This window comes from Acinonyx jubatus, chromosome B1 (genome assembly GCF_027475565.1).
Source record: "Acinonyx jubatus isolate Ajub_Pintada_27869175 chromosome B1, VMU_Ajub_asm_v1.0, whole genome shotgun sequence".
Lineage (NCBI taxonomy): Eukaryota > Metazoa > Chordata > Mammalia > Carnivora > Felidae > Acinonyx > Acinonyx jubatus.
Window position 1 is genome coordinate 195,675,158 of NC_069382.1, and position 71,524 is coordinate 195,746,681.

Genomic DNA, 71,524 nt, shown 5'->3' on the forward strand with positions numbered 1-71,524 from the left:
TGGCACGGTCCATGTTGATTTCTCCATCTCCCCGTGTGGTTAGAATCTAACAATCCATCTCCCGTTTTGTCATCAGAAGGTCCAGAGTGACTTAAAAACACTCAAAATCCAACTTGGTTAAAAAAAAAAAAAAGCGGAGAAAGAAAATTTCAGCTCAAAGAGGAAAGAAGATTGAAAAAAAATCCAAGGCATCCCGGATGAATGTGGTCCCCAGGACGTGGACAGTAGGGTTCAGGAGACCTGGCAGAGCGGGTTGAGGATTCAGTTCTGATCCCTCAGCCAGTGCAGACTCCACCATGCTTGGGGTCCACGGGCAGCACTACACTGACTTCTCGGAAGCCGGTCTTGGGCTGAGTAACACAACGATTTCTGCTTCTGCGATGGCGAGAAACGCCCCTCATGGGGCCTCAGAAGGATGACACGGTGTGAAGCAGGGGGCAGTGTCCTCAACCGTATCCTCGTGGCTCCCCAGGGCAGGCAAATGTCGTGACCCCGGCATGAAAAAGCCAGTAGTGCCTATTGTGATGGTGGGGGGGGGGGGGGTAGGTGTTCAGCAGGGTAAAATTTAGAGAGAACAGAGAGATGTTGTCTCCAGGAACTCCCCCATCAAGACTTGGTTTTTCTCTCAACTGAGCTTCTGATACTCTTGGGTGCTAGTCCCTGGAGCTCTGTGTTATGCTGCCAGTGAGTGAGGTATGGCTTACCTGTCCATTTGTACACTCAGCCAAGCTGATCTCTCTCTTTTTTTTTTAATTTTTTTTAACTTTTATTTATTTTGGGGAGAGAGAGACTGAGTATGAGCAGAAAGAGAGGAAGACGCAGAACTCGAAGCAGGCTCTAGGCTCTGAGCTGTCAGCACAGAGCCCAACCCGGGGCTCGAACCCACAAACTGTGAGATCATGACCTGAGCCGAAGTCGGATGCTCAACTGACTGAGCCCCCCAGGCGCCCCCAAGTGGCTCTTTCGAATCCTCACACCGATTCTGTGAGGCAGGTGCTATTGTCTCCATTTTCAGTGGGGGTCAGGAGGACTAAGTGACCCAACTAGTAAGGAACAATCTTGGGTTCCAAACCCAGGCGGTCTGATCCCAAAGTGGTGGTCTTTCCCTTACACCGTTCACCTCAGATTCTGCTCCTTCAGGTGAACAGGCCTGGAAAAGTAGAGCCGATGGGTTTTACTAATCTTACAAAATGGCGGTCAAGCAGCCTCCATCCAGATATCAGGGCCTGCTCCCTCACTCCTGTACCGTCCCTGGAACCCACGGAACAGCCTGTTCTTTGGCCTGGAAGGAAACCAGGGTGAATTTCAATATTTTCTAACCAGGCCTCACCCTTCTCACTCTTTGCTTTTGTTTGCCGATCTCCAGTTTTCCAAACCCAAATCCCCTGATTGACTGTGGGTAGTTGCCAAACACATCTGGCGCAGAAGAAGTCCAGAATAACAGTCAGTCATCCAGGTGTTGGGGAGACCCAGCCAATGGGTCATCCGCGGTCAGCTGGGCAGCCTCCTGGTTGGTCAAGGTCTGGCCCTCCCCCCTTATCTTTGGAGCCTTCCTCCTGAGGACAGGCAGTGAGGGGGAGGCTCAGGCAGAGGGACTGGGCCAAACATTTGGAAACGCTTGCCTTGCAAAGACTCAGCCAAAAAAGGAGATTTAAACATTTCTTCTACCCACACAATTCAGGAAAGCTTAGCTTGGAATTTCCTAATTTTTATGCTTAATTAAGATAAAGTGGTGTAGAGAGTGTGCAGAACTGGCATTTGGCCAGAGAAGGTAGGGGTCATCGTGGACCCCTGGCCTGGAGAAGCTGGTAGGAAAATGGAGGCCCTTGGGCGAACCTTCTCATGTAGGGGTGGGAACAGCCCAGGGACAGAGAGGGAATTACCCAAGATGGCAGAGTGGCTGGATTGACCCCCGGCCCCAGGAAAACCCACCGCGTTCTTCTCGCCTCTCATGTCTACCCTCCAAGTGGAAGAGCCGGCCCAGGGGGGGAGGGTGCAGGGGGTGGGGCACAGCAGGCCAAGGCCTTGTTCAGAAACCAACAAGTCACTGTCTAAAGACTGTCGGCCGTTCCCTTCCAGAAAATGCCATCGTTGTGTGGATACTAGTGTTGCTTAAATTCAGGCTCACAGTTACCCCATTGGCAGAGAAGGCTTGGCTGGATGCTTTCGACATTATCATGAGGCATCCTGTCCGTTAGCTCTCTGCAGCTACAGATCGGGAAACTGAGGCATAGAAAGACGTGACATAGACAGTAAGGAAAAGAGCTGGGAGTTGTACCCAGAGTATTCCTTCCCTCATCTGGGCACCTGAGAGAGTTTTAGCTCGTAACATTATGTCACGCAGGAAGCAAACTCCACTGAAAAGGGCCCACTGAGGCGTGCTTTAATGGAGGGCCCAGTACAGAGCCATGGGCAGGGTGAGAGAAACCGCCAGGCATGTGGGGGCTCCCAGCCCTAATAAAACAAATTGATTCACTGCTGGAATTTGCCTGGCCGCTGGAGGTGTTTGAGATCGCATCCTGGTCGCCAGAAAGACAAATCCCCTTCTCCTGTCCTTCCTCCCTCCTCCAACACCTGCCAGAACCTCCTCTCCTCCCAGAAGGACCCTACCTGGCAGGCAGGACTCCCAGGACCCTGCATGATGGCAGGCTGTGGGTCAACCCCGCAAAGACAGGCCTGCTTCGAAGCATATAGGGTTTCCACAAAACAAAACAAAACAAGACAAAAAATACCAAACCCACAGACTTAAGCTGCTAATATTTAAAAGTTGGAGCCATCACATAAACATGTGAATTTTAAGCCTCTTTTGAAAACGCAGGAAGGGGTGTCTGGGTGGCTGAGTCGGTTGGGACTCTGACTTCGGCTCAGGTCATGATCTCGTGGCTCGTGGGTTTGAGCCCCGCGTGGGGCTCTGTGCTGACAGCTCGGAGCCTGGAGCCCGCTTTGGATTCTGTGTCGCCCTCTCTCTCTGCCCCTCCCCTGATCACACTCTGTTTCTCCCTCTCTCAAAAACGGAATGAACATTAAACAAAAATTGAAGAAGCAGGAAGATTTGGTGCCATTGGACCCGCACTTCTGCTTGGCAGAGAGAGGCTGAATTAGGAACGTTGGCCCCTTTACGTGAGGCCAGCGTGTCGACCACCCCAACATCCACTGTCTTACATCCTGGGCCCTCTTTGCCTCTTGATGTTACCTGCCTGGGCCTCAGCGTCTGTCATGTGCCCATAGGAAAGTTGGAGAAACCAGAGCCAGCGAGGAGAGGTGACTTCCCCCGGGCCACCTGCACGCAGGGGGCCCTCCCCATTTGGGGGTTCTTTTGAGGCACGTGCTACAATTTTGCCAGGAGCTTTGCTGTCTGCGGTGATATTCCCAGATCCCAACAGGGCCTGGGACTCTGTGGGCGGTGACGCGGGGTGGAGACCTTTGCAGAAACCATCGTTCTCTGAGTCCACCTCAGAGAATCACGTTTCCTTTCGGGGTCAGCACCTACGCGACATCCGGCGGGAGGAGCGAGCCATTGCTCCCGCGTGTGTCTGTGGGAATCTGGGCTCCGTCCCTCACGTGCTGGACCCCGACAATCCCCCCCACCACCGTGCTTGGGGTGTGACGCGTATCAGACTACTCTGGGCCGGTGTCCCTGTGAGCTCGGGACAGCCCTCCGGGGCCCATCCGGTCACCCCGATTTCCACAGGAAGGAGGAGCGCTCCGAAATGATTCGCCAACGGCTGCACGGTGGGTGCCTGGGGCTGGGCTGGGATTTGGTCCCCCGTCTGTCTTACGAGGGCTTCACTGCCAGTATCTCCCCAGCAACCGGGTCAGTTGGATGTGGACGCGGGGACGGGATGCCAGTTTCAGCGTTCAGATTTCCCCAAACTGGCTGCGCATCTCATCCCGTGTCAGTTCACCGATGGAGGGAGCCGCGCCTGGACTCCACGAAGCTGACCGCCCTGCCGTGTCTCCCGGAGACCCCAGCAGGCGGGGGACGGCCGCCTTGCATCCACGGCCCGCGTTCCCAGCCATCAGGAGGCTTGTCGGTGACCTCAGCCCCGATCTGGAATCTTCTGCCTGCGGAGGCCCCATCTGCCGCCATCTCCTTCCCGCTCTACTTGTCCGGGGCCGAGAGGCTGCCTCTCCACTCTGGACACTCATCCCAGCCCCAGTTCCCGTTTCAAGGAAGGAACGTGGCTCACATCTCCCGTGCACGTGCAAGCGGGGCGGGACTGGGCGGGGTGGGGGGGGGGGAAGGTGCCGTCCTGCCACATCACAGGTGCTGGGACGCTGGGGTGTCAGGACTCCCACCGCGTCTGACATCAGACCCCCACTGGACACGCCACCCTCAGCAGCGGGAGGAGGGCTGGCTGTGAGCTGGGGGCTGCCCGATGGGGCGGGGGCGTCCTCTGCCCCCGCAGGACCTGCCCCCTTCGGGCCCCTGCAGGCCATCAGCAGGAGGCTCCCAGCTAGTGGACCCCCCACCCCACCTCTTCTCTGGGAGCCTGGCTCACCGCCTGAGCTCTGGCAGATTTGCTTTGAAAGAGCGTGCATTTTGAAGTCAGGCGTGCTTGGGTGTAAATCTGCCCCCCTGCACACAAGCTGCGGGACCCTGAGCTCTTTCCAGAAAGCCCCGGGCCATGGGCTCCTTCATCTGCTTGGGGCAGGGGCAAGGGGGGAGGGGGGGAGGACAGCTTCCTGTCTGGCAAGGCCAGAGCACGGATGGTGGCTGGGTACCGCTCCCTCTCTCTCTTCAGCCAGGTCTTTGCTCAGATGTCCGCCGCCCTCCCCCCACCCAAGGGTCTGCCCCCCCCCGCCACAGGACAGCTTTATCCGCTGCTTTTTTCACCGGGCCCTTCCCCCGACAGCGTAAGCTTTGAGAGAAGCCCCGCCCACCTCATCCAACACGTGCCTTTTGCGCCCCCAGCAGTCCCTGGCGCGTCGTAGAGGCCCCCCAAATACTCGGGAAATTGATGAACAAGCATCGCGCACCGCTTGCCCCTTGCAGGGTGGAGGCCTGGCCCCACCTGCCTCCTCCTGCTGGTGCTCCCGGCCGTCAGTCCTGCCCTACCTTCTGGCCACTCGCCCACTTAGAACCAGACGCTGCCACCCCCCCGATTTGGGTCACTGCCGCCTCTTAGAATCCGGGCTGGGTCGGGCCAACATGGGCCACCAAACCCGGATGACTTAAGAAGTGTGATGCACTCTGCACTTCTGATGGGGAGGGGGGCAGAGAAAGACAGGAAGCCGAACGGGTGGGGTCCGCGCCACGCTGGGGGGACCCGATCCCAGCTGGTTGTTGCGTGTGACGCTGTGTGCTGGGTCGCCAAACTGGTAGCAGAGTCTCGTCCGAAGAGGAGCGCCGGTGGCTTAAGGCCTCACATAGGGCCTCGAGCAGAGCGAGACAGCCGGACCGAGAGCCACGGCCTCCAGGTCTCTCGGTGACTTCGTGTAGCTCCTTCTCTTCCCACACCGCACGCCTGCTTTCTTCCACTGTGGTCACTGGGGAGACACAGCCCGGGAGCCCTGAGATCAAGAGAACAGGGTCTCCTGTCCCCCACTGCCATCCGACAAATCCCGGGGAGGACGGTGGCCGGCCCAGCCGGGTCTTGAGTATCCTCCTTGGGCGTGTCACTGGTGGTCTAGGAGGTCAGGCACTGGACGGGCGGGGAGAGCCCACAGCCACCCCTGCGTCAGGGGCACAGGGGCTGTTTGTGGAGGGAGAAGAAGGGGGGGCCGGCTGACACAGACAGGTCTCTGCTTGGGTCTGCGTCTGTAAGCACCGCCTCCTCCCTGGCCCGTCCTGGGGTCTCCGTGTCCTCTGCTCCCAGCTCCGCGGCGGCTGCCTCCCCACCCTGCTGCGGTGCACGCCCTCCAGTCCCCTCCCAAGTGCCCGCCTCTCCATTCCCAGGTGATCTGGGCTCTCACTGTCTCTGCCCTGCACACTGCCCTGGGCTCCTGAGCGCACTGGGCTGGGGACCTTCTGAGGGGCCCAAGGCAGGGCCTTGTGGGACCCGTGACCCGGAGTGTGTGTCTGTGGAGCGGCTCTCTAGACACGGCAGGACCATCTCAGGTCTCATGTCTGGGCTGGGATATGTCCCCCTCCCCCCTCCCCCTGCCCCTCCCATGCATCTCTGCCCGCACCCAGTGCTTTGGGGACCCCAGGCAAAGGGACCAACTTGGGCCACAATTTACATGACACACAGAACATCTGGTGGCCAGACAACTACGGAAAAGAAGGGAAGGGTCTCGGCGGGGGGTCAGATACTCTCCCTTTATCAGATACCCCCGGAGATTCTCTGGAGCCTGTCTTGCCAGAGAGGGTGGCCTCGTTAGCCAGGCTCCGGTGGCCCAGAGCTCTTGATGGGACGAATGTCCTTGAGGCTCCAGCTTCCTGAGAAGCTCCTCCTGGATGTTCTCCTTTGGAAGCAACGGTGGGGTTCTCGGTCAAAGCTGTGCCTGCCCCGACCGCCACTCCAGGCCGCCCGGAGATACGTGGAGGACACCCAGGATGGGAAGCTTTCTGGGGACAGAAAGGACCGGTGCTGGAGCGAGGGGGTTGACCAAAGTCACCGAGGCACAGCAGGAGTGGCCCTTACCTGGCCCGTCCGGCCCGTCCCGGCACCCGCTCCCTCCCGTGAGGAGCTCCCGGGCAGATGGCAGCTCGCTGTCCCGGGGCCCTGACTCACCCGCTCCCACCCAGCCCCTCTGAGTCACGGGCCTCTGGTTCCCCGGGCCCGGGTCCCCGGCCAGGCCCTCCGCACAGCTGGGCACCATTAAAACTTGGCATCCCTCGAAGCATGCATCAGATCCTCTGGGCCTTTCTGTGGCCGTTGTTGTTGTCAGATGCTGATGGGAATTTGGGAAGCAAATGAGGAATGTGTTCTTTCGGGGCCAGGTGGAAACTGGGCTGCAGGGCAGGGTCGGCCTGAGATGAGGTCCTGCAGGGCATCAGGTCCGCCTCCGGGGCGTCGCCTCTGGCTTGCCAGCTCCTGGCACCCGCACGTCCACGGACCTCTCCGGGCTCCGGTTCCTCCATCTGTAGAAGGGGCGCAGCGGTGGCCGAGGGGAGGGCTGAGCGAGAGCTCACATGGAAGGGTCTAGAGCAGCACAGAGAGGAGGTGCCCGTGAGACTGATGCTCTGGGGCCTCGGGGTCTCCAACTCTGGCTCTTTCACCTCCGCCTGCCTTCTGCCACCGCCCCATCCACCCTGGCACGGTTGGAGGACATCCCCGGCCCTCCTCAGGCCCCACCCGGTTCCCGCCACTTTCTCCAGCCCCCCTCTCCCCAAGCTTTCCTCAATTTTCTGGGCTCTAGAACCTTCTAGGCGCTGGTACTCGAGCACGCTCTAGGCTGCAGAACAGAGTACGGGGGCGTCACCAAGCACTCCTCTGTGCTTTTGCTTACTCTGTTCCCTTCCAACCCGTACCCACCTTCTTCCCCTGGCGGACTCCTCTCCTTCTTCTCATGGCAAGATGAGACTCCCACCTTGTTCCTGGGCTCCCATCACCTCTTCTGAGAAGCCTTCCCTGACCTCGCCTGCCCCCAGGTGGACTTCGGAGACGCAGGCACACATCCCGGCCAGGACCGCCTCCTCACGGCTGTGGGCCCGCGTGCTGGGTCCCACCCATTTCCTCCCTGGCTGGGAACTCCTTTACCACAATCAGACTCATCCCTGCACCACCGGGGCCGGTCTGCAGGGGGCGACCTCGGACACTCTCTGAGAGACTGAATGAAGGGCTCGCAGAGATGGGGCAGGGCCGGCATCCGGGGTGGGAGGGCAAACTTCCACCCCACCCCCCACCCCCCACCCCCCAGTTTCTCACCCAGGCGCAATCAGGCCTCCATTTCCATTCGAGGACCTCGTGGCTCCGAGGAGACCCAAATCAAGCCCTGCTCAGCCACCAGGTGAAAACCTTGGGTCATCAAGGAACGTTGAACAGGGCCTCCTTGCCAGGCAGGTTGCCATGGTGAGAGCTGAGCCAGAGACAGAGTGGGAGAGACACCGGACAAGGTCTCAGCCACGTCTCAGCCGGGAAGATCTTTGGACAGCTTTTCTCCTCGGTCCCATATTGTGCATACGTTTGCAGGGAGGGGCGTGAGGGGAGCAGAGACGTGAGGTGCTGGGATGTGCTGATGAACAGCTTCTGGGATTCTTCAATCCCAGCTTTTTTAAGTTACTCAGAGGTACCCAGAAGACTGGGTTTCTGGAAATGGGACAGGGTTAGTTCCTGGGGACTTGAACCCTAAGTGGTGGATTTGTCCAAGTCAGACGAGACTCTTCTCCCTAAAAAGTTGCCCAGCCCCTGGGACCTTGAAGGTTAGACTTCTGGGAGCCCCAGTCCGGGTCGGCAAAGATTAGGGATCCACGCCCTGGCCAGCCTGATTCTTTCTCCCGTCTTCTCCCATCATGCATGGTGTCCATCGTTGACGTGAGGGTCTGATGGTCTGTCTCTGAGTGATCTCAGCAAAGCGACTCTGGCTTTCAATGTCTTCTCTTAGGAAACAGAGAAATAGTCCCTTCTCCGCCATCTTCACAGGGATGCTGTGAAGACAAACTGAGGAACAACTATTTTCCTCTTAAATGCAAGATGGTGAGAAGGGAAAAGATGGTGGGCTGGGAGCCAGGACACGCGGGGTTGACTCCTGGCTTCCTCTAACTCACAGGGTGATGGGTCCTTGAGTAACTCACTTGGCCTCTCCGGGCCCCATTTTCCAGATCTGTGACTAAGAGCGTTGGCCCCGTTGATTGCAAACGCCCTGCCAGCTCCAGCCCTCCACGGACCTGCACATCCCATTTCTTCGTGACTTAATAGCTCCTCTGGGTGGGGGCTCCCGTCAGACTTGGTTCAAGGTTCTCCCCGAAGGATGCAGGCACAGAACACTGGCTCAGGATCCACTAAGGGGCGGAGACTCCTTCCGCCTAATGAGCCAGGCCGCCGAGACTGTGTGCTCCCCACCTCCCAAGCCGGAGGATCTGACCTGGCGTGGCTTCACTGGCAGCTGGGCTGGTCCTTCTGACTTGGCCAGTTGAAGGAGGACCACAGGAGAGAGGGCTCCTTCTCTGACACTGACTCATGTTTATGAAAGTCACTCATTACTCATGAGTCTTCGTGGGTGGGGCGCCCTGTTCCTGGGAAAATTTCCTCCAGGATTAGTCTCCCATAACAATGGGCACTCACATCTCTGTCACCTGGAGCCTCTGGCCAAAGATGATGACGATGGGCATTTGCATTCGAGTCCCAGCCCTGCCACTTCCTACCAGCGCGACCTTGGAGAAGTCACCTGACACCCCAAGGTCCCTATGTCCCCGTGGGTCAAATGGTAGGGAAGCAATACCTGTGCCGTGTCATGGGATGGTGTGGGACTTGGAGGAGATGATGGGTGGGCAGGGGCTTTGTGATCTGTGAGGGACGGCGGATCCAGGGCAGGGGATGACAGTTCTTTGTCACGGTCATTTACCAACGTTGGCACTGTGCTACGACAGGTGGTGGACCAACTTCCCTGCTGCTTCCCTTCACGGACACAGCAGTGAGGGTCAGCTCCATTGCTACTTACCGCTACTGTGATCGTGGTGGGTCTCCGGATCTGGTGGCCCCCAGGTCTGGCAGGGACAGCAATAAGGCTGTCTTATAACAAGGTTGGGCTCCCCCAAAGCAGACCCCCACGCATACATTTTGATTCAAACTATATGGCCTTTGAGAGAGTGCGCACGGCACGCCATAGGGTTGTGCCTCGAGGGGCAGGAAGTGGGGGGGATTCATCCTCTAACTCGGGGTATCAGTGCCCCAGAACTACCTTCCTGCCTGGCATGTGGACCAAGCATGGCTCAGCAACCAGAGAGCACCCTCGGGAGAGAAATGCAGCAAACCACGGATGCACATGGGGACTCCACGGCCGGCTGGGTGGTGGGGGGCCGGGCAGGTGCTGAGAGTTGCTACTATGTCATCTGTAGGCTGTTCGAGAACACAAGTGCCTGGCACAGGGCAAGCCCTGGAGGACTGTGTGCTCTTATTAATGTCTATCCCCCAACTCCTTCTGTCCCAACAGAACCCCAGCAGAAACTTCTCCTTACAGCCACGGGCTTCAAGGGAGGCCGCCTCCAGCCCAGCCTCCGGGCCGGGATCCTGGTTGATCTAAATCAATCCTGGAACCTTGGACCTCTTGTCCATGACTGGTTTAGACGTGGACCTAGGATGCCTTTCTGGTCCATGAGACACAAGTGGGAGCCAGCCCACCCCTAAGAGAGACCCGGGAAGAGGGTCTCCTGAAAGCCTTTGGGTGTTCCTGTGCCGGAACTTTCTTCTGGGGCTGTGGCTGACATCTTGTTATGGTTCAGGAGGCCTCAGCTGGGGCAGGGGCAACGTTCTGGTACCTTCTAGAAGATGGCTCCAGTCTGACACCTAAAACTTTCTTCAGGTGGGGAATCAGAGCACAGATGTTGCTCCAAAATAGGCTTCCTATAGAATCAATATGCATGTATTTCCTTCTTTAAGAAGAAGAAGAAAAAAACCAGAACACGCTGGCATTTTTCCTTCAGAACCACCCTCAGTGTCCCCACAAATGGATCACATTTGCAATCGATGCGCGTGTTTCCCATTCTAAAGGTCTGGAAGGCTGGGTCTGGAAAGGAGGAAGGCAATCTGTGACAAACCGAGAAGGTTGGAGAGGCTTCCACATTCCTGCAAATTCACACCTCTCTGAGACAGGATCAGGTCGCTGCACTTAGTGGTGTCCTAAGGATTTCCAGTGTCTTCTGGGAGCCTGGGAGGCCAGATGAAGTCATTGCGTTATGAAGCAATTTCACTTGGAATGAATGGTGAATTATTTTTCCTTTGACAAAGGAACACTAGCTTGTATCTGGCCTCCTTTTTTCTTGGTAATTAATTTTAGGAAGGACTTTTGAATGCAATTAAGATGAGGTTAGACAAGGTCGTCCTCGGGGTTGTCTTGGCCCCACAGAGCCCAGCAATGTCTGTAACAAACAAGGAGCTGGAGGAAAGGTTTATAACTGACCTGAAGCCTCCACTGGGCTAGGGGGACACGAGGACTCAGGCCTGGGGATTTGGGGGGCCCCTTGGGGTTGCAAGCCTCCCCTGCCTACTCGCTGGAGAAACAAGGCACCAGAGAGAAGGCCCCTCACTCTTTAAAATGGGCTGGCAGAGTTATATGAACCCTTCTGGTAAACTTAAGGACATTAGCCGTTATAGCAGGAGCACAGGAAGAGGAAGAATTAATACTATTAATTCCTCACGATGGTCATGGTCCCCCTACACAAGGCTTTTTTCTATTTCCTACGGCTCTCCTGCAAGGGAGACATTATGATTCCCACTTTTATACTTGTGGAGATTGAGGCTCCGAGGGGTTGTGCAACGTACCCGAGATCACCCGGTAGGGGCTTGCCCAACTCTCCTGGTTTGCTCGGGGCAGTCCTGGTTTTAGCCCTAAGACTTCCACAACCCTAGAAACCTTCAGTTCTGGGCAAACCAGGACAGTTGGCCACCCTAGTGGCGTCAGAGGCAAGATGGGAACCCAAGTCCGTCTGGTCTGCAAGCCTCTGGCTCTCATGTCTACAGCATGCCATCTGCTGGCTTCCAGATCTCGTGCGATCCTCACGTGCCAAGTAGAGCCCCTTACCCAAGGCCACACAAATAGGAAGCTGGGGAGGAGGAATCAGAATCCAAGACTGCCTGTCTCCAGGCTCTGTGTTTTTCATATAAGGCCACTCGCTGCTGCAAAGGAATAGGAAGATTTAGGGGCTGCACCTCTCTGGGGGCGGCGCACACATCCTGGGGGAGAAGCCCAAGTCTTTGCAGCGCCCACATCCCCGCCTGGCCTGCCTGGAGCTGTACCCAGGAGAGAGCGGGCCCTCACTAAAGCTTCGTGGAGCAACCCACGGGGTTGCTCTCATTTCAACAGCGACACAAATGTTCACCTCCTCGGTGACTGGCAGACGTAAATACAGACATAAAATAAGGATCCTTCTTAAAAGGACTCCACACACATCAGGACAATGTGGTAACTTTTCTCATTAGAATCAACCGTTGTCCCTTGTTATGGGACACAATCCAATTCTAACGTTCTTCCTGGGCTAGGCTCTGCGGAAGCGTCTCGTTCTCAATCCCTCTCTCTCTCTCTCTCTCTCTCTCTCTGTGTACACATCTTCTGTGAATATAAATATGTTCCCAGATTTTCAAGCTGTTTCTCCTTCATCGAAGCTGTTTTGAATTTACGAGCAAGTGCAGGGGAAAACTTGTTCTTTTGCCGTGGCTGGCGTTGAATGCCACATTTTGCCGCTTCTCCTAATTATCTCAAGATCTGTTTCTATGTTTTGCTACGCCCCAGCATCTCTGTCTTTCCAGCCACCCTGGGCCCAGGGCCCCTGTGCCCTCGTTCCTCGTAGCAAGAACAGAGCCCAAGCGGAAGGATGTGCCAGCTGAGTCTGTTTTGAGCGGCTTCCGAGTCTTGGCTGTTGGCAGACCGCTCATGTGTTCCGATATCCGCTCCTCCTCTCTGTCTGGGGCCCTAGAAGCCTGACGTTTCGGGCACATGGCCGCCTCCAAAGTGAAGACTGCATTTCTCAGGATTCCTTGTAACTAGCTGTGTCTGCCTGGTGAAGGTTAGTTCCAAGGGACGCATGGGACTTGTGCAAGCTCTGAGTTGCGCCCGTAGGGGGAGGGTTGTACCCTCTCTGGAGCCCTTTCTTCCCTTCCCACTGGTTGGAGTTGGTGAACTCTAGGAACTTTGTTCGTTCATTGAACTGATACAACCAAGCAAAGGAGGCAACGAGACTCCCCGGGGGATAGTTCACAGAAATAACAGGCCATAGAAATAGACCCACAGAGGGGCGCCTGGGTGGCTCCGTCGGTTGAGCGTCCGACTTCGGCTCAGGTCATGATCTCACGGTTCGTGGGTTCCAGCCCCGCGTCAGGCTCTGTGCTGACAGCTTGGAGCCTGGAACCTGCTTCGGATTCTGTGTCTCCCTCTTTCTCTGCCTCTCCCCAACTCATGCTCTGTCTCTCTCTCTCTCTCAAAAAAAATAAATAAATAAATAAACATAAAAAAAAAGAAATAGACCCACAGAGATGTCAGATGTTGGAATGGTCAGGGGCACACTTGTAAAGCCACATCAGGCTACAGCACGATAAGTTTGCACCGTGGCGGCTGCCTGGCTCGTCTTCATGTGTGACAGAGAAACCAGCGTTCGTCCTGAGCCTCTGCTATAGTAGCGGGATACACGGCCTAGGAGTGTGGAGGACACGGGCTTTCTAGAGCATCTATTGTCACTCGTGAGTCATTTTCTTTCAATGTTTCACATGTTGTCAGACCTACCATCACGCCGACACTAAACAAAACATTCACTTCTAGGGTTTTCTCTCTCTTTTTTAGTGTTTATTTTTGAGAGAGGGAAAGAGACGGAGTACGAGTAGGGGAGGGAGACACAGAACGCGAAGCAGGCTCCGGGCTCCGCGCTGTCAGCCCAGAGCCCGACGCGGGGCTCGCACTCACGCACCGCGAGATCCTGACCTGAGCCCACGTCGGACGCTCAACCGACGGACCCACCCAGGTGCCCCATGTCCACACCTGCTTTTGCTTACCACTCTGTCTCTCCTCCCACTCTCATGCTCTGCCTGGCGTGCAGTCGATACATAAATATAGTTGTGAAGGAAAACAAAGTGTGGCCGAGTAACTTGTCTGAAACCATCCACCTGGCAGGTAGAAGAATTAGCGTTCAAATCTAAGGAACAAAGAACGCATAGGCTCCTTAACACGGCGTGCACGGTCCCCCGGGATGCTGCCGCAGCCTCTGTGGAAGGCAGAGCTCTGGAGAAGGGTTGCCTGAGACGGGATCCAGGCTCTGTTACTGACGATCTGGGTGGTCTAGGACCAGCCACCTAGCTCTCTGGATCTCAGCTTCTCTACCTGTAAGATGGTGGTAAAAAGAAAAAGAAAAAAAAAATCCTGTATCATAGATTGTTGTGACGATGGGCTCCATACCTCTGGGACCTTTAGGACAGTGTCGGGCACATCCTAAGTGCTTGGTAAATGTGAGCTGCCATTACCCCATTTCTCTCCTGCTCACCGTATTCCTGCTGTTCCCAAGGAACTCTTTTCTACCTCAGGGCCTCTGCATGTGCTGTTTCCTCTACCGTCAAAGCCCTTCTGGTGCTTTTACTGCCTGGCCAGCTCCTTCTCATACGACAACATCTCAACTCCTTTCTCAGAAGAGTCTTCCCTCCCGTCCCCCACGGACGATACATCTCTCTCCCCGTCCTGTCCCGCTGGAACCCCGACCCCAGTTACGTGGCGAAATGTGCATAGTGCTGTGTATTTGCTCAGGGTCTGTTTTCTCCCACCGGACTGTAAGTTCTGCGAGGGCAGGGCCCTCTCCTGGCTTGCTCCCTGCGAGACTCACGGAGGCCAGCACCGTGCCAGCCGCACCGTGGCGCTCAGTCGGTGTTTGGCAGCCAAACATACCAAGACGAAAGCCATGGGACGCACAGCTGATGGTGCGGAATGGGGAGAGGGGCGGGTGGGGAAGGGAGCTGGAGAGCGGGGAACGACTTTGCTTTGGATGGAAACGGGGCGCGGGGGCGGGACCTGGCCTCTGAGCGGCTCAGTAAATGTTTACTGAGTGTTCGCAGGTCGCACTCCTTTCCCATCAGTTAACCACATGGGCCAGTACGCGAAAAACATCTCATGGGCCAAGTAGCACAGATGAAAGCTCTTATGCCCTTGAAAGTGATTTCCTCCCAAAGCGGCTGCCTTCAGCTTTCCGTGTGCGTCTAGGGATGGAAATGAGAACGGCAGTTGCTGCCGGGAATCGCCGGGTTTAAAATACATGTTACAGAGAGTAATGTTTCGACATCCCACAAGGTCTCTTCCCTCCCATTCTATGGGCATGTTGACTGAGTCTTAGAAGGGACGCGTGATTTCCCCAAAGTCAGAGAAGCTAGCAGGACTGCTGGGATTTGAACCCTGTCTGGCTGGCTTGAAAACCCCTCTGTCCAGCAGCCTCTGAAAAGCTGGACCTTGACACGACTGGTCAGGCTACCTGTCCCAGGTCAGTGTGATGCCACACGGTCTGTGCCTCGATCCCGACAGACCGCCGCGCCCACGGGCGGTATAGTGCTCCAGGGGAGCAAACTCAGCGATCCTCACTCTGCCTTGATCCTCACTCTTTGATTCTTTCACCCTTTGATGCGTTGATCGATCTATTCATTCAATAAAACGAGTTGCACAAGACAGGCACACATTCGGGAAATGGCAGGGAAATGTAACTTACGTGGGAGTCACAGGTGTCAGGGAGGGTTGACCCTCGTGTTGCCAAGGTTGCCAGGATTTGGGCATCAGACAAGCCCTTGAGTTTCTGGGACGGTGTCCGGTGATGGAAGGTCCGCAGAATACACTGAGTGAGGCGGTTCCTGTCAGACTCCGAGCACATCTCACCTCTAGCCTTAACAAAAAGCGATTATAGTGTGTGTGTGTGTGTGTGTGTGTGTGTGCATGAGCATAAGTGTGTGCATGCTTTAAAAAGAATGGCCAAGGGGCGCCTGGGTGGCTCAGTCGGTTGAGCGTCCGACTTTGGCTCAGGTCATGATCTCGCAGTTCGTGAGTTCGAGCCCCACGTCGGGCTCTGTGCTGATGGCTCAGAGCCTGGAGCCTGCTTCGTATTCTGTGTCTCCCTCTCTCTCTCTGCCCCTCCCCTGCTTGTGCTCTGTCTCTCTCTCTCAAAAATAAGTTAACCTTAAAAACATTAAAAGAAAAAATATGAGAGCATTTAACTCATGCAAATATACAGGAATTGTACAGTTGTATCTGGTAGGTCACACATATGTATTTCTTTCTTTCTTAATGTTTATTTATTTTTGAGAGAGGGAGAGAGAGTGCGCTAGCAGGGGAGGGGCAGGGAGAGAGGCAGACAGAGGATCTGCGCTGACAGCAGAGAGCCGATGCGGGGCTCGAACCCGCGAACCATGAGATCATGACCTGAGTCGAAATCAAGAGTCGGACGCTTAACTGACTGAGCCACCCAGGCGCCCACACACAGATTTGTTTGTGATCAGAACTGTGGAAACGCTGCACCCAACTAGCTCGACTGTTTGGATTTTACTTCTTGATATACACACATTCTACCCACGCTCTCCGGCTCCAGTTCACTGATGAGGAAGGAAGCACACAAAGGAAAGCTGGGGTCTCCCCATCGTGTTCAGCGTAAGTGATTGGCTGACAGAGAGGTACCAAGAGGAAGAAGGGACGTGATAGGGATCCTTGGTTATTAGCGTCTTTTAGAAGGCGGTACCTTTTTTCCGCATCGGACGTAGGTTCCGGTTGTAGCAAAAAGTCTGACCTCTAGGAGATGTGGGAACCCCTGCGACTCTAAGTCACAGATGTCACACACTTACTTGAGCTTGCTTGGTGTCTTGAACTTGAACTTGAACTTACCTTGCACTTGGTGTCTTCCTGGACTCTGCATTGTGAGTCCATCAGTTTTCTGTGCTCACGGGGTCTCATGAAGGCTGTTTGCGAAGGAGAAAGGGCAAGAAACAGCAGCCGTGTGTATTATTGGGCATGCTCTGTTGCCCCATCGGACGTCACTTGCCAAACACAAGTTCAAGGACAAGCTTATTAAGAATTTCACGACCTTGTTAGCAGAGCATTAAGCCAAGCATGGGGCTCTTCTAAGTGTGGGGCCCTGTGTGCCTGAACAGGTCCCATGCCCATGAGGCTGGCCCTGTCCCCACGGCCTTGATGAACTGCTGATGAATGAAAATCGTCCCCAAGGTGGTCATACTTGACTTAGAATGGATCGGCCAAATGGAAGTCTCCCAGGCAGAGAGAGGAAGGCCTAGCAGGCAGGGGGAGGCATTGCAGATGGGGAATTGTGGTCAAATTGGCATGGCGTGGGGGTCCTGTTCCAGGGAGGGAAGGGTGTTGATGGGGCTGAGTAGGAGAGCCGGAGCCAGGTTGGAAGGGCCTCTGCATTCTAAACTGAGGAAGTTGGACCTCCACCTACTGGCATGAGGAAACCACTGAAGGTGCCATCAGCTCTTGGATTGAGAAAGAGGGCTGTGTTGCAGGGGAGGCTGGGTGGATGGGAGGCACAGAGTCAAGGCCAGAGGCAGGGGGCCTGGCCTGGGGGGGGGAGGAGGGCCTCCCCTGGGGGAGAGGTCAGAGGTACAACCAATAGGGCTTGGTGAGCCGCCCGCGGAGGTGGGGCCGACAGAGGGCGCCAGAGGGCGATCTTTGGGTTTCTTCTCTGCCTCCTCAACCCAGCGGGCCTTGGAGACACCACAGCCACTTCTGAAAATCCCCTGCGTGACCGGCCCGCCTGCGAATTCTTCCAGTCCTCGTTCCCTCCTGCTCCGAACGAGCGCGTAAAAGCAAGCCAAGGAAAACACAGCACAGGGAAGGCCATTTTTAAGAACGCCCACGGCGCGCGTAAAAACACAGCGTTTCAAGGCTTCGTTTATTTGCAGGGAGGAGACCGTGTCAGCCCGGGGGGGTTCCGGACAGTGCCCCTCGCCCCCCCACTGGCCTCTGTAAACACCCCTGGATGATAAATAGTGGTAATGCCACTGCGAGTGCCATTCGTCAGGCTCTTGGCGTGAGCACGCTGTGATTTCAGAGGTCCCTCCGGAATACCGCGTGTTTCTGTTGAATTCCAAGAGACGGGACTTAACTGCCTGGCGTTGCTCAGCAGAGCTGTGGCAAGAGGGAGACGAAAGGCGTGTTTGTGCCAACAGAAGCCCTTTGTTGTTATTTACGTCTTGGGCCCTAAGAGTCATCTGTGTCCTATGCTTGCCGCATAAATTCCCTGACGTTACTTTATTTTCCTCACGCTCCCCGGTGGGAGCCTGGGCCTGGCTGATAAATGAGAGAAAGAGAGGCTCCTGCAGGCTAGTGGCTTTCTAAGGCCATAGGCTGGAAAACACTAGAACTTTCTCCAGGGCTCCTTGACTCCAGTTCCCCTTAGATCGGTGCTTCATTTCCCCCCAGAGGCGCTTCCTTCAGGGAGAGGCTGTCTTAGAGGTTCCAGAGGGAGGCTTATAGTGTGTTTCTCCCATGAAGGAAATGGAAGTTGCGGGGCGCGTGGGTGGGTCAGTTGCTTAAGCTCTGACTCTTGGTTTCCGCTCAGGTCACCATCTCACGGTTCTTGAGTTCGAGCCTTGCATCGGTTTCCTGCTGGCATCGTGGAGCCTGCTTGGGATTCTCTCTGTCTCTTGCTCTGCTCCTCCCCTGCTCTCTCTCTCTCTCTTTCAAAATAAATAAATAACCTTAAAGAGAAGAAAGTGTTAAGTCTCATATTTTATCTTAGTCCAGGCCAACCTTGCACCTTGCAGGGTGTTATAACCGACCGTGTTTTTTCACCGAGACATGATGCTTTGGATGTCTTCTGCAGTGACACAGAGGCTCCAAGGGGACACGCGGCATTTATCCTGTAGCTTAGCCAGCTAGTGAGCTCTTGGGGTACTTGATGGTACGCTGGGGTGGATCGTACCACGCTGTGGCCGCCGCTGGAAAGACAAGACAGACGAGATGATGCGTGAGCACCCATAGTAACGCTGCACAACATGCAAACCCGGAATCTCGGCGACAGTCAATAACACGTATTCACTTAGCTCCTGGGTCACCCGGAGCTTGGCTGATCCGGGCTGGGCTTGCTCACGTGTCTGCTGGCCCATGAGCTTAGTTGGCCAGGCTGACCTGGGCGAGGCTCACCTGAGTGGTGGACAGTCTGCCCCACGCGCCTCTCCGCCTCCCCCCGGGATCCAGTGCGCTAAGCCAGGCGTCTCCTCCTCGTGGCAACGGCACAGAAGCCCAATCATGAAACCGTGTTCAAGCCACCGGTCGTGTCCCACCTGCTAACTTTCCATTGACCAAAGTCACAGGGTTGAACCCAAAGTCAAAGGGCGGGAAGCATTCTTCTTTCTTGCAGAGAGATGAGCTGAGAAATCACATGATGAAGGGTGCGGACCCAGGGAGAGGTGAGGAACCAGGGCATCTTGTGAAATCGCCTGTACTGGCGGGACGCTGGGCCGGTTATTTGACATCCCTCTCGCATTGTGGCATCCGGGAATCTGGATTTTTTTAATGGCAGCTCGGCTGTTTCCTAGCTATGTCGCCTCGGGGGACCCTTGTTCCCTCTGGGCCTCACTTTTCTCATCTGTATAAGAGGGGCAATCATTCCTTTTTCACGAGAGTGTTCCTGGGATAAAATGAGCGATTTTGCAGGAAAGTACTTTTTATAACACAGCGGAAGAAGATATTCTGCTATTATTCCATTTAATCCGTTTCCCGAGTTGCCATACTTTATTCCAAGTGACTTCTGACTTGAAAAATAATCAAACCAGGGGCCCCTGGGTGGCTCAGTGGGTTAAGCGTCTGACTCTTGATCTCTGCTCAAGTCATCATCTCACGGTGCGTGACTTGGAGGCCTGTGCTGGGCTCTGTGCTGACAGTGCGGAGCCTGCTTGGGCTTCTCTCCCTCTCCCTGTATCTCTGCTCCCTCCCCTGCTCTCTCTCTCTCTCCAAACTAAATATTTTTCTGGTTGTACAATTAGTTTCCAAACAGGCTCTCCAGAAAAATCTTCAGGGGCCGGAGCCACCCCATCCCCCTCCGGGAGGCACTTGCACCTGCTTCAGAGAATCACTGCTCGTCTCTATAGCTACATTGTACCCGTTTTCTTTGACAATCCTCACAGCACGGGAGCCACGCGAACTATTCTATTCGTCTTTTCTCTGCGGCCAAAGAAAACAGTTCTTGGAACCCCAAATCCTTATCTTTATTCCCTTCACCACAGTCAAGCCCCCGCGTCCTGATGAGCTTAGGAAAGAGAAACTGGCCTTGGACTGAGGACAGCCGAGGGATAGCATTTTTACAGATGTCCACGCCTCGGGCAGCCACTCTCTCGGAAGGAGGCGTTGGTACCCGTGATCTGCAGCAGGGGCTCTGGGCTCAGAGAGGCTGTGGGATTTGAACTCGGAGACCAGCTTTAATGCCGCGCTGGCATTAAATACTTGTTATTTGATTGTTCCACGAATTATTAAATTGGAAGAAGCTACCATTAAGGTGATAGTCATTTGGCAGGAAGCAAAACGTGGGACAGATGGATCTAAGACCCGTCCACGCCCCGGCCCTGAGGGTGACGTCGTGCACCCAGAAGGGCCCCGTGAAGGTTCACGGCAATGATGCTGTTCTCTGGAATAGGATTCTGGAAGAGAATTCACTTTTTATCAAGCCTGGGATTTTAAACTAGGCCAGGCACATCCAGAAATTTCTAGGATTCTTCTGGGTTTGAAAACACTGTGGACGTGGTCCAAAGCTCTCATTTTCCAGATGAGAGCGCTGAGTTCCCAAACTGTGAGTGACTTTTTAGGGTCGCTCAGCTAGTCAGCGGCAGAGCTGGTCTGTCTCTGTCTGTCTGTCTGTCCGTCTCACACGCATGCACACTCAGCCCAGCTGGGAGGGGGGTGGGCATAGGCAGGGGGTCCTGGCAGCTTCTTACAGTGAGTGGCCAGGCCACGGAAAATGCCCATTGTCACCCTCCACCTTTCAGGATGGGGCTGAGAAGTGGGTGAAGGCTGCGGGCCCCCTGCAGCCCGAGGCCAAGGTAGCGTGTGAAGGCTGAACCCAGTTAAACACCCGTCCCCAAACCGCTCGTGCGCCCATCTTTCCGTGGCTGGATTTTCTGCCACAGGATCCTCATGGAGACACGACAGAGCCCCAGGAAGCAGAGCCGGTGGAGGGGACCTGTCCCAGAGCAGTGATGTGGGGGACGGCTGAGCTGTCACAACAGGAAACAGATTCGCGACGGTCGTTTCCGGCTAGTTAAGTGCGTGTGCAAGGGGGCCGGCCGGGATGTGACAGCCTGTGTGGGCCGCTCAGGCTGGGGTTGGCACTTCTGTTCGGGCCTTCACGTGGTCCCCCCTTCTGCCTCTTGGAGCGAACGGCTGAAATGAGCTGCTTCTGCCCAAGGACCAGCTCAGCTTTCTAAAAAAGGAGGGCTCTGGGCCAGGGTACAGCAGGGGCCCCAGCTTCGCCACTCACCGCTGTGTGATTTGGGGCAAGGCATGTAGCCTCTCTGTGCCTCAGTTTCCTCCTCTTCAAAATTGGACAATGCCAGTGGAGATTAAATTTCCTTCACAGTTAGATAATTCATCTATTCATAGTCGTGGAAAGAGTTTAGAACAAAGCAAACAGAAGGCACCCAACAGGGGCGCCCGGGTGGTTCTGTCGGCTGAGCGTCCGACTTCGGCTCAGGTCATGATCTCTCGGTTTGTGTGTTCGAGCCCCTTGTCAGGCCCTGTGCTGACAGCTCAGAGCCTGGAGCCTGCTTAGGATTCTGTCTCTCCCTCTCTCTCTGCCCCTCCCCTGCTCACACTCTGTCTCCCTCTCTCTCAAAAATAAACAGTTTAAAAAAATAAAAGAAATATACACAGAACATTACAAATGCTGGGTCAGAAAACAAATGTCCAAAATTTCAAAGAATTTAAAATTAAAAAAAAAAAAAGGCACGCATCAAATGTTCTCACTGTTTCTGACCTTGTACTTGGTTACCTTGAGGCCAGTGAAAGGGACTTTTGGCTACTTTAGCTCTGTCCAGGGACATCAACACAGAGTTTTCTGACCCAAGCATCCCTACTTTCTAAAATTAACACCTATCACTAATTGGACACTTGGCTGCATACCCATGATTGTGTTGGGCAGTAATGCAACAACCTATCACCGAAATAATGATACTGCAACTAAAAACAGCGGATGAATATTATTTGAACTTTCAGATGCCCTGTGAACACTTTGCGTGTAGTAACTCCATTCGGACTCACATCTTGCTTCTCTCATTGTGCAGATGGGGAAAGCTTGATTTCGGCTGGGTTAAAAGCAATCTCACGCGCACACACACACAAGTGCCTGTGCTACTATTCACGGAAACGCCATTGCCACATGGCAGGGATGGGGTTGCATGAGCTCGTTTCAGCAGCCCCCGCCTATCTGGAGGCCTTGGCCTGAACACTCACCCTCCCAGAGCTCAGCCGGGACTTTGGAGCTGAGCAAAGACGCCCACGAGCAACTGAGGCCCGGGCTGGGCCATCGGAGGGTGGGGTGGGGGTTGGAAGTGAAGTTTAAAGAGTTGGAGCAAGGAGCTGGGCGCTAGTCAGTGCTTACACACCAGGAGGATACCGAGGAAAAATCTCAGGTTCCTGGAGAACCCAGAAGGTTCCTTTTCAGTGCCACACCCCTGCTCACAGGTTTTCTCTACTCTGAATGTGCTCAACAGGCCCCTGTCCCCTCTGCCCCTAGGGATCTCCACATCATTATCCCAGAGCCAGCTGGGGGCTCCTCCTCTGGGAAGCCCTGTTTGTCCTCTCAAGAGGATGGATCCCGGACTTGCACAGCATCCAGAACCTTCTTCCATCGGAGTGTCTGCTTGTGATCTGAGGCCCACTCTCGCCCAAAGGAACCCTCCGGGGGGGGGGGGGTCTCAGCTCTGCCCAGCCTAGCAGCATGCTTGGCACCTGATGGGACAGGAATACGTACGAGTGGGTTGGCTGATGGAAAGGATAAAGCCTGAGGGAGGATCCAAAAGGAGTTTTTAATCAAATAAATGAAGGATTAAATGAAGGGCCGCACAGGTGCTCAATGTGTGAAGGAGGGATTGATACCATAATCTCATTGTACATGCCAGGAGGCTGGGGCTTGGTGAGTGTTAGGGTCTGGACTGTGTCCCTCCCGACCTCCAAGGTCATGTACAGGACTCCTAGCCCCCCAGGATCTCAGAATGTGACTGTATTTGGAGAGAGGGACTTTACAGAGGAATCACGTTAGGACGAGGTCATCAGGGTGGGTGACCTTCCTTATAAGAAGAGGACATTTGGACACAGACACAGGCACAGAGGGACAACAGTGTGGAGGGACACAGAGAGAACGTGGCATCTACAGATGGAACAGACCCTCCCTCACCACCTCAGGGGGAACCAAGCCTGCGGGCACCTTGACCTTGGGCTCGCAGCCTCCAGACCCTGAGACCATGAGTCTGTGCTGTGTAAGCCTCCTGCCTGAGGTCCGGTCTGGCGGCCCCAGCAAACTAACGCAGGCCTAGTGATGGCAGAGCCGGGATTTGAGCCCGGGGCAGCTTACCCCAAGGTCCATTTTGGGTGAAGGCTTGCTCACTTCCCCACTCTGTACGTCTTTCTTACCTGTTCTCCCATTTTCCTCTTCGAATAAGAAAAGTTCTCTGTCTACTCAACTCCTGTCTCCTCTTACTCAATACAGAGTCCGTGAGATGTGGGGACAACAGTGACCCCGAAGACGGGCGGTGACCAAAAGCCTTAAATTCAGTGAGAAGAGCGTCTGCTTATTATTTTAAGGTGATTAACATTTTCTGGTAAAAACCGTAAGACTACATCCTCCCTTTCGGCCGGTAATGAAACTCCTCTCAGTAAGGACAGCCTTCCGGCTGCACTGGACCAAATGTGTGTGCATTCTGTATGGCACCTGCAGACACACGCGAGGGGGCAGGAGCCTGGACCCTGGTCCGTGGTGGTTGAGAACTTGGACCACAGAAGCAGACTGGCTGCAAATCCCACCTCCACCGCTTGAACCCCAGGCCAGGCGTTTAATCCCCTTAGGCTCTAATTTCCTCATCTCAGACACAGGGGCGAGAACATTACTCACCTGCTCCTTTTCCTTTTTTTTCTTTTTTCCCCCTCGTGAGGATCAGTGAGGCGGATGTTACAGGCAACGCTCAGAAGAGGGTCTGGCATGGACCAAGCGCTTGGTTAGCACGGGCTCTTGTTCTTTTGCTGTTAGTCTTGGGGGCTCGCGTCTGGGATTTGGACACGGTGTGTTTCCACCTCTTTGTCGCCGGGGTGTGGACCTCGGAGCACCGGGGGAAGCGACCTTGCCTGGCACCTGCGGACCGCTTGATCTGCTTGATCCTAGGAGGGCCCCGGATGCCCCGTGGAACCCGCAAGGCCCAGGAGCTGGCTCCGGGAGGGCCGCCCGTCAGACCGGTAAGAACCCAGGTTCGTCTTGGCAGACCTGTCCCCAAGAGGCAGAAGGGGAGCCTGATCACCTCCCAGAGTTGCCGGAGCGATTCCATAAGGAACACGGAGCGAAACCACACCTCCAAGGCGCCAGGCCCTGGGCAGCGGGTCGCGGTCGCTCTGTGATTGAGTGTGAATGAGACGGACAGCGGAAAGGTTCTGACCTGACCAAGGAACCGAAGCGAGTGCTGAGTCCTCATCCGAGGTTCCATGGTGACCTCATACACCTTAGGGTGGCATCAGACTTCCTCGGGAGTCTGATCCGGGTCAGGGCTTGATACTGAAACCGCTGGTGCTCCGAGGCGCCCCAATATCTCCTGGAGGATGGAGAGAGTCCTGGCCTCCGGAGGGCCGTGTTCAGGCAGCACAATCTTACAGTTAGGCCTGTATCGTCCAGGTTCCTTGTGGAAGAGTTGTAAGTTAGGTACCAACCTCCCGGCCACTTTAAGGGGCCGAGAAAGGCGAGTACTTGTAGGCTTGTCCCCTGAGGGCTCTTCTCAGGAAAGGCCACCTGTGAGGCCCCCATGCCTTCCTTATCCAGGATTGTCAGGGATGAAAAAGCTTCCCCCTGAAGGGAAGGCACATTTAATGTACCTATTGACTAAAATGCCTCGTGGTGACTTTGGCCCCATGAAGGTTCCATTTTCCTGACAAGGTTCTAAGCAACTACAAAGGACCCGGGCAAATTTGCAGGCGACCCTGACCAGTGAGTAGAAGTGGCCCAAACCTAACCCAGGTTGCTGAAGAAAACACAGGCTATTGAAGGGAACTCTAATTCTCTCTCTCTCTCTCTCTCTCTCTCTCTGTTTCTCCTCATACACTCCGGTTGCTCTAACTGTGTGTGGGGACTTCCCCCTCACTCGTTCTCTGGGTCATTGGCTCTGATGACTACAGCCAACGGTCTCTGGCTAGTCGACCTTGGGTTGGAGACTTTCGGGGATATTCCCAAGCAGCTGCTGAAACTCCTGTGGTCTCGGAGAAGTTGCCTGTCTCCTCTAGCCCGACATGGACTGTCGGACTCGTTGGTGGAAAAGGTCTGTGCCTGCTCGTCTGCACGAGCTGGCAGGTTCTAGGACCAGGAGACTTCTTTCTCTGCGCCTTTCTCTGCCTCCAGGCTTCTAGGCTGCACCTCACCTCTTCTGCCTTCCCTTCCCTCCTCCTGTTTCTGCCCCACCTTGGTACAACCTGCGTCTGCGGGGGTTCCTCCTCCTCCCCTTGCTGTCAGAGAGCAAGGAACACCCCCGGGTTCAGACTTCCCACTGGCGCCCTCGGTGAAAATTGACGGTGATGGGCTTTTAAGCAAACACGGGTGGGACGGAATTAAGATCTCTCTGGTGCACCCCGTCAACAAAGAAGATGGCCTAAAACGATGGTTAATTTTGTCGGTCTCAAAGTTTTCATGGGTCGTCGTTAAGACAACTTTCAGAGTCTTTGGTCACCCAAAACCTTAAAGGTTTGCTTCCATGATATACTAATTCAAATTCATTGGACGTTTAGGCCTCTTCCAAATGGAACGAAATGCTGAAGCATTGCTTTCTAAACATAGGTTTATGCTTTGGACTTCTTATGGCAAAAACAAAACAAAACAAAGCAAAAAACCAAAACTAAGGGTATTTAAATCTGTTAAAAAAAAAACATGCTCTGTGCTTAATGGATTCATAACTTTCTCATCCAAAAAAAAATCTCATATAACAGTCCACAACTGGTTACCACTTGGCTTTCATTGGAGGCTAAGGTTTCTAAGAGTTACAATTCTGCCGAATGTAATTAAGACTGATAAAAATAAGGAAGTGGGGCACCTGGGTGGCTCAGTCGGTGAAGTGTCCGACTTCGGCTCAAGTCGTGATCTCACGGTTTGTGAGTTCGAGCTCCTCAGGTCACGATCTCCCAGTTCAGAGGTTCGAGCCCCGCGTCAGGCTCTGTGCTGACACTTGGAGCCTGGAGCCTGCTTCCGATTCTGTGTCTCCCTCTCTCTCTGCCCCTCCCCTGCTCGTGCTCTGTCTCTCTTCTCTCTCTCTCAAAAATAAACATTTTTTTTTTTTTAATAAAGAAGGTAACTCTGTATGTAGAAAAGTAGGAGATATGTAAGAAAGATATGAGGGATGGAAATACATTTTTGTTGAAGGTAAAAGAAAGTAATTTTGTCCTAAATGGGACTGGTTGGAGAAAAAGGGCTTTTACTGGAAAACATAGGAGCCTTTTTGCTACACTTAGCCCAGCGTATGCCAATTTGTAACAACCTAGATACTCTAAAATGGACACCCACATGGCTGGAACATATTTATATGGGCCCTGCTGAAAAAGGCAAGGGTCCAATAGCCAGCCAAAACCCAGGGCCAGGAGATGAGGTTTCTTCTGGCCAGCTATGGAAAATTAGGATAAGGGACCCCTCTTCCTCCTTTTTCCTATAGATGGGCAGTTCCCCAACCAAGGCCAATACTTCTTTGGGATGCATTCTGAAAAACTGGAATAATTTTGGCCCATGAACTCTGAAAGAAGAATAATAATAATTAAATAATTAAATAAATGATAAATAAATAAATAATATTTATATTTATATATAATTATATTAAATAAATAATAATTAAATTATTGGTCCGGGAGGGACCCTGGAGGAATTCTTACGAGCTGCCAATCGGGTATATTGCAACCAAGATCAAAAGAAAAAAGAAAACAGGGAAGGAGGCTTAAGAGAAATCTGAGGCCTTGGTCGTGACCTTACGCACTATGTCAGACCAGACTTCCCGAGGTCCTGGCACCAAATGTCACTTACGTGACTAGTCAGGGCACTGGAAACGAGATTGCCCTCAGAAGGGACACAGAAATCAAAGTCCCACAAGCCATGCCCCTTATGTGGAGACAATCGCTGGGGGTCTGAATGCCCTCGGGGACCTCCATCTGCGAGGCTCAGATAACCAGTGTCCTTGAAAGGGACTGATGGTACCTGGGGCTCTTTGCGGTGGCTCCCAGGACTGTCTGTTGGAAGCCCCAGCCTTGAGCCTCAGATAAATCTGGAAAACTTAAGTCACTAAAAAGCAGGTTCATTTCCTTCTTGATACAGGACCCACCTTTTCTGTCCTCTTTGCCACTCCCGGCCAACTATCCAAACGCAGCATGACGATTAGAGGCGTCTCCGAAAAACCTTTAACTACATTTTTCCCTCGGCCCCTGGGATGCATATGGGGAAAACCAAGTTTTTCTCATTCTTTCCCGATAATATCAGAGAGCCTTCCTCCCTTGCTAGGAAGGGACATTAGAACTCCATTCGAGACGACAGTGCTGCTAACTCCAGGACAGATAAACAACTGTGTGAATTTGGGGGAATTACTGGATATTGTAGACTGTGGGTGCCGGGGTTCAGAAAATAGCTCACCCGCTATATCAGTTATTAAAGGAGATTCGATCCCACCTCCTCTCCCGAGGAAATGAACTGGGGTGTGACTCACGGACGCTGTCACAGGACTCGGATGGTTACAAACAGAGCGGGGCAATTACTATCACAGAACTCACAGAGCTAAAAGATCATTAAAGCCCTGAATCAGGCCTTTCATTTAGGGAGGGATGAAACTTATCAAATGGCCCAAATGATGTTTACTGGGAAAAATTTGTCAAGGACAGTTCAACAAATAGTATCAGCCTCTGAAGTCTGAAACAATCCTCTCCACTACAGACTCGCTCTCCCAGGCAATCAAGGAACTGGAGGCTGTCCAGGGAAGGCTGATAATTAGGTTTCACTCATGCCAAGGTCAAAGGAATTCCAACATCTGTTGGTATGGGTTGATGCCTTTACTAATTGGGTAGAGGCCTTCCCCTAAAAAAAAAAAAAAAGAAAGAAAGAAAAGGAAAGAAAAGAGAAGAAATGAAAAGAAAAAGGCACAAGAAGCAATAAAAGTTCTGCTTTATAAAATAATACCCAGGTTTGCCTAACCTAAAAATCTGCAAATTAATAATGGTTAAATGGCTGCCTTGACTCTCCAGTAGGACTCTCAGCTCTTGAAAAATTTTTACACCTCAAAATAAAGCAAACTGTCTGCTTATATACAGCAAAACTCTTAATAATTTAGATTCCTTAAGTAAAAAAAATTAAGTAAAGTTAGGGCCGGACTCTTGGAGAATAGAGCCACCATTGACTCAGTGCTTCTCCATCACCCGGACTCTGAGAGACCCCCTGACGTGTGTTGTTTCAATATAACCGACAATCCTCACCGAGTCTTAGAACTGAGAGATGACATTCGGACATAATTGGGCAACGTCAGTCCTGGATTGTTTGACTGGTTTGGGAAGTGGGGACGTTATCTTGAGATGCCATCTTGTTGGTCACTATAATCTTTACTTTGCGTTTTTCTCGTTGTGTCTTCCGATGTTTATGCCGCCTCACGGCTGCCGGCCTTCCTGTAGAACCATACCATGGGCCATTCGACCGACCCTTGGGTAGACTAACTGCTGTACCCCCACACCGTCCCTTGTCAGCTTGAAGAAGCCAGAACGGTCATCGTCCCTGTTCCCTAACGGCAGTTAAGGGCCCTATTCCAGGAGAAAAAATGAATAGAAAAAGGGTTTCTTTTACTTTTTTAATGTTTGTTTATTTTTTGAGAGGGAGAAAGAGAGTGCACAAGAGCAGGGGAGGGGCAGAGAGAGAGAGAGAGAGACACAGAGCACAGGAAGGGGAGGGGCAGAGAGAGAGGGAGACACAGAATCCGAAGCAGGCTCCAGGCTCTGAGCTGTCAGCACAGAGCCAGACGCGGGGCTCGAACTCATGAACCACGAGATCATGACCTGAGCGGAAGCTGGATGCCCAACCGACTGAGCCACCCAGGCGCCCCAAAAAAGGGTTAACATTAGGCAGTGAGAGATAAAGGACCTTCAGGGAGGCTGAAGAAGCAGACAGGTTTCCCCCCACTATGAAATCCTTTATTGGTGCCCTCCCACCCATTATCAAGGCCATAAGGGGGGATCTAAATGAGGAATCAATGGTCCGGTGGGATGAGTGGACAGTCCTTATTTTCTAGATCTGTTTCCTTACTGTGATGTACACCCTGGCCGGCTGAGAGTAGGTGAGGGGCCTCTGCTGGCACTCACCTTCCCTCTGTGGATAAGATGCTTCATTGGTATTGGTTGCTTCCAGTCTGGACCCCTTCTGTAGACCTAGATTCCTCATCATGTGACCCACGTATTCGCATGACCAAGTCAGGCCAGGGAGTCGCGTGGACCTTACCATCTGGCCCTGTCGCCCGGGCAGAGGATGTGTCCTGGGGCTCCCTCACTCCCATTTACGTGCTACCCCGCATAATCGGACTGCGAGCAGTTGTAGAAACTATAACCAATGAAACTTCTAGAGCGCTTCACTTGCTAGCCGAGCAGCAAACCAAAGTGCTCAATGCCATCTATCAAAATCGCTTGGCCTTGGATTACCTGCTTGCTTCTGAGGGAGGAGCTTGTGGGGAGTTTAACCTGAGCGACTGCTGCCTACAGATAGATGACGAAGGAAAAGTCACAGCGGACATCACAGACCGAATGAGAAAGGTTGCCCATGCCCCCGTCCAGACCTGGAAAGGCTGGGACTCTGGGGAGTTATTTAAAGGATGGTTTTCAACTCTCGGGGGATTCAAAACCCTCTTGGGAATTATCCTCTTGATTTGGGGGAACTTGCTTAATCCTACCTTGCCTAGCTCTCCTGGTTATACGGTCTGTCTCCAGCCTCCTTGAGGCCAAGGCCAAAAGGAAATATGGCCACGCACGTGATGATATTATGGAAATACAAACCTCCAAACCAAGATGATGCTCTTTGACCCCAAAAGTAGTAGAGGTAGAACCCCTCCCTAAAGAATATGGTGGAGGCCTCTTCAGAACAAAGGTAAGTAACGTGGCCCCAGAAACTCCCACGCACGTATGCATGGACCTGACACGATTCTGTAACCTGGACTGTGTCCAATCAGACCATAGGTGTCACCATACAGGGGAGACAAAGAACTGAAAATTGCATGAAAGGCTGCACCCCACTGTACTCAAGGCTCAGTTTTTCAGGTACGAACCCACTGAGCCCGGGCGGGTATGACGAATAAAGTTGCTTCCTGGACGAAGAAAGCCTCGGTGTCCCATCTCCCTGTGCGAGAGCCCTGCTGTATCATTATTGGCATTATCGCCACAGGTCCAAAAGCGCTGGAAGAAATAGTAAGAGAATTGAAAGTCACTTTGGATTGCGTCACACAGACATACTTAAAATATCTGATTTTGCATCTCGCTTCTGATCATCTTTATAGAGGAAGGCAGACATTTTGCGTGGTTAAATGTCATAGGAACAACTCCTCCTGCGTGTGTCCCCGTGTGCGATGGCTTCCCTGTGGGCGCCACTAGGGGCTGGGCGGGCTGAGGCCCGTTTGCAGGGCAAGGAGGGACGAGGAGACGAGCCTAGGTTGCAGCCTTGGGAAGAGGCAGAGCCCGGTCCCAAAGCCCACCCACCTTTGGGATTGCTTTGGAGGCTGTCTGGTTTCTCACTCTCAAAAGCCCACCTTCCAGCCTCTGCGGTCCCCTCGGAGCCCTGCCGGGGACGTCGTAGCTCCTCAGAAGCCCAACGTCTGCGTTGAGCTAATGAGCAAAACAAAGTCAGAGCGCAACAGGTTTAATTTGCACCCCTGCCTGGGGTGCTGGAAGTTAGGCCCCTTCATGCTTCCGATGACTTAACCCAAGTGAAGTTGCCCTGGGCTGAGAGACGGTTCTGTTCCTTTGGCTGCAGGCAGGTGCCTCTGGCTGTTTGGACCCCTCCTTGGAGGGCTGGGACCTAGACTTGGCTCACAAGAGGAGTGACAGTGTTCAGCCATCAAGCCCTCATTGTGGAAAGAGAAGGTGCTTGGATGTTTCTCTTTCCCTGAGCGTTTCCCTGTGTCCATGGTGGTTGTCTGTTCCAGGCTGAGCGTTTCCCTGTGTTCGTGGTGGTGTCTGTTCTGGGGACAAAAAGGTCCATTTTCCAGGAATAGCTTGGGGATCCGACAACCTCTGGGACGGGGAAGACAGATGGACCGCCCATCCCTCAAGGGTACCTGCAGGGGAAGGAGGGGAGAGATGTGCTGTCCACCGTGCACTCCCTGGAGCTCCCCGGAAGGGAAATGCATGTCCCACTGGAGGCCGGTGTGAGCATCTAAATAAACACCTGCTTCAAAGCAAGCACCGCTTATCGGTACTGAGCATTCCTAGCAAGAGGAAATGTTTGCACGGCCTAGGAGATATTAGAGGGAGCTTTATAGCTTTATAGAGTAATCAGACTCTAAATGTAAGATTTAATAATAATGATAAGAATAGCAACAATAAATAAGGGGACCAAATTGTCCTGGTCTTTCTGGGACTGTCCCGGTGTAATTTTTTTTTTTTTTTTTTTTTTACTTTGGCACTGAGAAACTTTATTGGTTAACATTTTTCCGTCCCGAATGCAACTTCTCATAATCGTGTCGTTTTTAGGAAATTTAATTTTTTAAATCATAGCTTTCAGGTTGGTAACAGATGCACATTTTGTTTAGAAGCACATTTAGAAAATTTTGTAATTTCTTTTTTTAAATTTTTTTATTATTTATTTATTTATTAACTTGTTTTTATTTTTATTTTTTTTAATTTACATCCAAATTAGCATATAGTGCAACAATGATTTCAGGAGTAGATTCCTTAGTGCTGTTTACCCATTCAGCCCAGCCCCCCTCCCACAACTCTTCCAGGAACCCTCTGTTTGTTCTCCATATTTAAAGCCTCTTCTGTTTTGTCTGCCTCCCCGTTTCTATATTATTTTTGCTACCCTTCCCTTATGTTCATCTGTTTTGTCTCTTCAAGTCCTATGTGAGTGAAGTCATATGATTTTTGTCTTTCGTTGACTGACTAATTTCACTTAGCATAATAGCCTCCGGTTCTATCCACGTAGTTGCAAATGGCAAGATTTCATTCTGTTTGATTGCCGAGTAATACTCCATTGTACATATAGACCACATCTTCTTTACCCATTCATCCACTGATGGACATTTGGGCTCTTTCCATACTTTGGCTATTGTTGATAGTGCTGCTATAAACATGGGGGTGCAGGTGCCCCTTTGAAACAGCACACCTGTATCCCGTGGATAAATGCCTAGTAGTGCAATTGCTGGGTTGTAGGGTAGTTCTACTTTTAGTTTTTTGAGGAACCTCCATACTGTTTTCCAGAGTGGCTGCACCAGCTTGCATTCCCACCAGAAATGCAAAAGAGATCCTCTTTCTCCACATCCTTGCCAACATCTGTTGTTGCCTGAGTCGTTAATGTTAGCCATTCTGACAGGTGTAAGGTGGTATCTCAGTGTGGTTTTGATTTGTATTTCCCTGATGATGAGTGATGTGGAGCATTTTTTCATGTGTCGGTTGGCCATCTGCATGTCTTCCTTGGAGAAGTGTCTATTCGTGTCTTTTGCCCATTTCTTCACTGGATTATTTGTTTTTTGGGCGTTGAGTTTGATAAGTTCTTTATAGATTTTGGATACTAAGCCTTTATCTTAATGCCATTTGCAAATATATTCACCCATTCTGTCGGTTGCCTTTTAGTTTTGCTGATTGTTTCCTTCTCTGTGCAGAGCTTTTTATCTTGATAAGGTCCCAGTAGTTCATTTGTGCTTTTGTTTCCCTTGCCTCTGGAGACGTGTCGAGTAAGAAGTTGCTGCAGCCGAGGTCAAAGGTTTTTTCCTGCTTTCTCCTTGAAGATTTTCATGCTTCCCATCTTACATTGAGGTCTTTCATCCATGCTGAGTTTATTTTTGTGTCTGGTGTAAGAAAGTGGTCCAGGTTCATTCTTCTGCATGTCGCTGTCCAGTTTCCCCAGCACCACTTGCTGAAGACACTGTCTTTATTCCATTGGATATTCTTTCCTGCTTTGTCAAAGATTAGTTGGCCATACGTTTGTGGGTCCATTTCTGGGTTCTCTATTCTGTTCTATTGATCTGAGTGTCTGTTCTTGTGCCAAAAAATTTTTTTAATGTTTATTTATTTTTGATAGACACACATACACACACATACACACACACACACACACACACACACACACATACACACAGTGTGAGTGGGGGAGGGGCACAGAGAGAGGGAGATCCAGAATCTGAAGCAGGCTCCAGGCTCTGAGCTGTCAGCATAGAGCCTGACACGGGGCTTGAACCCACAAACCGCGAGATCATGACCTGAGCTGAGGTCAACTGCTTAACCATCTGAGCCACCCAGGTGCCCCAGGGACTGTCCCCATTTTAAAACTGAAAGTCCTATATCCAGAAAGCCCCTCAGTGTTGGTCACCTCAACCATACTGAGTGTGTTTGGTAATGTGACTTCATCCAGGAAATCAAAAACGATCCATTTGCAACACTGTCTGAGTAATGACTCAAATGTGTCATCCTGAAATGTTTCAGCGAGGGACTCTGGCTGCTGACGCAAACTCGGCTGCTGTCAGGCTCAGCCGTATCTCCCAGCCAGCCCCCTGGGGGCACCATGTCCTGAGACCTCAGGACCCGCCAGAAATGCTGGCATCCCCACCACGGCCCTGGCCATCCTGCACCGCAGTTTGTCCCCTCTTGTTTCATTTCTGTCTCCTCAGCAGCCCAGGGGAACAGAAGTGTCAGGTGTGGTCAGTCCCACAGTTTGGACCAGCAAGCTGAGATTCAGAGAGGTTAAAGCACTTGCCCCAGATCCCAGAGCCAATGGGGGATCCAGCCAGGAATGAAGGCCAGGTCTGTCTGACCCTGAAGTCTCTTTTCACTGTAATATCCACCTTTTCTCTGAGTTACTCCCCTCACGTGACAAACCAAGATCTCAGGCATCAAATGGGCCACCGCCGAGATGCTCAAGGGAATCTCGGGAGCCCCTAGCTGAGCTGAATCCCCACATCTCCAGGCCAGGCCCCCAGACCTCTACTGGGGAGTCACTCATGCTTCCTGGCGCTGGCCATCTGGGCAGGGACGGGGGCTTGGGGGCAGCAGAGGGAGCGTGGCTTTCGGAGGGAGATAGGGTGCAGGTGAGGAGACCTAATGCCCAGCATGATGGCCGTGACTAGTAATACTGCAGAAATTCGCTACGAGTAGATTTCAGGTGCCGTCATCACCCGCACAAAGAGGGACCTATGGGAGGGGAAGATGTGGTAATCAGCTGAGCCGGAGTAACCCACTTTGCTGCGATACGCGTGTCAAATCGTCATGTTGTCACCCAAGTATAAGCAGGTTTTAGTTAAAAATTAAAAAATGAACAAGCCTGCCTCTATCCCTTGCGTTGAGCCTCCGTTTCCTCGTGTGTAAGACGGGATTGTGATAACCTTGCAAGGTGACGGTAAGAATTGAATGGGATAAGATGTTTGGAAGGCATGGTACACCCAGGCCACATTCATTGAACCAGACGTGGTTTTCAGCCCTTTGGTGGATGAAATAGTTTAGTCCTGAGCACCCCCGCCTGCAGAGGAAGGGGTAGGCTGGCCCCTGAGTCAGATGAAGGTCAGCATAGCATCAGTGTGAACGGGGCTGGGGTGGGGACAGGCAGGAGTGGGGGCTGGGCAGCGTTACTGGATGCAATTTTCTTTTTTTTATTAAAAAAATTTTTTTTACATTTATTTATTTTTGAGAGACACAGAGAAACAGAGCACAAGTGGGGGTAGGACGGAGAAAGAGGGAGACACAGACTCCGAAGCAGGTTCCAGGCTCCGAGCTGTCCACACAGAGCCCGACGGGGGGGCTCGAACCCACAAATCGTGAGATCGTGACCTGAACCGAAGTCAGATGCTTAACTGACTGAATCACCCAGACGCCCCCCCGCCCCGGATGCAAGTTTCAATCTACGTGTGTCCCGTATGATGTTAGACTATTTTATCTGAAACTCAAGTTTAAGTGGTTGTACCATATTTCTGTGTTCTAAATCCGGTATCCACCTCCAATAAAACAAAGGTTTTGTGGTTCATCTGTACCATTCCTCAGGGATTAGGGGGCTGGGATCGATGTGGTACAGGGAGTTGGGAAGCATTCAAACGTACTGAGCCAGGGTCACACTGTAAAGACATGTGCACAGCCATCTGTCTTCAGGGACTTCTGGTCTCCTGTGAGGTTGCCTCCTTTGGATGTATACCAAAGGGGTCATCAGCAAATACTTCCTTTTGCTTAGATCCCAGTTGCTCTAGCTTTTTACAAGCCAAGAGAATTATTTGCCAGACCCCCACGTTTACTTGACTTTCTTTGGTGGAATTGGGTAATTGTTCATCTGAATCCCTGTTTCACTTGCTTTCAGAGGCCAGTCTGGTGATTTGCCCAGTCCCCCCCCCCCCCCACCGTTCCTGCTAATCTTTGCTTTACCCCCCCAGTTATTATTTTTTTATTGTTTTTATTGTTTTATTGTTTTATCTATTTTGAGAGAGAGAGAGAAGGGGGAGCAGAGAGAGAGAGAAGAGAGAGATTCCCAAGCAGGCTCCACACTGTCAGCACGGAGTCTAATGCAGGGCTTGAGCTCCTGAACCGAGAGATCACAACCTGAGCCGAAATCAAGGGTCAAGGGCTTAACCAACTCAGCCACCCAGACGTCCCTCCAGATTATTTTGACTCTGAAGAGGGGAAGGAAATATCCTCTTTCATTGTCTTACGGTATGTTTTTGGGTGGTCGTTCTCAAAGTGTGGTCCTAAGCACGCCAGCACCAGGGTCATGGATGAACATGTCGGCAACTCTGGGTGGAGCCCACAATCTGTTTCCACAAGCCTCTAGGGCCTGCACAGCTCACTCAAGTTTGCGGACCCGAGGCTCAGGGGACCGCCTTGACTTAGGAAGCAGGAGAGCTTAGCTCCATCCTCCTTCCCTCCCTGGCTGGGTGACCTTATGCAAATTACTCACTCTCCCAGCCTGGTTCTCTCTGTTGAGGGCAGTGATGGAACCCAGGGTCCCAGAGCCCCGGGTGGCTCTGCTGGTGTGTGTCACACTTCCTCTGGCCCGCCGGGAAGGCAGCATGCTGGGGGGTCCCTGGGCGCTGTGCCACGGGCGTGGGAGCAGTCTGCTAGGTGGGGGCCCATGACGCCTCCTGCCCGGGCCCCCGCACCGCCTGCTCCCTGCCACCCAGCCTGCAGGTCCCCAGCCAAGAACAAAACGACACATGCTGCCAGTCGGCCTTGCAAGGCCAGCTGGCCCAGCGCCAGGCCCTGCTAATTGCTAATTTGCACTGAAACAGCAAACAAATCCCCTCACGTGAATGCCCTGGTTATTTGTCTGGTTCTCCCCCGGAATCCGTTAGTTCCCACCCAGGGGCCAGCCCCCAAATCTGGAGCCACTCACCCCAGGATTCCAGGAGGCCAGGGGTGCTCACCCAGCCCTGGGAAAAGCCGGGTTCTCCCTGCGGCTACTTGCGAAGGGGGGTGGGGCTTGCTTTACTCCCCCTGTTCCTTCCCGCTCCCGTGTTCGTGCGTCACCATGAAGGGAAGAATATGATGATCCCTCTCTCACAGGCTCAGAGCTTTCGAGAGAAGTGGAAAGAGCCGGGCCTCCCTTTGCATCGCACCGTAACCTCAAGCCCCGGCCAAGTCTTTCAGCCACCGAGACTCCCCGCTACACCAGGGAGGTACGTGGGGACCTCCTCGCTGCCTCTGCAGCACCCCAGACCCAGGTCGGATTTCCTCAACCCTCCCCAGAGCTCCAAATCCCCCCGGAAGCCTGTGAATCACTGGCTGTATCTTCTAGCAGCCTCGAGATGCTCAGAGCAGGTGATTCCTTTCTTCTTGTGACCTGGCAGAGGGGCTGAGCCTGCTCTGGGCATCACCAGTTTCGTGGCACCGACAGCAAATTGGCCGAGCGGAGAGGGCTGTGGGGCGGACTGACGTGGCACAGCTCACCCCCTGGCTACCCACCCACCCCGTCAGCTTCCCAGGGGCTCCGAGGTCCGGGCGCCAGCTCTCCTGGGTGTGCCCCTGACCCTGAGCTGGCTCGTCAAGCCATCCCCGCCCCCCGCAAGCATGGGTAGCTTTCTCAGAGGAACTCCGTTCCAGGAGAAGGAACTCTTTGCCTTCTCTGGAGTCTTAGATACATGAAATTGTACACTAGGTATTATTTTGTGTCTGGTTTCTGTTACTCAGCAAAATTATCTTGCGATTCACCTATATTGTTGCAATAATCAACGGGTCGTTCCTTTTTTTTTTAAATGTTTATTTATTTAAAGAGAGAGAGTGCACGAGCGGGGGAGAGGGTCAGAGGGAGGGAGAGAGAGAATCCCAAGCAGGGTCCATGCTCAGGGCGGAGCCCGACGCAGGGCTCGATTTCACGAACCCTGAGATCATAACCTGAGCCGAAATCAAGAATCGGATGCTTAACGGACTGAGCCACCCAGGCGCCCCAATAGGCTGTTCCTTTTTATTGCTGAGTGTGCTCCATTGTATGGACATACCACAACTTGTTTGTGCATTCATCTGTTGATGGATGTTTGGATCGTCCCAATCTTTAAACGGTAACAATGAAGTTGCTGTAAACACTTGTATCTGTCTTTGCAGAGATGCATATTTTCATTTATCATGGGCAGATATCTAAGAGTGGAATGACTGGATCATATGGTAGATTCATGTTTAACTTAAAAAAAACCTGCTAAACTGGTTTCCAAAGTAATTGTGGCATTTTACATTCCCACTCCATTTCCTAGCCAAAGGTTGGTGTCACCAATTTTTTAAATGGTAGGCACTTTGGTGAGTGTGGAGTGGTATCTCATTGTGATATAATTTGTATTTCATAATGACTAATAAGGTTGAACGCCTTTGCATGTGCTTATTTGAGTGAAGTATATGTTTTGCCCATTTAAAAAATGGGGTTGTTTCAGGGCACCCGGGTGGCTCAGTCAGTTAAGCATCCGACTTCAGCTCAGGTCATGATCTCGTGGCTTGTGAGTTTGAGCTCAGCATCGGACTCTGTGCTGACAGCTCACAGCCTGGATCCCGCTTCATATTCTGTGTCTCCCTCTCTCTCTACCTCTCCCTCACTCATGCTCTGTCTCTCTCTCACTCAAAAATAAATAAATAAACATTAAAAATTTTTTAAAAACTACAAATATTGGGTTGTTTAGTTTCTTATTATTGAGACTACAAAGTTTTTTGTATGATACGGATGTACGTTCTTTATCAGATACATACTTTGCAAAGATTCTTCCCCCCATCTCTGTGGTTTAGTCTCTTCATTCTCAACAGTGTCATTTGAAGAACATAAGTTTTAAATTTTGATTAAGCCCAATTTATCACTAGTTTCTATTGCGGATCATGCTTTTAGTGTCATATCTAAAACTTTGCCCAACACAAGGTCACAAAGAATTTCTCCGGTGTTTTCTCAGGTGATTTATGGCTATAACATTAATTGTGTTACATTTAGGTCTATAATCCACTTTGGTTCACTATTATATGTGGTGCAAGGTAGAGATCAAAGTTCATTTTGTTGCATAAGATTTCCACCTGTTTCAGCACCCGCTGTTGAAAAGACTATCTTGGCTTTACTGAATTGCCTTTGTACCTGTGTTGAAAATGAACTGACCATCTATGGTTGCCTCTATTTCTGGACTCTGGACTCTGTTGCATCGATTTATTTGCCCATCTTTACACCAATAATGCATGGCATGATTAGCGTGGATTTATAACATCTAGAAGTCAAGTTGTGTAAGCCCTCCAATTTTGTTCTTCTTTTTCAAATTTGTTTTGGTTATTTTAGGTCTTCTGCATTTCTATGTGAATTTGAGAACCAGTTGGTCAATTTCTACAAAAGAATCTGCTGGGTTAAGTTGGGAACGGGCTGAATGTATAGATCAATTTGGGGAAAACCGACATTGAATAATACAGTCTTCTGATACATGAGCACAGTCTATGGAACCAGGAACACCGCTTATGTCTCTATTTATACAGCTGTCATTGAATTTCTCTCAGCAATGTTTACAGTTTTCAGTATATAGGCTCGTACACTTTTATCAGAACATTGACAGTTTTTGATGCTATTATACATAGTATTTTGATTTCAGTCTCTTATTGTTAACAACTAATATTTAGAAGTCTAATGGAGTTTTATATACTGATCTTGAAACTCACTCAATAAACTTGACAAACTCACTCATTAGTTCCAGTAGCTTTAAAAATTGTTTTGATTCCATAAGATTTTCTACATAGCCCATCATGTGATCTGTGAGTCAAGACCATTTTATTTTTTCCTTTCCCGTCTGTATACCATTTATTTCCTTTACTTGCCTTATTGCACTGGTTACAATCACTAGCAAAATGTTGAATAGAAGGGAGATGAAACCAAACATCTTTGTCTTGTCCTTGATCTTAGGGGGAAAGCATTGTATCTTTCACCATTAATTATGATATTAGCTGTAATTTTTCATCGGCACCCATTATCACACTGAGGAAGTTCCCACATACTAAGGTGCTTAAAAATCAGAAATAGATGTTGGAGTTTATAAAATGTGTTTTCAGCATTTATGATGATGATATGTGTTTTTCCTTATTTATTTTGTGAGAATTACATTGATTTTTTAAAATGTTAAGCAAACATTCCTTGTTACACAAGAAATTGTATTTTTTGCATCTACATTTATAAGGAATATTAGCCTTTGGTTTTCTTTTTTTGGACTGTCTTTGTCTAGTTTGGCATCAGGGTTATGCTTGCTGTAGAGAATGGGTTGGGAATATTCCCTCCCATTCAGTTTTCTGAAGGAGTTTATATAGAATTTATATTATTTATTGCTTACATGTTTGGTAGAATTTACCAGTAAGGCCCTCTGGGCTTGGAATTTTCTTTGTGGAAAGATTTTTAACTACAAATTCAATTTCTTTAATAGACATAGGGCCATTAAAGTAATCTATTTGTTCTTGTGAGAGCTTAGCAGTTTGTGTCTCTCAAGGAATTTGTTCATTTCATCTAAGTTGTTAAATTTATTGGCATAAAGTTGTTTATATTTCCTTATTATATTTTTAGTGTCTGTAGAATCTGTAGTGATGTTATCTCCCTCATTTTTGGTGTTGGTAATTCATGTGTGTATTTATCTTTTATTGTTGGATCAGTCTGGTTATCATTGAACTTCTCAAAGAACCAGCTTACTGTTTTTATTTCAGTGGTTTCACTGTGATCCTTATTATTTCCTTTCTTCTACGTACTTTGGTTTCATTCTCTTTTTTTCTAGCTTCTTAAGGTGGAAGTTGAGGTCACTGGCTTGAGAATTTATTTATTTATTTATTTATTTATTTATTTATTTATTGAGAGAGAGAGAGAGAAACAGGAGAGGGAGAGGGAAAGAGAGAATCTTAAGCAGGCTCCACGCTCAGTGCAGAGCCTGACATGGGATTTGATCCCAAGACCCTAAGATCATGACCTGATCCGAAGTCAAGAGTTGGATGCTTAACCAACTGAGTCACCCAGGAGCCCCCTACTTTTTGTGCTTAGTATTGCTTTGGTATTGATTGTTGTAGCTGCATCCCAGAACTTTTGATATGTATTGTGTTTTCATTTTGTTCAATTCAAAATATTTAAAATTTCTCTTTTGATTTCTTCTTTTGCCCTTTGGTTTCTTAGCAGTGCATTATTTAGCTTCCAAATATTTGGGGATTTTTCAGGTATCTTTCTGTTATTGATTCCTACATTAATTCTGTTATGACCAGAGAACATACTTTGTGTGATGAGAATACTTTTACACTTATTAAAACTTAATCTATGGCCAAGAATACGGATTATCTTGGTAAATGTTTTATGTGTACTTAAAAATAAGGTGTGTTCTGCTGTTATTAAATAGAATATTCTCTAAAATTCAACTAAGTTGAGCTGGTTAATAGTGTGGTTCAAGTAATTGATATACTTACTAATTTTCTGTTTACTTTTACTATCAATTATGGAGACAGAGATCCAACTGTAGTTGTTGGATTTCCTCTATTTGATCTTTCGGTTATGTTAATTTTTGCTTTATGTGTTTTGAAACTGTTATTATGGGTGAACAAATGCTTAGAATTGTTATCTCCTCTTGATAAATTGACTCCTTTATTATTATGAAATTATTCTATTTGTCCTTGGTAATATTCTTTGCTCTGAAATTTACTTTGTTTGATGTTAATATAGTCACTCAAGCTTTCTTTCCTTTTTTTTTAAACAAAATTTTTTTAAATGCTTATTTATTTTTGAGAGAGAGACAGAGTATGAGCAGGGAAGGGGAAGAGAGAGAGGGAGACACAGAATCTGAAGCAGGCTCCAGACTCCGAGCTGCTAGCACAGAGCCCGATGTAGGGCTCGAACCCATGAACTGCAAGATCATGACATGAGCTGAAGTCGGACACTTAACCGACTGAGCCACCCAAACGTCCCTCCAGCTTTCTTCCAGTTAGTGTTGTCATAGCGTATCTTTTCTTTTTCACTTTTTACTTTTCTTTTATTTTTTACTTTTAACCCTCTTATGTCTTTATATTTAAAGATTTTTGGGTTTGTTGTTGCTGTTTTTAATTGGGGCGGAGTTATGTTTCTCTTGGTGGCAGTGTATAGTTAGATCTTACATTTTTTCTGATTGCACAATCTCTGCCTCTATTGGTATGTTTACAACATTTAACATTTCATTTGTTCATTGGTATTATTGGTTTTAACTTACTACTTATCTTCTATTTGTCTTATTTATTCATAGTTCCTTTTATCTTTTTTTCTGCTTTGTTGTGGACTAAAGTATTTTTAATGATTCAATTTAATCTATTTTGTTGACTTATTAGGTACATTCTGTGTGTGTGTGTGTGTGTGTGTGTGTGTGTGTGTGTGCACATGCACCTGTATGCTGTGATGGTTGCTTTAGTTGTTTATTTTACACATATTTAATATATCACTACTTTCTAGTGATATTATACCACTCTGTATATAGCATTGAAATGTCACAGCAGTATACTTCTACATCTCTCTAGTCTTTGTACAAGTGCTGGTATGCATCTGATTTTTACAGATGTTGTAAGCCACAAACTACATGGATATCAGTTTTAAGGAGTTAATTATCTCTTAAAAGATGTAAATGAAAGTAGAAAAGGTTTTCATATTTATCTACATAGCCATGATTTCCAGTGCTCTTCATTTCTGTGTGTAAATCCAGACTTCATGGTATTATTATGGTCTTGTCCAAGGGGTCTCCTGTAATATTTATTGTAGTAGAGGTCTGCTATTGATGTGCTCTTTTAGCTTTTGTTTGTTTAAAAATGTCTCTATTTTGACTTCATTTTTGATAGATATTTTAGCTGGGTATGGAATTCTAGCCTTATTGTTTCTTTTTATCTGTACTTCAAAGAAGTTGTTCCCCTGTCTAATGGCTTCATTATTTCTGACTAGTCATCTATCATCAGCCTTATCTTGCGTCCTTTGTGTGTGACCTGTGTTCTCTCCTCTAGTTGTTTTTAATGTTTTCTCTTTATCACTCGTTTGGAGCAGATCAGTTCATGATGGTCCTTAGTGTTATTATTTTTTTTTTTTTCAGGTATCTTGTGTTTGGGATGTGTTGAGATTCTTGGATTTGTGGGTTTATAGTTTTTAAGAAACTTATATTTTTGGCCATTATTTCTTCAAATAATTTCTCTTCCCATTTTTCTCTCTCTTCTTTTTTCATGACTCCAATTTCACACCACCTTAATTTTAAAGTCTTTTTTTCTCTCTTTGTGTCACTTTGAATAGTTTGTTTTTATGACTTAAGTTTCACTAATACTTTCCTCTGCAATATCAAATCTACTATTAATTCTATCCAGTGTGTTTCTCATCATAGACATTATAGTTTTCATCTCTCGAAGTTCAGTTGGGGTCTTTTAAAATATCTTTTATGTTGCTTCTTCATATGCTTAATCTTTCATCTAGATTTTTGAACATACAAAATATAGTTATAATAACAGTTTTGATATACTGTTTTAATAATCCAGTCATTTCTGGGTCTGTTTCTATTGATTGATTTTCCTCTTCATTTTTAAAAAAAAATTTTTTTAACGTTTATTTATTTTTGAGACAGAGAGAGACAGAGCATGAACGGGGGAGGGTCAGAGAGAGGGAGACACAGAATCCGAAACAGGCTCCAGGCTCTGAGCTGTCAGCACAGAGCCCGACGCGGGGCTCAAACTGACGGACCGCGAGATCATGACCTGAGCCGAAGTCGGCCGCTTAACCGACAGAGCCACCCAGGCGCCCCTGATTTTCCTCTTCATTTTGTGTTATATATTTTTATTTCCTTGTGTGTCTGGTAATTTTATATTTGGTGCCAGGCATTGTGGTTTTACCTTGTTGAATGCTGGATATTTTTATATTCTTATAAATATTTTGGATATTTCTCTTGGGTTACGGGTAAGTTACTTGGAGGCAGTTTGATTATGTTAAGTAAAGCTTTTAAGCTTTATTAGGCAGGATCCAAACATGATTTAATCTAATGCAAATTTCTCCCCACCAAAGTCAAACCTTTTTAAATTCTTTACCTGGTGTTCCATGAATTATAAGGTTTGCCACTCTTATGGTAGGGAGAGGAGATCTTCCTGGACTTTAATCCATCTGGTAGTTCTTCCATAGCTTCAGATCGTCTCCTTACATGCATGTGCAAACCCATGTTTAAGTAAAAATTGTTGATCTCCAGGTTTCTCTCTTTGTGTAGCTCCCTCCTCTTTGGTGCTCTTGTCTGTGAACTCTAGTTGCTTTAGCCTTCCTGGACTTTCAGCCTAATCAACCCACAGCGACCACTGGACTCTACCTGGGTTATCCCTTCCTGTGCTACTTCTCGGAATTCTCTCCAGGTTAGATGGAATAATGTACTCTAAAGATTTCAATGTTTTAATTCTTAGAGCCTGTGAATATGTTACACCACATGGCAAGAGTCAATGAAGGCGGCAGATGGAGCTAAACTTGCTTTTATGACACATTCACCATTGTTTCTGGGATTTCAAATAAGTTTTTTCTGGGATTATTTTCCTTTCTTCTGAAACTTACTATTTAAAATTTCCAGTAGTGAGTGTATGTTTGTGGTGAACTCTTTCAGTTTTTGTGTGTCTGAAAATGTCATGATATCACCTCATTCTGAACAATATTTCAGCTAGGATGGGAGGCTTGGTTGAGTTGTTTTTTCTTAGTGCTTTGTGGATATTATTCCATTATCTTTTCATCTCTGCTGTTGCTGTTGGGAAGTCTCTTATCAGTCTAGACTACATTCCTCTGTAAATTATTTGTCCTTTTCCTCTGGATGATTTAAGATCGCTCCTCCTTTCCCTTCATCCCTACTCTTCTCTCTTTCTCTCCCTTTGTGTATTCTGCAATTCCATTATAATGTGCCTAGAAAGGGAAGTTTCTCTCTCTCTCTTTTAAATTATCTTACTTGTAATCTCTTGTGTTTCCTGGACTTGAAAGTTTGTGTCTTGCATCAAGTCTGAGAACTTCTTAGACATTTTATTACAAAATACTTATTATACATTATATATACTATATATTTGTTATAAATATTTCCTCTTCTTTTTCCTATCTTCTCCTTCTGGAGCTTTATGGTAGACCTTCTCATTCTGTCATCTATGTCCATTACCTTCTATTTCACCTCTTTGTTTTATTGTGCTACATTTTGCACAACATGCAGATCTACTAATTCACCAGTTTTCTTGTCAGCTGTTTATAGCTTTCTCTTGAACATGTCCAGTGAGGGCATTTTTTAACACTTATTTTTAAATTTGAAATGACCTTTTATAGTAAGTTGCAAACATACAGAAAAGTTGAAAGAATTTTACAGTGAGCACCCCATTCTCACCACCACCATTAACATCTTACGACTATTGCTTTAGCACATAGACACCCATCTACCCATCCCTCTCTCCATCCATAAATCCATCTGCATTTGTTGATGTGCTTCAAATTACAGACACCTGTACTCTTTCCGTAAATATATTAGCAGGCATACCACTGTCTACACTTCAACTTTAGTTTTTACTTTTTTTCTTTTGGCATAGCATATACATACAATAAAATGCACACATCTTAAGTATCCACTCACTGAGTTTTGACAGCTGCATTCACCTGTGTAACCCAAAACCTTATCAAGATATAGATCATTACCTCGAAACACTCCCTCATGTTCCCTCCCAATCAATCTGTGACCCCACACTTCCAACCTGTTTTCTTCTATCATAGGTTAGATTTGCCTGTTCTAGAATGCCATATAAATGGAATCCTACACTATGAATTCTTTTGTATAAGGCCTCTTTTACTCACACAATATTTTGGAGGTCACCTATGTTTGGTGGAGGTATCGGTAGTTCATTTTTTTTTTTTATTACTGAGTACTGTAGCATTGTGTGTATCCCTTGTTTACCAGTTTTCTCACTGGTGGACACTGGGTTGTTTTCTGGTTTGGTTATGATGAAAAAAGCTGCTATAAATATTCATGAACATATGTTGCCATTTTCATTATCTTGTGTGGAAGTTATGGTGTTGATTGGGGATGAGTGGGGCCTCAACAATTGGAATATGGAAGCCTGGGCAGCCTCCAGTGACAACCTCAAACCCACAAACTTTGACGAACCTCTTTTACCAGTAGGGGCAGCCCTTCCTCCCCTATCTAAGGAGAGCTACCTCTAATTGCCTGCTACTACAGTGAGGTTTCCCATGGAAGTTGCCGTTCAGGGAGCTGCTGATCCTTCTCAAAACCCCCTCCAACTCCCTCTCCTTGCTTCTAAGTCAATAACCACACTGGAGTCCTAGCATCACCCAGTGGGTCAGGTGCAAAGTGTGACCAGGGGGACAGCACCATATGTAATAAATAAATTGCAGGATTCTGCCAATTTATTTAAGAGAATCAAAATCTATTATGTGTATATTTTTTCATATTAAGGAATCTGGGTAAATTTGGGAGTAAAAGAATTTGGTGTTCTAGAGTGGCACAGTCTTTTAGCTCTAGTTAAATGTGTAGTTAAATAAATTGATTTACACTTTGTGATTTTAAGTAGAAATCTCACAAGTCTTATATATATTATGAAATCATTGTTTTTTATAAATTTATTTGATTTATAAGAATTACCTCACAGGGCACCTCAGGGCTCAGTTTGTTGGGCGTCCAAGTCTTAATGTCAGCTCAGGTCATGGTCTCACCTTTGTGGGATCGAGCTCTGCGTCCAGCTCAGCTCTGAGTGTGGAGCCTGCTTGGAATTCTCTCTCTACCTCTCTCTCTTCCCCTCTTCCACTCATTCTCTCTCTCTCTCTCTCTCTCAAAATAAATAAATAAACTTAAAAAAAGAATTACTTCACCATCAGGAAGGTTTGTCAGACCTGTTAAATACTTAAAAGTGAACCAAGAAGCTATTTATAAATGGAATTCAAATGTTTTGAACATGTTTAATTATGTAATGTGGCCAATGGGACGAAGTATTATTTTTAGATCTCTTATTAGTGATTGTTTAAGTTTGCTAAGCACACAAAAAGCTTTGTAAACGCTGGTAGAAAGTGCTGGTGGCATTTCAAGATCTGTTTCTCTTCCTCCTTGGTGGATGTTGCCTCCACCAGCCCCTTGCACTTAGGAGGTGGCCAAGCCATGGAGTTCTCCCCAAATGGACTTGAGCAGAAGTGACATAAGCCATTTCCAGTTTGGCCCTTGAAAACCTCTCGTGGGCCTTTGCTCTTCCCCCTTTTACAGCCTGGAATGAAAATGACCAAGGCAACTTTGCAAGCCACTGGTTGGAGGGGCAAAGCCTTGGTCCCCAGGGTCTTGGAATGACTTCCTAGAATACGGGCACTCCCAGCCCCACAGGGACAGCCCCGTGCTGTCCCCACACTGCCTTGGCTGGCTTCAAAAGCAAGAAATATGCTTCTATTGTGTTGGGCCACTCCATGTGGAGGCTGTTTGTTGCCTAACCTCCTCTAACTAACACACTTATAAGATGTCAAAGCCTAAGAAAAGATTAGGTGTCAGGATTTGTCACTTCAATACATTGAAAATAAGCTTTGTAAAAAAACAAAGTGCATTTCTGAATAGACTTTTTTTTTTTTTAATGTTTATTTTTGGGAGAGAGAGAGAGAAAGAGCATGAGCAGGGGAGGGGCAGAGAGGGAGGGTCACAGAGGATTTGAAGTGGGTCCTGCACTGACAGCACAGAGCCCGACATGGGGCTCGAACTCACGAACCGTGAGATCATGTCCTGAGCCGAAGTCAGATGGTCAACTGATTGAGCCACCGAGACGCCCCTCTGAATGGACTTTTCTTACACCAGAACCCCCCTTTGCAAAGCTTCACATTGGTAGGGATTTTCTACCGAGAGTTCGTAGCTAACGAACTTCTGTTGGAGAATGTCAAATTCTTCCTTCTTCTTTCTTCCCTGCTCTCCTTTGCCTCCTATTATAAGTCTAAACTTTGCTGTAAGGGAGTTCTCAGATCAAGAATAATGATGAGCAGAACTTTTATTTTTTTTATTTATTTTTTATTTTTGAGACAGAAAGAGACAGAGCATGAACAGGGGAGGGGCAGAGAGAGAGGGAGACGCAGAATCGGAAGCAGGCTCCAGGCTCCGAGCCATCAGCCCAGAGCCCGACGCGGGGCTCGAACTCACGGACCGCGAGATCGTGACCTGGCTGAAGTCGGACGCTTAACCGACTGCGCCACCCAGGTGCCCAGAGCAGAACTTTTAAACAAGCTATTTGTTCAGTGTTACTGAGATAATTACCACATAAGACTGTGTAAGGTCGAGGTATACAACACGTTGATTGGATACATTTATATATTGCAAAATGCTTCTCACCATAGCATTAGCGAAAACCTCCATTCATTGCACAATTATCATTCCTTTTTTTGTGGTAAATTCAAGATCTACTCTCTTAGCAACTTTCAAGTATGTGATATAGTTCATTAGCTAGAATCACCATGCTGTACATGAGAGCCTCAGAACTTACTGACCTCATAACTGGAAGTTTGTACCCTTTGACCAACATCTCCTGCATCTTCTCCACCCCCAAACCCCAGACAACTACCGCTCTGAAATAAACTGTATTTTGTTTCTTAAAAGTCATTTACACTCAAAAGAAGAAAATTTTAAAAATACAGAAGTGTAAGAAATGTGAGAAAAATATTGTAGAAAGGCACTCGCTTCTAATATCCCAGCAATTGTTGTTTTAAGGTGTATATTTCGTTCTACGTATCATATCACATACAAGAGCTTACTCATGTGTTGAGATTCAAGGAGCTTAAGTTTGAAAACAGACTTAGGAGTCAGACAGATCTCAGCTTCGTTGCTGGTGGGGAAAGTCAGGGGGCCTCTGCCCCCATAACCAGGCTGGCTGCAGCCTGGGGCGGGGAGGGGGGGACTTTACCTGCCGCACGGACACTCACCTGGCCAGCTACGAGGACAATCCTTGCCTTGTACCCCTAAGAGCCTTCACAAACGAAAGAGACAACAAAGCTACGTGAAGAGTAGCTTTTGGTGTTAATACACCTGTTTGAGAAGAGTGGAGAAGGTAGGTCAGATTCTCCCGGTGATGAAGAGTCAGACTCCATTTTTTGATGTTTGCAGACAGCTTTGAAGCCCCACCTCCTTCTGTTCTTATCTGGGCAAGCTGATAAGAAAACCCGGGTGCTCTCTTCTTTGGCATTTGATTGGACACTCAAACCATTCAAGGCCTTGCCATGGTGCATCAGACTCTCCCCCAGCCCCGCCCCTAACGACAATAACGACCCGGAGCCAGGCTCCTTTCTTTGCTCTCTCAAACCATTTTGGAACGGATCTCCCTAGAGACACCAATTACGGAAGTGATAGATCTTGTTATACTCTTTTAGCGAGTGGGTGACATCATCCACCTCAACCCGGGAACATTTCAGGTGGGGGTCCGTCTGCCTTTGCAGGCGGGCATCACCGTCTTGCCATCTCACCAGAGAAGGCATTTCCAAAAGGCACACGTGTTGCATACGTATGTGTGTGCATGTTATGTGCGTGCAGTGAATGCATATGTTATGTGTGTGTTTATGTGTGTAGGTTATATGTATCTCTACGTATGTGTGTTTATGTGTGGATATATATTATGCATGTGTGTGTGTACGTGTGCCCGTGTATTTATTTTCCTAACTGGAGCCACTCCTGACAATGCCATGCATAAAGACTTCCCTGCACTTGGCCCCGGTCCATTAGGACAATTGTTAGGAGGGGAGTTTCTGGAGAAAAGGGTATGATCATCTGAAGGCTCCTGAGACAAAACCCTGGATAGCTTTTTAGAATGTTGAGCCAGTTCGCAAGGTAGTCAGACCACACAGCGATCGTGAGGACGCAGGCTCAAAGACCTCCACCCGCAAGGAGCTTAATGGCCCCGTGGCTGTTCTTGCTCAGAAGTTCATCACCACGTCTGGGAGACACTGAACTTTCCCCAGAGCTGACTTTGGCTTGAAGCCACCCCGATGGCCTTGCAAGAACTTCCTGAGGCTGCCTTGCCTGTCCTTCTAGGTACTTCCACCAGCGTGCCCTCCTGCTGTCCCTCGCTGGGAAGACTGCAGTGTGGTCAGGCCACCGTCCAGGTCTTTCTTATTTTTTTTTTAATTTAATTTAAATTTAATTTATTTTTTAAATTTACATCCAAGTTAGTTAGCATATAGGGCAACAATGATTTCAGGAGTAGATTCCTTAGTGCCCCTTCCCCATTCAGCCCAGCCCCCCTCCCACAACCCCTCCGGTAACCCTCTGTTTGTTCTCCATATTTAAAGTCTCTTCTGTTTTGTCTGCCTCCCCGTTTCTATATTATTTTTGCTACCCTTCCCTTATGTTCATCTGTTTTGTCTCTTCAAGTCCTATGTGAGTGAAGTCATATGATATTTGTCTTTCTCTGACTGACTTAGCATAATACCCTCCAGTTCCATCCACGTAGTTGCAAATGGCAAGATTTCATTCTGTTTGATTGCCAGGTAACACTCCATTGTATATATATATGCCACATCTTCTTTATCCATTCATCCATCGATGGACTCTTTCCATCAATTTCCATTTGGGCTCTTTCCATACATTGGCTATTGTTGATAGTGCTGCTATAAACATGGGGGTGCATGTGCCCCTTTGAAACAGCACACCTGTAACCCATGGATAAATGCCTAGTAGTGCAATTGCTGGGTCATAGGGTAGTTCTATTTTTAGTTTTTTGAGGAACCTCCATACTGTTTTCCAGAGTGGCTGCACCAGCTTGCATTCCCACCATCAGTGCAAAAGAGAGCCTCTTTTTCCACATGCTCACCAATATCTGTTGTTGCCTGAGTTGTTAATGTTAGCCATTCTGACAGGTGCAAGGTGGTATCTCAGTGTGGTTTTGATTTGTATTTCCCCGATGATGAGTGATGTGGAGCATTTTCTCATGTGTTGGTTGGCCATCTGGATGTCTTCTTTGGAGAAGTGTCTATTCGTGTCTTTTGCCCATTTCTTCACTGGATTATTTGTTTTCTGGGTGTTGAGTTTGATAAGTTCTTTATAGATTTTGGATACTAAGCCTTTATCTGATATGTCGTTTGCAAATATCTTCTCCCGTTCTGTCAGTTGCCTTTTAGTTTTGCTGATTGTTTCCTTCGCTGTGCAGAAGCTTTTTATCTTGATAAGGTCCCAGTAGTTCATTTGTGCTTTTGTTTCCCTTGCCTCCGGAGACATGTCAAGTAAGAAGTTGCTGCAGCTGAGGTCAAAGGTTTTTTCCTGCTTTCTCCTTGAAGATTTTCATGCTTCCCATCTTACATTGAGGTCTTTCATCCATGTTGAGTTTATTTTTGTGTATGATGTAAGAAAGTGGTCCAGGTTCATTCTTCTGCATGTCGCTGTCCAGTTTTCCCAGCACCACTTGCTGAAGAGACTGTCTTTATTCCATTGGATATTCTTTCCTGCTTTGTCAAAGTTTAGTTGGCCATACGTTTGTGGGTCCATTTCTGGGTTCTGTATTCTGTTCCATCGATCTGAGTGTCTGTTCTTGTTTGTCCTGGCCTTCCTGATCCTCATTCAGGTGGTTCCCTATAATGTCCTTGACCTCGTCTTGGCATCTGCTTCTTGGAGGACCTGGACCAACACCAGGGGAAGAGTGGACAAAGCAGCAGCCCTCAGGTCTGTGATGCTGAGCCCCCCAATACCAGCTGTGCCCCTCGTTAGCTGTGAGAACAGGTAGGTGACCTTCCCTCTCTGAAGCTGTTCCTGCACCTGAAGAATGGAGATTTATGATACTCACTTTACAGTGCTGCTGTGAAAGCCTGAATGAGAAAAGCATAGACGGGGCGCCTGGGTGGCTCAGTCAGTTGAGCATCTGACTCTTGATTTCGGCTCAGGTCTTGATCCCAGGGTCATGGGACCGAGCTCCTCATCGGGCTCAGTGCTGAGCAAGGATCCTGCTCCAGATTCTCTCTCTCGGGGAGCCTGGGTGGTTCAGTCAGTTGAGCGTCTGACTCTTGATTTCGGCTCAGGCCATGATCTACCGTTCGTGAGTTCTAGCCCCATGTCCTGCTCCGGGCTGATGGTGCAGAGCCTGCTTGGGATTCTCTCTCTCCCCCTCTCTCTGCCTCTCCCCTGCTCTGTCTCAAAGTAAATAAATAAACTTAAACAAAAAGATTCTCTCTCTCTCCCTCTGCCCCTCTCTCCCCAGCTTGCACTCTCACTCTCTGTAAAAGTAAAATAAATCTTTAAAGGTAAACAAAAAAAAAAAGCATAGATGTGACCACTTCCTTTCCTTCAAAATTAGCAGAAAGTTTGGCCCATTTCAACACATGCAAAAGGACGCACAACGACGTGGAAGCCCCACGTGTGCGGGACCCAGGTGTCGCCTGAGAATGTCACTTCCAGGCGCTTCCTGTCAGAAACTTTGGAATGCCACCCTCCCAGTGTCAGCCGGGAGACAAGCATCAGTGACTCACGGGACCTGAGCTGGAGCCAGACCGGGGCAGGGAGGCTCCTTCTCGTGAGTCAGGGACATACCTCCCAGCTCAGGGCCTTTGGCTTGGAGCTTGTCACCTGACCTGGGGTGGGTGGGGAAGGGTCTCTAGGAGCTTGTCTGGAAGAAGAAATCTGCATAGTTATATGATTCAGTGAGTCCCTGAACCCTGAAGGACAGTAACAGGATGTGTCCCAGCCCCAGGGCAGGGAAAGGCCCAGAAGACTCTCTCCAGTTCTCTGTCTTACGCTGTGTGATCTCTGGTAAGTCCCTCTCTGAGCCTCAGTGTTTACATCTGTGGCGTGACAAGTATTAGTCACTGCTTATTCCCTGTTGGTCACTTTCTTATTTTTAAGAAGCCCCAGAGTGTTTTCAAGGGCAAAGAAAGTATTTATCACGCTTGATTTTCCTCCGACCACCAGAGCTGAGTAACAGTAGAAGGCTCACAACCAGAAGGGGCCAGTGTTGACTGAGCCACTGTGATGTGCCAGGAGCTGCAGAGCCCAGCCGGTCCCGTCCTCGCTACAATCCTATGCGGCCATCACGTACGTTGTCCCCAGATTACAGATAGGAAACGGGGCTTCTTAGAGAAGGGGGGCCAACAGGCCTGCCATGGTCTGGTGTTGGAGTCCCCCCGATTCATATGATGATCGCCAATTTCCAGTGCAATGGTATCAGGAGGCCGGGCCTTTGGGAGGGGATGAGGGCTGAGCCCCCGTGATGGGATTAATGCCCTCATACAAGAGACACCAGAAAGCCCGCTTCTCTCTCCCCCTTGTCAGAGTGCCTGGAGAAGTCTGCTGTCCAAAAACCAGGAAGAGAGTCCCCATCAGAGCCCGACATGATGGCACCTTGAGCTGGGACATCTGGCCTCCATCGCTGTGAGAGATAGATCTCTGTTGATCAATCCCCTGGCCTGGGGATCTGTTCCAGCAGCCTGAGATGAGTAGCAGGCCCACGTTTTGGGCCCTCCTTGGTTTTCTTCAGTGGGCATTTGGCTTCCTGCCAGGACTGGCAGTGCCTGTGACCCGTGCAGGCTCCGGGCACCCATCTGGGGGCAGCCCTGACGATGAGCCTTTCTTTTTTTTCTCATTCTTATTTGAAAATGTTCAGACATATGAAAAGTCCTGAGAGGGAATGCAGTACAATAGCCACACACACAGTAGAATTTTATTTATTTTATTTTGTTATTATTTTTAATGTTTATTTATTTTTGAGAGAGAGACAGAGCATGAGCAGGGGAGGGGCAGAGAGAGAGAGGGAGACACAGAATCGGAAGCAGGCTCCAGGCTCCGAGCTGTCAGCACAGAGCCCGACATGGGGTTCGAACCCACGGACCGCGAGATCATGACCGAGCCGAAGTTGGACGCTTCACTGACTGAGCCCCCCAGGGGCCCCCACGCAGTAGAACTTAAATGTCAACACCTTGTCCTGTTTGAGCAGATTTTACTTTGAAAAAAAATGAAGCACTCCAGATCCACTGGGACCCCATGCCACCCCTTCCCCCGGCCGGTCCTGCCACGCTGCCCTGGTGACAGCCGTTTTCTGACACAAGGGGAACTTTCTCACCCGGATTTTCATCTTGTTACGGCGAATGCTCGAGTGCCTACCTAATAGACAGCGCTGTGGTGTGGGCTTTCAGAAATGGTTTCTCCAGTACAGAAACATACTGCTACACAGTGTGGGTTTTCCCTTCCCGTTCAGCCTTGCTCCTGAGCTCCACACTTGCTGATCCAAACAGATTCTGTTTTATTTTAACTGCTGTGTAGGGTTCAGTGGCGTAAATACCTTACTCCTGATCTCCCCGTTTCCCTGCCGAGGGGTGGGCGCGTTGTGCGTGCCCTTCTTCGACCTTGTGAATGACCTCGCCGTGAATATCCTTCTTTGTGTTCTCTGGTGCGGAGGGTTCTCTGCTTCTCTAGCGTGTGGACCAAGGGCTGTGACTGCTGGGTCACAGAGAATGGGCATTTGTCCCCGCCCCCCCACCCTTCCTTCCTCAAGTATCTTCCTTGTGATCTCTGAACCCTAGAATTCTGGAAAGTGCCCTTCCCGGACCTGGCTCCCTCAGCTTTCCAGAGACAGTGGGAACCTTGACTTCCTGTATCACAGCCTTCAGCTCAAAGGACCTGGAGTGGTTTCTGTTTTTCTGATCAAACCCTGATTGATTCTAAGGCCGCACTGAGTTTTCCCAATAGTTTGTATGTGATGTCTCTTCATTTATTAAGGCCTTTAAATTTTTTTAATGTTTATTTTTGACAGAGAGAGAGAGACAGAGAGAGAAAGTGCGAGCAGGGGAGGGGCAGAGAGAGAGAGGGAGACACAGAATCCGAAGCAGGCTCCAGGCTCCGAGCTGTCAGCACAGAGCCCGACGTGGGGCTCGAACTCACGAACGGTGAGATCAAGACCTGAGCCAAAGCCGGACGCTCAACTGACTGAGCCCCCCCAGGCACCTCCTAGACCTTTTCAATATCATTTGATGAAGTTTGATAGCATCTTCCATGAAGTCAGGGCAACGTGGGCCCCTGCTGCCCACAGCAGTGCCCACGACCACAGACCCTCATGTTGACTCTTCCTCCTTCCTGTCTCAGCTTTTTGCTCCCCCGTTCCTGCTTCCCGGGGTCCCCTGCCTCGATCTTTGTTTCTGCCTAGAGGAGGCCAGACGAAGTTCTGCCTCTACACCGATGTCACGAAAACTCCAGCCACCATGCCTCACGGTGGGCGGGGCGCTGGGGTCATGATGACCTCACACCATCTCGGTCGCCCTCCCAGAACTCCCATGATCCTGTGCAGCGGTCCTTGATTTTCCAAAGGAGGAAACCCAAGAGCCACGTCCAACAACTTGCTCGAGGTCAGAAGGGGGCGTGGGGTTTGGCAGAGGCCGCGTTCTAAGCCAGCTCTCGGACTCCAAATCCTTGAGCTGGCCCCCTCCGCCCTCACGTCCAAGTCTGGCCCTTCCATTAACTCGTCGTGTGACCTTGGCTGAGGCGCTCAGGACCTTTGAAACCTCAGACGGGGCTGCACGATCTCAAAACCCCTTTCTGGTTCCAGCATCACACACAGGCTGCAGCCCAGTGACTCCGGGACTCACAAACACCTTCCAAGCGCCCCTTCCCCGCGGGCTCGCAAGGAGCCAAGGAGATGGTTCCGCCCGTGACCGCACAGCCCCCGGGGGGGATCACCTACGCCTTGGCTGCCCCCGTCCCTCCCGACGCAGGCTGGAGCCCGAGCCTGGAAACCCACAATCCAAGCAGAAAGACGGAATGAGCCTGGGAGGAGGGCATGTGCTCCCCCGAGAGGCCCAGGAGCCTCTTAACGTTAGGCTCCCCTGCTTGGGGTGGCTTTCATACCTTCCTTTCAGAGGGGCAGACTTGCAGCATGCATAAATTAAGCGCGGTTTACTGTTTATTGCCATGCAAAGGCTTAGGAGTGCTGTTTTATATGTCTCTGTTTGCACGGCTTTAGCATCATATAGGCTAAAATTAATTCCACCAGACGGGGCTGCTCACAGGCCGAGCCAAGAATTTCCTGGGAAGGACTTTGGTCTGGCTTTGGCAGTGGCTGTATGCGGCGATAAAGCCCTTTCAGACAGTCTCGCACAGCCAGGGGCATCCAAGGGTATTGTATTCTTTGGCCCCCGGGGGCTATTTCTCCCTTTTCCAGAAAACTGGGTGTGGAGTATGGGCTGGGAGTCAAGGCCGATCACAGATGGGAAGCGGACCCTGGCATTCTCCCTCGGCCCCCTGGACAATTTGATGGATGAGGTTAGCGAGAAACAGGTCAGGTGCGGCTTCGCCAGCTCCCCTGTGCGGGCACCAGACGCCTTTCTGCCCCCGAGATGCGTTGTGTCGGTCCCTTTGATTTGCAAAGAACTTTCTGGTGCATCACCCTATCATAGGAGCCTCCTGGGTCCCTGAGAAGTAGACCAAGAGGTGCTATCACACCTGCTCATGAAAGCAGCCGGGTAATGGCCAACAGTTACTGAGCGGTTTACTCCGTAGCGCCCCCTGTTGGAAGCGCTTTACGGCCCTGAAAACACTGCTTTGCAGCCGGGCCTGAGAGGAGAACGAAATGGCTAAAAGCAGAGACAGACCTTCCCCCGGCCTCTAGGACACGCCCGCCGCCCTCCTCCCCGGAAATTTCTCAACCCAGCAACCCTGCAAAGCTCGCAGCTTGCCAAACATATTGTGTTAATCTCGTGGCTTTGCATAGGCTTTTCCATTCGTCTACCACTGCCTGCAAAATGCCTATTTATCCCTCAGAATCCAGGTCAGGACGTGCTTCCTCCGGCGCACCCTCTCTGACCTCTCCGGCCTTGGGTCGTCCACTCAACGAGCCCACTGGGGAGACTTTAAAACGAGGAAAGGACCCTTCCCTGCACGTGAGCTTACTTCAGTGGCTCTGAGTATAATCCTCCTATCCCCCGCCCAGCGACTCCCCTCCTTTTGTGCGGAAGAAGAGGCTGACCGCGTCACCGGGACCCTTGGCCTCGGCCTTCCAGCTGGGTTTGGCCGACGGGTGACATCAGCAGGAGACACCGGGGCCGGAGAGTGAGTGCGGGCTCTGTCCCCTGGCTCCTTCTCGGCGCGGGTTACTAACAGCGTCTTTCATTTTCTCTCTCCCGGTGTTTTGACCTCAGGGGCCTTGCTTACCCCGGAGGGAGTGCCCCTCCCAGGGCTAGCCAGTTCCTACAGACGCCGGACAGTTCACTCCCAAGCGCACTGGCCAAGTTCAAGCCCACCAATCCAGAGTCCATACCCTCCGCCCACCTGCTTTACGGGGTTCCCACACTCTGAGCCACTCTCCACCCGTCCCAGGCAGCAGGCGCCAGAGAACCGGGGACAGCCCCTCTGCCTGCCGACTGCCCCCGACGCTTCCCCATCCGGTTGGTCGTGACGTAACGTGTGCCTCCTTTTGGGATCTGGGAGCGTGACAAACTATCTTCTTAATCATCCTCCTAGCATCTTGTGGGCACTGGGACAAGAACAGCAAATACAACCCTGACTCTTTTTTCTTTCAAGTTTATTTATTTTGAGAAACAGAAAGAGCAGAGGAGGGGCAGAGAGAGAGGGAGACAGAATCTGAAACAGGCTCCAGGCTCTGAGTTGTCAGCACAGAGCCCGATGCGGGGCCCGAACTCATGGATGGTGAGATCATGACCTGAGCCGAAGTCGGCCGCTTAACCGACCGAGCCACCCAGGCGCCCCTAAGCCTCTGACCCTTGATTTCAGCTCAGGTCATGATCTCGCAGTTCGTGAGTTCGAGCCCCACATCAGGCTCTGCACCAGCAGTGTGGAGCCTGCTTGGGATCCTCTCTCTTCCTCTTTCCCTGCCCCTCCCTTGCTCTCTCTCTCTCTCTTAAACTAAATAAATAAACTTCAACAGAAATTAAGAAAAAGAACAGCAACGACAACCCTAGGGCAGGAGAGGGACAACTTGGTGGCTGAAGTCACAGGCGACACCCAGGTTTCAAATCTCATCGTCGGTGGCTGCAGGCAGAGCAGTGGGCTTGGCGGGGGGAGGGCGCAGGTGAATTATTTGGGGTGTAGTAGGTCGAAGGGCCCTGCGGTGTCCCTGTGGCCAGCGGGCCGGGGGAGGGGGAGGCCGAGGTGCGGGGAGCTGCGTGGAGGTGGCCAGAGTGGCCCAGTGGACTCGAGCCCACATTTGGCAGCAGGAGCAGGAGGCTGTGGCTGGGGGAGGAGAGGGAGCTAGGAGCTGGTTCCAGAAGGGCAGAGCCACCGAGGCTGAGCGGTCAGGCTGAGAGGGGCCTTTGGATTTGCCGACGGGAACGTCTACAGAGCTGCCGGCAGGCGGGGGTGAGTCCCCCCCCGGGTGCACTCAGGACACACGTGGACACGACGGTGTGTGTGGGGAGCTCCAGGAGGGGCGAGGCCACCTGTCCCGGGAGGGGGCAGGGGGAGGGCCAGGCATGGGAGCAGAGCACCGCAGGACGGGGCAGCTGGGTGCATGAAGGGGCGAGGAACAGCATTCCCAGCAGAGGGAACAGCATGGCCAAGGCTGGACACGGAGGACGTGGGCTCGTTTCTGCAGCTGGAGAAAGGCCGGTTGAGAGTAGGATTTGCTCCGAGGGTGTGCGGTGTGTGTGTGTTTAGCGGTCCCTAATTCCTTCCTTCTTGTTGGCCGTCAGGTGCGAATGTTGAGGCGATTGGATCCCCGTGTCCTGACCCCTGGCTCCATCTGGCTGGGGAAAGCCTTTCCCGTCACTGATGTGCTCCCTTATAGCCTTACACTTGCATTCGTCGCGCGTGCACCCCCGTGTATGTGTCTTCTCATTTGCATGTTCTTACGAGATGCCTGTTGTTGCTTGTTGGACTTACTTAAAAATTTTTGGGGGGCGCCTGGGTGGCTCAGTCGGTTAAGCGGCCGACCTCGGCTCAGGTCATGATCTCGCGGTCCGTGAGTTCGAGCCCCACATCGGGCTCTGTGCTGACAGCTCAGAGCCTGGAGACTGTTTCAGATTCTGTGTCTCCCTCTCTCTGATCCTCCCCTGTTCATGCTCTGTCTCTCTCTGTCTCAAAAATAAATAAACGTTAAAAAAAAATTTAAAAAATTTTTTTGGAAGAAGTGTTGGGTCGTGTGTGTCTCGTTTTCTTTCTCTTTCCTCCCCTCTCTCCCCCCTTCTTTCTTTCCTTCCCCCTTGTCTCTCTCTCTCTCTCTCTCTGTCTCTCTCATTTTCTCCTTCTCTCTCTTCCTCCCCCCCCCCCCCGACTCCCCCACCAGCCCCGTGTGTTGAGAACCACCGTGTTACTCTGGAGAGGTGAACTCATCCCTTCCGATTGCCGCATCGTACCCCAGGATGTGGGCACCTCGCGTCTTCCCCTCTGTCCCCCAGTGACGGGCACCCCCAGGGCGTCTCCACCTCCCTGTCCTAAGGGTGGTAACTTGCAGAGTCCGACAAAGGATGGAGGGAGACAGGAAGCCAGGAGCGTCCGGGAATGGCAGGATGGGGAGGTGGCATTCAGGACACGGGGGAAGGAGAGGCAGAGGTTATATGCCCGTGTGGCTTTCTCCAGGGAGACGGCGAGCGGGCAGACCGGCCCAGGGTCGGAGATGGCCAGGACCCCAGTGGTGATGGGCCAAGAGCCGATGTGAGTACCTCCCAGAACTCCTGCCTGTTCGTTTCGTCCACAGACATCCTCTGAGCAGGAGGGCTGACCTGAGACCGGCCCGCTGACCAACTGGCATCCCTTCAACAGATACTCTTTCATTTGGTGGGAGGCGGACAGAACCATATTTGTCATTAATAAACCTTGCATGCCTCTCTATGTTCAACACAAGAGATTTATTATGTGCATGATTGGGGGCGATTTTCCAAAGCAGACAGCACCTCGGGGGGCATATGAAAGAGTCTAAAATGTAGATAATAAAATAAAGCCCTGGTTTGGGGCAAGCTGAGGCGTATAAGGCCTCTTTCTGCTTCCGGATCTCAGAAGGCTGGGCTTTGCAAGCCCACACGCCCTCCCATTGGCTGGAAAGAGCAGCCCGCAGAGACGGTCCAGAAACGCGAGCGGAGGGGGGTCATCTCCGGGGAAAACCGTGGGCTCGTTTCTGGCCCGGGCGGCATCCCGGTGGTAGGACAGGGCTTCAGTTGCCACTCTGCGGGCTCCGGAAGGCGCTAACGGGAGCTGGGTTTCTGATGTCTGCCAGGACCCGGACCCGGCCCTCGACCGGTGCCCGGGGCGGACACCTGGCTGGCCACGCTGGACGTGCCTCTAGAGGTCGCACCGGCCGCCCTCCCTTTACAGCCGGTGGACACTAAGGACCCCGCTGAGAGTCGCACGGCCAGTGAGAGACGGATGGGGCTGGGCTTTGAACCCGGATGATGCCAGAGCCCTGTTTCTCGCCGGGCCTCATGGTGTGTTAACCACGTCTCCTCTGTGCTCTAGTCGGACGCTTTCGCTGCTGGGGTCTTGCTGGCTCGGGAGGGACGTCCCCTCCGGGGGCCGGCCGGTTCCTACAGACAGCGGAGAGCTCACTCGTGAGTGCACTTTCTGACTCCTGGCCGACCCTGTGGGTCTTTGGGAAGCCCTGAGTGGGATGGCTTTCTAGGGATCTGTGAGTATAAAACCTCTTCGGTCTTCACCGCCCTGTCTGGGTCCCTGGGCTTGCCACACGTGATTAAAACAGATCCTGGGCGCCCTTAAAGCACATGGATTCCTTGGGGCGCCTGGGGGGCTCCGTCGGTTAAGCGTCCGACTCCTGGTTTTCGGCTCAGATCACGATCTCACAGTTTCGTGAGTTCGAGACCCACGTCGGGCTCTGCCCCGCAGGGTGGAGCCTGCTTGGGATTCTCCCTCTCTCTCTGCCCCTCCGCCTGCTCACACTCTGTCTCTCTCAAAAGAAAGAAATGAATTAACAAACAAACAAACAAACACCACGTGGATTCCCTAACAATCAGTAGCTCACTGTTGCCAGGCATCCAGCTCGGGGATTTCCTTTCTTAAGCATAATCACATATGGTAACATGCCACACGGTCATCCCTGGCCGTCCGGCCACCACCCATTATCCCATTTTACCCACAGCGAAACTGAACAGCAGTGACGTGGAGTAACTTGTCTGAGAGCATTGATAAATCGGCAGCAGGGGGGGGGGGGGGGAGCCGAGTCAACATCCCTCAATTCCCCAAATCTCTGATGACCGGAACAGGGCACCTGTCCCCCTCACCCCGCACTGCACATCCGCACGTCTGACTCAGTGCACCCGACTGACGCGTCTCTGCATCCCGCTGGGGAAATGCATTCTTCCATTCCCTCGTGCTCGTTCTAGGCCACCACCTCCCTGCCGGGGGTAGTGGTGTAGAGAAATTACTCGAATGTGGTCCTCATCCCCGAGGCTGTGCAGCCCCAGTGGCACAGGATGGGCAGGACAGCGAGCATGTCTTTTCACTCATTTACAAAATTTTTTTAATGTTTATTTATTTTTGAGAGAGAGAGAGAGAGAGAGCGTGAGCAGGGGAGGGGCAGGGAGAGAGACGGAGACACAGAATCGGAAGCGGGCTCCAGGCTCCGAGCTGTCAGCACGGAGCCCGACGCGGGGCTCCAACCCACAAACTGAGAGGTCATGATCTGAGCCAAAACAAAGAGTCGGACGCTTAACCGACTGAGCCACCCAGGTGCCCCTCCCTAATTTTTAAGCAACATAATGTTCTTAATGTTATTTCCATTTAATAGAAAGCTCAGGATGATAGGAACCATCTCATGATACTTCGGAACAATTTTGCTCTCTCTGAAAGACAGATTCAACTGTCTCTCATGTATTTGTTCCTAACCATCCCATTTACCACAAAATAAAGCTCAGATGCGGCCCCGACTATTGCACTGATAGGGGACCCAAACTGGAGTTGGTATGGGGATGCCAGCGCCCGGGAGGCTTGCAGCTGGAATTGGGGAAGCAGAGGTGACTGGTTGCCACCCCCCAGCACCGCCCCCCCCCCCCAGCCCCTGGGACGGAGGGAATGTCACACAGTCCCCAGCTTGAGGCCACAGGAGACTTGGCCACCAGACCCTTCCGTTACCTCTCTTGCTGTGTGACAAGCCGTGACATGGCAAGCAAAGCCACCAGCCCCCTTTGGCCTGTACTGCTCTCTCTCTCTCCCCACGTGGCTTCTGTCTTTCCCCTTTGGGTCTCAGATCTCATCTCATATTGCCTTTCTCCTCCTCGGACGTGCAGCCTCGAGGTCTGCTGGCTGGTGGCTGGGCCTGGCCGTCACCTTTCTCGAGAAAGATCTGGAAAGAGATCCCGAGACATGCCATCATCTCGCGGAGTCCCACTCGGCCAGCGGCAGGAGGCGTTAAGAGCACCTCCACTTTACAGGCCAGGAAGCCGAGACTCAGGGCCGTCACCCGCCCCTGGGTGGCCGGGAGGGGCTCGGGCCCACTGCACCTGACCTCGCTCCACACGTGAGCAGGCGATAGGTTCCCACTTCCTGGAAGTCGAGGCCCTCCTGGGATTCCTGCCCTGCTGCCTGCCGTTAAAAGGCTCTGGCAAGTAAGGATGTGCATCTTATTTTCGAGGCTGTCCGGTCAGCATTCCACATCATCACTAAACGCCAGAAACAACCCGAGTGGCCAACTGGAGCGGCTTGGTTAGAAACCGTCCTGTTATGGCCACGCAGTGGGACGCCCGGCTGCTGTGGCAGATGTCACACAGAATAGTGACTCGTGGGGAGTCGTGTGGTGTAGTTGCTGACTTAAAAAAGACCTCGTGGGTAGCTCAGTCTGTTAAGCATCCAACTGCAGCTCAGGTCATGATCTCACAGCTCATGGGTTCGAGCCCCGTGTCGGGCCCTGTGCTGACGGCTCGGAGCCTGGCGCCTGCTTGGGATTCCGCGCCTCCTCTCTCTGCCCCTCCTCAACTCGTGCTCTGCCTCTCTCTCTCTCTCAAAAGTAAATAAACATAAAAAAAAAGTTAAAAAAAGAACTCGCAAAGCCTAGTATGCATCACAATCCCATTTGCATCATTTTTGAAAATGGATGCAGCGATGTCCCTCGATTGGGCCTGGGGTGATCTCCATTTTCCTTGGGTTCGTCTGTGATAGTCTCTATTTCAGAACAGAGACAAAAGCAGTTTTGTTTGAAGCGGGCCCTCCCCGCTTCCTCCCAAGTGCGTGTATTCCGGCACAGAGATGGTCCCGGGAGAAGCGAGGTCTCTGGAATAAATGAGACTGTCCCTGGGAGTCTGAGATCTGATTGGTCCCCCGGGGGGATCGTGGGGGCGCACAGCCCTGACATGGTACCCTCAGGCTGGGGAGACGTCTGGGGCACGGCCTCTGCGGTACAGTTTATCTGCAAAATAGCACGGTGCCCACGGTCTCAGTTGGAGGGCTGTATGACTCTCCACACACGAAGCATCCAGCGCTGCGGCTGGGCGCATAGTATGTGCTCAATAAAAACCAGGTCAGGTGTATCATAGTCAGAGCTTTACCGCGGGCAGTCCTGCCTCTTCCCTTTGTCACGCCTTTTCCTTCTGTCTACCTCCTCCTGTCCTGTCGCCTCTGTCCTTGCCCCTATGACCCCTCCTGGATTTCACTTTCTGGGCAGGAAGGGAGCAGCCCCCTGCTGTTGTCAAGGCTTCAGGATGGTCTGTCTTCCCGGAGCCGCTTTCTGCCCGTGTGACCTCCCGGAGGCCTCAGAACATCCCCATGAAATAGATAACGTGCCCCTTTTACAGAAAAGGAAACTGAGGCCCCTTACCTGATGAGCTGTCCATTGGGGTTCACTTTGGGGGTCTGTCTCCACTGATATGACAGCACTGGGGGGTCAGGGCTGTGCCCCCAGCACTCTGAGCACAACCAGGGGGTAGGCACCGACTGCCCCTGGAGCAGGCGTCTAGTCTCATGAAGACAACAGCGAGCCTGAGACACGGGAGGTGCCAAAGGCAGGGTGGTTGGACCTCGACATCGGGGTCTGAGGCTTATGTTTAGGTGGAGGCCTCCCACGCCCTGCTCGGGGAGTCACCTTTCCAAGCCCGTTTTTCTCCTCCATAACCAGGAGGTTATGGAGTCTTTGTCAGTCCTTTGACAACAGTCTCGGCCCCACTGGCCATTGTGAGGATCACGCGAGAAAATCGGCACGAGGCGCTGAGCAGGGAACCCGTGCACGGAGGGGGTGCAGCGTGGAGAGATTGGGGCGCTCTGGACCTGGAGGCCGTGGGACCGTGCCTGTGGGCAGGGCCGTGCCCTGGGGACCTCACCTGGGACAATGCCCCTGCCCCCGCCTCTCTTGCCTGACATTCTGGACTCTGCTGTGGGAGGGAATCCCGTGGGCATGGGGGTCCCTCACTTTGCTTCTAGCCGCCCCCCCCCCCCACCCGACCATCGGCTGCCCCCTTTCTTAGCAGGACCCGTGAAAACCCAGCCGCATTTTTCCTTTGCTCTTGATGAACCAATAACCTTGCAAATTTGAAAATAAAATGCCCGTGGCCGCGCAGCCAGCTGAGGCCTCACGGCTCTGCAGACGTTATAAAACATCAAATTAGATGGAAAATTGCCCGGGGTCCCTGTAAACGAAAATTACTCTTTTTATAGGGGGAAAAAAGGACCCTTATAATAGCAACAAACAATTTTGGGCTCTTCCTTTTATTAGCCGGCTCACACGGCGAATGGCATTTGTTCATTCCACCGCCCTGGCCCCGGCCAGTGGTTTTACAACATTTCGCTTTGCACGTTTTCACAGCACTGTAGCATGAAAAATAAGGCTGCGCCTGTAACCTTCAGTTTCTGTCAAGAGAGGACTTTTTTGCCTTCCCCCGACGTCTCAGGCTCCTGACTGGTGCTGGCTGGACCCCGGCTCTGTGTGGGAACAGTGGCAAGAGCACCGGGTAGGGAACGAGATCTCAAAGCTGCTGTGTGACTTTAGCCTGGTCGCTTAACCTCTCTGGGCCACACTTGCGTCCTTTGTGAAAGGAGGCGGTTGGGCGGGTTCAGGGACACCCCAGGGACCAGCAAGGCGATGGCGATGTGTGATGGCCACGCGGGTAACGCCTCTGCAAAGTCAAGCCAGGCCCTGGGCTCACCCACACTTTCCAACATTAAAATTAACACTATTTTTTTCCCTTTTGCTAAAAGTATTTGGGGAACGAGACAAGGAAGGAAAATGCTGCTCGGCCTAGCTCAGCTGTTCTCAACCAGAGGATGATTTTGCACCCCCCAGGGACGTGTGGCAAGATCTGGAGACATTTGTGAGCGTCACGACTGAATGGTCCTCTGGTGATGCTCTTGGCACAGAGAGGGTGGAGGCCAGGGGTGCTGCTGAACTTCCCACAATGCACAGGACGGCCCCCCGTAACAAGGGTTCACCAGCCTCCAGTGTGCGCGTGTCCAGGCTCAGACGTCCCGCACGGAGGACCCTGGCTGCCCCGTGCCTGGTCCCCAGCACGGCCCTGACTCCCATGATGCAAAGCAGTGCCCGTGGGACCCCGGAGTGCTGGGTGTCAGTGCCACGGCTCACCAGGCCCAGGCGGCCGGAGCGGGCCTCTGCACCCTGTGATGTGCCTGTGCACCTGACCTTCCTGGGGGTGACAGAGCTGACGCCTCGGGCAGGGGGGGGGGTCACTTATTCAGGACCAAGGGAGAAGGCAGAATGCCAGCATCACAGGCTGATTTTAATGGATCTTAGCCCCCGTCCTCTCCTCACTTTTGATCCAGCGAGGACAAATTGCTTCAATGGAAATAAGAATCTACCCTCACCGTGTACATATCTGTTTCTTTCCTCCTTTTTTCTGATTGAAAAAATCAGAAGTGGAGCCTGAGGAAGTGGGGTGGGTCGTGGGCGTCTGGGAGCTGGGGGCTGGGGGCCGGGCATCCTGGCGGCTGGGGGCTGGGCATCCTGGGGCCTGGGGCCTGGGGGCTGGGGGCTGGAGTCTGGGGGCTGGAGACTGGGGGCTGGAGGCCGGGCATCCTGGCGGCTAGGGGCAGAGAGCTGGGGCCTGGGTATCTGGGGACTGGGGGCTGGGGGCCGGGCATCCTGGGGACTGGGGGCTGGAGGCCGGGCATCCTGGTGGCTGGGGGCAGAGAGCTGGGGCCTGGGTATCTGGGGACTGGGGGCTGGGGGCCGGGCATCCTGGGGACTGGGGGCTGGAGGCCGGGCATCCTGGTGGCTGGGGGCAGAGAGCTGGGGCCTGGGTATCTGGGGGCTGGAGGCAAGGGTCCGGCTCCAGCGGGTGGGCGTGAAGAAGTCGTACGAGCCTGTGCAAGTCTTCCCTGCTCTCTGACCCTCTGTGTCCCCAGTAAGATGGGCAAGTGGACACAGGCTCCCTCCGCCCTGCAGCTGCAACAGTTTAGGACGTTTCCTGATGCAAAGCATGAATCAAGGCCCCGGGGGAGGACACACCTGATACTCCCCAGGTCCCAGTCAGGTCTGCCTTTTTTGGGTCATGTGAGTCACAGATTTGTGGATCTGCAGTCTGGGAAGATTGCCTGAGGATTGCCTTGCCCAACTTCTGATGCAGAAATGCCCCCCACTTTCTTCCTGAGAGTTGACGTCTTGTCTCTTCTTGACTACTCCAGGGGCGGGGGGCTCACCCCATGCCCACGTGGGTCACTTTCTCCACTGGACAGCTCAGACCGGGGTATGGTCCTTCAGAACAAGCAGAACTCCGCTCCCTGCCACTTCCATTTCTGCCTCTTAATTTTATGTTTCGGCAGCAGCCCTAGCAAAGCTCATAATCACTCCAGCCCCCAAATGGCAGTGAGGCACAGAGCCACAGGGAGCTCTTGGATATTCTGTTCTGATTCTTCCCACTTTGGGGGTTGAACATCCCCAGATCATACATCTGATCCTCTTGGCAGCTGAAAATGTGGGTGTGTATTGGAAGGTCCTTCCTCTGGGCTGGGGTGTATGCTGGGACATGTGCTCTAGCTATATCACCTCCTTCATATTGGCCACTCTACCCCTGTTGATGTGGCCCGTGGGGGTGCCAGATTTCGTGGCAGTGCCATTCAATGCATTTACACTGATATTGGTGAAGCCCTTTGGATTATTCTCTAAGTGAGAATAAAACAGGTTCTCATGGGTTTCCATCAGAGTAGTGGCCCACAATCCAAGAAGCTCTGAAAGGTTGCTGAAGAAAAGTCATCTGGGGACATGGAGGGGAGGGGGTAGCTTCTATGCTACCCATCCAGACCATCTTGCCTTAGATCCAGGAATCATCCCCATCCCCTCAACTGCCCCTCTACCAAATGACCCAATCAGTGACCTTCCTATACTCTCCAGCGCCCCCTGCCGCCTTCTAGAAGCAGCCTGCCGGGGCTCATCTTGTTTCCAGGGCTGTCCCCGCCCCATCCTCTACATAGCATCCAGGGTGACCTTTCTAGAACACGAGTGTGGTCAGACGCCTCTTGTAATGTGATTTATATATAAAAAGATACCTATAGATAGATAGATAGATGATATAGATATAGATATATACACTTAGTCTTTGTCCCTGTTTCTGGTGCAGAGCTCCTAAAACTCTTAATTTCTTAAGCTACCAGAGCAGCAAAGGTATCTTTAAAGGTATCTTTTGTTATGCTAATGAGGTGATGTTTGGAAGGTTCCTAAGGATGGGGTCTGGTTGCTGGTGGAAACAACCTTGGGATTGGAGGGTTGGAACTTTCTGGAACTTTCAGTCCCACCCGCTATAGCCCGCAGGGAAGGGAGAGGGCTGGAGACTGAGTTCAGTCGCCAATGGCCAATGATCTAATTAATCTTTCCTTTGTAAGGAAGCTTCCACACACCCCCCCAAAGGATGGGGTTCCAAGAGCTTCAGGTGGGCGAACACAGATTCTGGGAGAGTGACGTCCCAGAGGGGGCAGGGAAACTCCATGCCCCTCCCTCTGCCTTCCCCTGCGTGTCTCCTTTCTCTGGCTGTTCTGAATTCTACCCTTTTGTGAGAAACCCGTCACCTCGTGGGTCGATGGGTCCCTGTGTTCTGTGAGCTGTTCTAGCAAATTAACCCAACTCAAGGAGAAGGTCGTAGGAACCACTGATTTATGGCCAGTCAGTTGGAAGCACAGGGGACAACCTAGACTTGCAACTGGCCTCTGAAGTGGGGACAGCCTCGTGGGACTGAGCCCTGACCCTGTGGGGTCTGACACTGTGTCCAGGTAGATGCTGTCAGAATTCAAACTCCCCACGCCCCCCCCCCCACCCCTGAGACCCCTGGGATAAGGCCTGATCTCTATTTTTTTTTTAAGTTTATTTATTTATTTTGAGAGAGAGAGAGAGAGAGAGAGAGAGAGAGAATCCCAACCAGGCTCCACGTGTAGTCCAACTTGGGACTCGATCTCATGAACCGTGAGATCAGGATCTGAGCTGAAATCAAGAGTCAGACGGTTAACTGACTGAGCCACCCAGACGCCCCAGGCCTGTTGTCTTTAATGCTGCGTTCGAAGCCCTTCACCAAGTGGCCTGACCGCCCTCTCTCTCCTTCTGCCTCTTGGGTTCCCTGGAATCCACCCTTTCTGCCCAGGCACCCTGGGTACCTCGGTTCCCTGTGCACCTGAAGTTTCCCTTTTGTGGCGTCTGACCTTGAGGCTCCCTGCACCTGCCCACCCACCTCACTTGATTCCTGCTTGTTTCTGAAGCTACCTCCTATGTGTGTCACCTCCTCTCAGGAGCCCTCCTGACACTGGAGCATCGAGACAGGCACCTCTGTGCCCCGCAGTGGTCGGGACACCCCTCTCTCAGAGTCTTTTCACTTTCTATGCCACCTGCCACAATACTAGGAGGTCACACTCGCCCTGCTCAGGACTAGCTAATTTTACACTAAGCAAAGCGCTGACCACTCATTTGTTCATTTATTCACCAAATCTTTATAAGAGTGTCGGCAATGAGGTCATGCTACAATAGATGCTGGGGACACAGCGGTAAGCAAAGCAGACAGCAATCCCTGTCCCTGGGGGGCGGGCCCTCTCGTGGGGGATGCAGACGTTCAATGTAAGGTACACGCCAAATCCAGACAAGGAGCGGGGGTGTGGGGACGAGTCCCAAAAAGAAACTGAGGGGCGGGGCAACCGCACGGAGTGTCCCAGGACGCGGACACGGCCAGAGGAGAGTGGGTGGTGGGAGAGAGGTGAGCGAGGAACTCCCAGCCGGGGTAGGTCCTTGGGGCCACGGAGGGGACTTTGGCTTTTACTCTGAGTGGCATGAGAAATCCCTCGAAGACAGTGAGCAGAGCACTGGGAGGACCAGATTAACCTCTCTGGCTGCGACGTCTGCACAATGGGCGGGTGTGGCGTTGAGGGTGGGGTGGGGGTGGGGCAACGGAGGGAGCAGGGGGCCCAGAGAGGCACCTTAGTGTCCCGGTGTCGGGTGGCAGTGGTGGGAATAGTGACAAGGGACTGTATTCGGGATGCAGGTAGGCATGACTCTGGCCTGCACTTACGAGGACGTTTTCTGTTTAGCCCAATTTTAATGATGAAGAAAAGGAGACAGAAATGTTAAGAAACGTGCCCCGGGTCATAGAGCTAAAGGTGCTCTTGTACGGTGCCCAGAGAGCCTGCGCATCTGTCCCCCTCAGGCATGAGATTCCTGGGGCGGGGACTGTCGGACCCAGCGCTGGACCCCGCACTGATCACACGGGGTCCCCGCGCACAGCAGGGACTCGGCGCTTTTTTCGCATCTTTCCCGCGGCCACGGTTCATTCTACCCAGTGGCCACTAGAGGGCAGCGGTGCCTTTCCCTCCTCACAAAGTTTCCAGGCGCCGCTTGGCTGGTCCCCAGCCACCCAGTCTGGTCCCCACGTCCACGGTGGGAGGTAGCGACCCAATGATGACCACCCTTCTGGTGACCACAACCCTTTGCCCAAGCCAGAGGCAATGAACACACTTGAAGGACCCCAAAGGAGATTGGCTGGCCAGCAAGACCCTCATCAGTGTCCCTCCCCCGGGCCCCTCATCCTCTATCTGAGAAAGTGATGCCAAGACGTGCCCAGGTCACCTGGGAATTGATACCAGAATGGCTGCCCGGTTCTCTGAGACCTGCTCCAGCCCTTCTCCAGGTGACCCCGTCCCGTGCGTGACCCCAGGAGCTCCCGACAGGCTCACGCTGGGAGGCGTGGTTTGGGGGTTGTGCAGGTGTCCACGGTCAGATCAGCGTCCTGAGGAGGTCCCTGTGGCTGCGGATGGGGCTCCAAGGCTGGAGGGGACAGCCAGGGAGGAGACCAGTGGGGGGGGGGGGGCAGCCTGGTGGCCAGGCGCTGCTCTATTTTACTTTGTCCGCAGAGGGGAGAGCATGAATCGTGGCAGGCAAACAACGTTGCTTCTCACTTCAGTCACTGGCGGTGTTAACGAGAGCGGGTTGATTTTTAAGCATCTGCTTGATTTTAAGCAACTGCAATTTGACCTTTGAGGACCTTCTATCCCTTTAGAAAGGCGCGCAAAAGGTCACATTGATGTGATGCCTGTTTCCAAAATCCCGGCATAAATAGTTGCTCGGCCAGCTGAGAGCCTTGTTCACATGTGTAAGTCTGTTTATGATTAATTACATTCGGCAGAACTTACCCTCGGCAGCCCAGCCCCAGGCCACCTCCCAGGCTCCGGCTTTCCCTGTTGGAGGTCAGCACGTCCAGGCAAAGCTTCTGGCCTTTTCCAAGCAGCGTCTGCTCTGCCAGACTCATTTCGACAGGCGACGCCTGGGCCCCTGCCCTGCTCAGCACCCTGCTTCCTTGAAGCATCTTAGTAAAGGCAGTTGCTGACATTCACTGAAAGGTCACTGATCACTGATGTTACGCCATGTGCCAGCCTCTTTTCCGGCTGTTCCCCATGCGATCACTCATTCACGTAAGCGTTGGCACAGCCCTAGTCAGTAGGGATTATTATGAACCCCATTTGACAGATGTGGAGACTGAGGCCAAGAGATGCTTGTAAGGAACAGAATTAAGGTACGAACCCAGGAGTCTGGCTCAAGAGGGTATCTTCTTACCCTGTGTGTGGTATTCAGTCCTGCCCGAAGCCATCTGATAAGGTACTGGATGCTCCTGTGGGGGTGGGGGGATCCTGCCGACGCCTCTGGCTGCTCTCTTCCCCCACGTCCTTCCAGATCTCTTGTCTTTGGTCCCTGCAACTGACTGTCAGGTTCCTTCTTAGACCCTCTCGTCTAGGGGCCTTCCTGACCTCAGGGCGCCTTGCGGACAAGGAAATTCTGTTTGCACCCAGGGTTCGTCCACCATGGGTGGATCACTGCTTGGCGCTGTCTGTCTGTACTGCTTGGCTCCTGCCCGCGGGTGGGCCTTCCCCCTGCTTTCCCAAAGCTGTCACGTGCCCTCCTACCTCCCTTCTCCAGTCCCTGTGTGATCCCGGAGCACAGTCTGTGGGTTCATCCTATCTGCCCTTCCCTGAGGGAGGAGTAATGAGAGGTTGAGCTGGCAGCATCGAGGGAGGGAGGGAGGGAGGGAGGGAGGGCCTTGTTAAGTGTCTCCAGTCCACCTTCTGCCCCCACCCCAGCCCAGGAGTGGTCGTGTTTCACCATTTCACTTCCTGAACAGGAGCCACAAAAGAACTTTATGGTAAAACGGTATCTAACAACGTGCATGCGTGAGGGTGACGATGATTCCACGGCTTGAGAGCCCAGAGGTGCAGGTGGGGAGAGCCCTCCCTGACCTCTGGCGGGGGGGGGGGGGGCAGGGGGGGCAACCACCTGCTTCTGCCAGGCTGCCTGCACGTTCAGGAAAGTTACTTCCCCTTCCGAAGGCTCCCTTTTGTCTCTTTAGAATGGGAGCAATCTGTTTTGTTCTGGAGACGCCTCGGGGTTGTTTGAAACACAAAATGGAGAGAGGAGGTACAACCTGTGGCCAGAGATGAGGGGAGCCTGTAAATCCACATAGGGGGCCTGCGATCACAGCCCTTGGGGCGCCCCACGCAGCTTTATGGCACCCCCAGGGCCCGGCTGCCGCCCCAGAGTCTGGGCCAGACCTGGGGGAGGCTTAGCAGGTTTCAGAGGTCTCAGAGGTTTCAGAGGCCTGCACGGCCGCTAAGGAGGAAAGGAGAGCTCATCGCGGCTGGGGCCAGCGACGGTCAGGAGCACCGTGTCCCTGGGGGCTAAAATCCTGGTGGTGACTCTCCCCAGAACAGGGCTTCGGGTTCGCCCCCGTGGTCCTCTGGTTCCCCCCAAATTTTCTAGCCTCAAAACCATACATTGGAGTTAA